This window comes from Salvia splendens, chromosome 19, assembly GCF_004379255.2.
Source record: "Salvia splendens isolate huo1 chromosome 19, SspV2, whole genome shotgun sequence".
In the NCBI taxonomy this organism is placed as follows: Eukaryota; Viridiplantae; Streptophyta; class Magnoliopsida; order Lamiales; family Lamiaceae; genus Salvia; species Salvia splendens.
In genome coordinates this window covers 19,111,169-19,183,257 of record NC_056050.1, presented here as the reverse complement: position 1 = coordinate 19,183,257, position 72,089 = coordinate 19,111,169, and the positions used below count along the sequence as shown (strand labels likewise).

Genomic DNA, 72,089 nt, shown 5'->3' with positions numbered 1-72,089 from the left:
GTTAAAACGTGCGTTAGACCCAGCAATTTCATGAAATAAACCCCTAGACCTATGCATGAAATTAGCCTTATCAATTACTATTGATTCTTTTCAATTTTTTGTACTTTTTTCTGTAAAAATTATAAATGTACGTGTATACTACTACCCATTAGATACAGTTGAGACTTGAGAGTATATAAGGAATGTTCTAAATTTTTTGGAGAATTTTCCATAATTTAAAGTTATAATTAAATTTAGATATACATTTATTAGTTTTCATGTGTGGTCATGCATAGGTGGAATATGATTTTTATAGATTTTCATTTGTCAAATAATTATTTGTTTGACATACTAATTGGTTATGTCATTTGGTATGTCTAGACTAGAAAATCTTTCCTCGTGCTAATAAACCTTGAATGTTATGATGAAGTAAATTCAATGTTAACGTATTTGTATTAACATATTTCTTTTCCTAATGAAAATAGTGTGGTTCACGCAATTCAAAGCCATGATCTCATTCCAAATAAATCACACATCATTAGAAATAATTTGGACCTTAATCTTATGTTCAACCAGTTTTTAGGTCTATATATAACACCCAAAAATTATTCAATTCCCATAAGATCGTCATTGTATTATTATTATTTTTGGTGCAACAATAAATAGTAGATATGTAGCATGTACACCATTGTGCAGTCGAAGGTGGAAAAGAGCCAGCCCACCCCACACTGCGACCAACACGAGGAGCGCTCATGCGTACTGCTTGAGAGCCCCCGGCCAGACGCTCGCCTTTAGGAGAGTTGTAGGTTCCCTTCAAGGTTGCGCCACCAACCGCCCCCATCCCAAATGCCCCACCTACGTCATCCAGGATACGATCCGGGAAAGGCTCTCTAGATGTCTCCCGGCGTGCCCATGGATCAAACCTCGTGAGCCAAAGGTACACACAAATAAATTATTCCTGGTGAATCAAATGAACTTGATCACATCCCCTATAATTGACAACACAAATTAACAACTCTCAAGAATAATGCACATATGCTTGATTCAATAATTGAAAATATCAATTCTACACAACAAACATCCAGCTACTATTCCATTAAAATTCATTGATTACCATTCACCTCACACACACACACACAAAGTATGGTCATAAATTACTTCACTTCCAGTTCAATTGGTGATGGATTGAGTGAATCCTCAAACCAAATATAATACATATCCAATTCGGTAAAATCATGGCATTCAAAGTAGTATCTATTTCTTTCGAAATATTTCAGCAATATTAAAAACATACCGAGCTGAAAAGGCAACTACATAAGCAAAATCTAAACACTAATATTGTGGAGTGAAGAAATCCAACGTATTTGATAGTATCACAGAGAAATTCCAGTCTGCCGATTTATTCGCCGAGAAGTTATTGTAAAAAAACAGATTGCACTCTTAGATTACGCACCGGTTAATTCAAGAGTATTAGAAATGGGTCACTCACCCCTTAAAATGTCTTATAAGAGGGAGGGTTATCCATACTTGTTATAGAGGAGCTAGGATCATCACCAAGTTGATGTGGGACAAGATTTAAGAGTTTTAACACGCCCCCTCACGTGTGGGCCGGAATGACTCTTCGGACTTCAATCACATGGGTAGGCAAGAGAAAAATAAAGAGATAAAATCCATCATCGACTTGAGCCCGCTCTGATACCATGTAAAGAACAACACAAAGGCATACTAATGAAAGTAGAATCAAACATAACCGGAAATATATTGAGAGAAATCAAAGCTACTGTTTCATTCATCAGTTTCATGGAGATTACAAAGCAGCATTTATACATGCGTATGGAACAGTCTAGATTCCATATTCTGTTATGATTAACACACTAAACAACAAACAAGAACACTAATCCTAACTAAGTGCAGTGTGCTTTAGTCCTCTAATCAAAACGTCCTTGAGTGTACAAGTGTGGTCCCTTGATTCATTGGCTACAGCTGGCAGTGGCATTGATCCAGTGTTCTCATGTTGAAGGCCCTCTCGTGCACTCTCATTTCCAGCTATGCATGAATCCATGTCAGCATTATCATCAGCATGCTCTTCATGCATTTCTTCAATCTTAACTCTTCCAACATCCCCCCTCAACCTGAGTGAGGCTTGGGAAACTACACCAAGTATGTTTCTCAGCTTCATGAAAGGTTGCTGCCGGAGAGGCTTTGTGAAGATATCAGCCACTTGATCTTGAGTAGGAACATGCCGTAGCTCTTGGTCTCAGCTTAGAACCTTATCTCTGACAAAATGGATATCAAGCTCAATATGCTTGGTTCTAGCATGTAAAACTGGATTGGAAGCAAGTGCAATGTGATACGAGAATATCTCTACGAATATCCCCATATCTCTATTATTTAGTTTAGTATTGATTTAACATATATTTCTCATATATTATTAGGATCTTTATCTTGAATTTTATGACAATTTTTTTTTTTTTTTGACATATCTTATAATGACTACCAATCGAACCTAACAATATCGAGTGATGTAGATTCACATAGATGGGAATGAATGTGACTAAAGAGAAACAATATCGCTTTTGATATGGACTTGTGGTTTCCTTGAATCATGATTTAAAATAAGATAATTGTATTTCTTCAATGATTGAAAATAATACTATAAGACTAGCCCTAACTTACTGAACAAGAAAATAAAAATCCTAATAATATATGGGAGATATATGTTAAATCAATACTAAACTAAATAATAGAGATATAGGGACATTCGTAGAGATATTCTCGTATCAACTCCCTCTCTGTTAAAATTCATCTTGTCCTCAAGGTGGGCATAGAAATCAAAACAACATCTACGCATCGAATTTCCTCCAAGCGTTTTCAATTCTTCCGTGAGATTATTGTCCGCTGCTATAGCTGTACTTTTATGACTCTCAATCTGCCCCATTAGTACTATAGCTCCCTTTAACAGAAAATCTTCTTGAATGTCGCCCACTCCTGTATTTTTCATGACAAGTCCTAAAAGTGCACTTCTTGCAGAACTCTAAATCTATGTGCTCACGGTGGTAGAAAGCATAAAAGTTCGTGTGTAGTCAGCCATATGAACATACTTTACATAATCATCTTTCAATTCCGCCTATCCTTGCCATGTAAACCCTGTTGGGGTTTGGAGCCCCTTGCACAGCGGAAGTTATGCATTCACAAATAAATCATATATACAAATCTATTTGACCGATTATGGGATTAATTAACTACATATTAAACAATAAAAAATGCATGCTAGAACACACATAAATCATGTAAAATGAATTAAAACCTAAAATATGAATTTCCTACGGATTAGAATTACCGATCTGATTCTCCAAAGAATCGTCGATTGCTTGCGGCTTCTCCACGTAATGTTCTTCGTACTCAACCATGAACCTTCTAATCTGTATCCGGAACTCACAATCCGACCTTTGGAGTGGGCAAAGCTTGTCAGAATCGAAAAGGGCTTGATTAGAAATGAGACAGAACTCTAGTTCTGTGAAGAACTGATTTTTCCATCCACTCCCAGAAGGGAGCACGAAATTATGAGTCAAAATTCCCCTTAATCTTCTTTCTAATCTTCTTTTATATAGAGTTATTATGGGCCAGAATAGAGATCCATGGAGGTTGGACTTAGGCCAAACCTGTTGGACTTTTACTAATTAAATTGAGCCACAATTTAAAACAAATCCAACGGAATATTATTATCAGCCACTATAGTAAAATATATTGACTGCCCGTCCAATCCCAAATGACGAGTAATCCGGACTTTACCTCTTTAATTTATTATTTCTCGTGTTTAAGATATAAATATCCATTAATTAATTTAAGCCTGCTATGTGACTTTAATTAATTAATATATTTTTCCAAGAGTTGTCTAGTTCAAAATCTTTATTTATTATTCTGGAATAAATTCCAACTGGCCGGGTTTCTGAATAAGAAAACCTTTTTCGAATACCTCTTGAGGATATTATCAAACTGGACTCAACCAGCACACGATTCATAGCAATAACAATACTAGCACCTCTAGACATTAATCACCACTACCCAAGATATCAGGATTCTTGGATTGCGAAAAATCCGCACCATTTGATAAATCAAAGTAGTGCATAATCAATATCGTATTCTCAATGTTATATCAACAATGATTAAGAAATAACAATCACTGAGACCTCGTCTTTCAGTAAATAGCAAGAAAGACTTATCTCAACTGTTAGATCCTTCAGTGCTATACCACACCAGTGTCGTTTATTTCCTAAGGTAAGGAAACATGCGGACTGACACTGCAACCTTTCACGATATGTAGCCAAAGTCTATCTAGGTTGTGAAATTCTATTTCTCTTCTAAAAAGGACCGACTGCATCACCTTCTGTGAACGTCGTTCACGACCAGTCTACTATGTAGAAGAATTAGACTTATTTGTTTCTTATACATTTACATGTTTGAGAAACATCTTAAAAATTCATAAGCAAACACCAATGCGATAAAATTAATTCTTCTCGCCTTGGGTTAAAAGTGGATTGTAGAGTTTATTATATACAAGCAATTCTATCCGTGCAACATGCTCGAAATATTCTTTTCAGTATACCAATCCTAACAAACACCCATGTTTGAAAATCTTGAGGTGAAATTAGTAATCCTGAGACCCATGGTTTCTCTTCTTTTTACAATTACCCTTTGCACCACTAGAATGCCAAGAACTAGAAAGAATTTCGTAAGAGAAACATAACCTCCTAGATCAAATGTGCAAGATCGTCCTTGTGCACCAAACAGAAGAGTTGAACGTCTCCTTTCACCATCTTGAGAAAAGCTCACCAGTGAAGAAGGGTAATACCCCAAAAAATTACGATTATATAAAATTGATTTATAGCTTGAGATCGTTACCTTCATGACGTCCCCCGCCAAAATATGTATGTAACGTAGTGAATGCAACAGTACATGGCCCTTCTTGTTACCCTTGCCACTCAAAATAGTCGTCGACAACAGAAGCTTTGACAAAGAAAACAACTTTACAAGGTATCCCCCTAGATCGAATGCAAAATGTCTTTATTTTGTACTAACAAATGAAGCACCATTGGAAACCCCAAGTACTCCATTGGAATCATTCATACTCCATATTTTGTGAAGACACGTTCTCTCTCTAGTAGGATCAGAAAACAAGCAGATTCTTGTCGGTCCACACGGAAGGGCTAGGTAAGCGGAGCCATCGTAGTTATTAGTGCTGCCTCGCACGGCATGAAAAGAGCCAAGGTATTCGGCCATAGGATGCAGAGCCGTTCGTTTCTCCTCCAGAATCTTCTTACATTGGTCTAGTGTCATTTCCTTACCCTCGCATTCCTTCTCTTCAACTTGGTTTCGGGAAGCAATCTTTTCTTCATCAGCTACAACAGGAGCATCCTCACTAACATCAGCAACTTTCACACCTTCAGTAACAACACCCTCTGTGTATCTGATGGAATCCTGCACCGAGAGAAGCTCACGGTAGTCCAGATTATCTTCCTTCGAAAATCCCCCCAGATTGTGGCAATGTACTGCTAAAGCATTGATAACATCCACGTCCACTTCTTGAACTCCTGAAATCCCAAGTTGTCTCCTGTGGACAGCAAATTGCAATTGCTTTGACAGCATCGTCGCTGATCTGCTGACACAAATCCAGCCCAATTTGAATGCACTCTAAAGCTTCATGTCGAAACAGTGGGGGAAAGTGATGAAGCTTTTAGAAATACATCATCATGTCCATATTCTAACAATGCATCTCCCTCTCCAATTTGCTCTTTGGGGATGCAAGACAGAGATACCGAGGCTTGTGGAGGCGGGATAGCGGCGTGAGGCAGGGCAGCCGCAGTATGGACCGTCGCTGTTTCTGTGCGGCGGAATGGGTAGTCAATTTCATAAGCCATATCCCAAGTCTCTTCACCAAAAGGATGTTTCATATAGCCAACATCATCCACTGTTGTTAGGAGTTCGCGCCTCGGTGGACACCAGTAGGAGGGCGAGCACGGCGGTGCCATCGCCTGCCAGTTGGGAGGGGGTGACTGATCATATGTCGGGTATCCTTGTGATGCGTGATCTCCCGATGGGTCCCAGCAGGTAGGCAATCGTGGTGGCGGTGGATAGTAACTGGAATTCATGCGCGAATGCAGAAGCAGCGGCTTTGCTGGAACCTGCCATGTCGTGTGCGCCGGGGGATGATATGGCTGCGCTGTTGGGTAACAATGTAGGTAGCCGAATTGATGATTCGTGCCGTAAAGCAGTGTAGCATCGCGCGGCCGGAGGTGCTGCCAATCCAGGGAATGATCAGCGCGGTTGGCGTATGCCAGAGGGGCATAAGGCGGTTCTGGATCAGGTCGGAGAGGGTACCTGTCCGACTGGTAGAAGGAAGCATGGTCCTACTACCACGAGTGATCAACGACGTGTTGATTTTGGGTGGGTAGCTGCCACTCCATGTAAGTCTTGACGATCGACCGCATCCAACTTCTTGTTTAATCTGTTGCAGAAAGTCGTTATCCGGTCACATAGAGAAGACATAATGATTTCCTCGTTGGTCTAACGAGCCATGAGTACGAATATGAAAGCAGCAATTGTTAAGGGATAATTTCCCTTAACAAGATTCCGGCATCGCGATTGCGATCGTCGGAGGGATAAAAGGTAGTCGCCGGAGGGATAAAAGGTAGTCGCGGGAGATTTGCACGTCGATCAAACCAAGAACAGTACAGAATTGAAATAAAGCGTGAAAATAAAATAAGATAATTGTATTTCTTCAATGATTGAGAATAATAAAATGACTCCTATTTATAAGACTAGCCTTAACTTACTGGAGAAGAAAATAAAGATTTTAATAATATATGAGAAATATATGTTAAATCAATACTAAATTAAATAATATAATATGTTAAATCAATACTAAATTAAATTATATATGGTAAATATATGTTAATTAAATCAATATATGTGTTAGAGGAATGTCCACATCTAATCTTTTGCTTTTTCAATAGATGTAAGCAAATTAGGAAATTTGTTTGTTGGTGGTGTAACTTCCCATGCGATACCTAGTAATCATCTACTTCAAATTCGAAATTATTCAATTTTAAAGCAACGATTTCCACATGATATTAATTATTTTAATCGTGAACTTAGTGGGACATACCGATCAAAACCCCAGGCATATACTAGAGGTCACACGTTTTTTCTTGGTAATAGTATTGCAATATTGTATACGTCTGTCATAAAATGATTGTAGTACTATTTTTTTAATTGCTCGACTTTATAAATGCACATTATAATATGCATGTGGATTTCTAGTAAACAATTTAATAAAAATTGGAAATATATTCATTTATAATTTACAATGTACTACATATACTCACTCGTTCACAACTAATAGTTTTTTTTTCAATTTCGTTCTCGTCCACAAAAATTTGTTTCTTTTCATTTTTGACAACACGTCTACCAGGTTTACCTTTTCACTTTTCTATTTGCCCGACAATAACCAATAATACTCCAATCAAATTTTTAATAATAATTTATAGTATTTAAATTTAATTTATTCTCAGTAAAAACTATTAATAATGGACAGGGAGAGTATTAAATTATTTACAACTATTGCCCTAGCAAATGAGAATTTGGAGGTCGATGTTATTCTATTTCCTTCCAAGTAATTCATTTGGTTCGGTATTTGTGAGAGTGAATACTCTCTCCGTTTTACAGTAGTGGAGTCATTTTGCCATTTCGGTACGTTTCATAATAGTTGAGTCATTTTCTTTTTTTTAGTAAAAGTCAACATTTCTTCTCACTTACTTTATTCTCTCTTAATTTCTCTATCTTTTTCATTCTCTATTTTATTCTTCTTTACTTAAGTCATTTAACACAAATTTTCTTAAATCATGTGACGAAAAGAAACGCCTCAAATACTATGGAACGGATGGAATACTAAATAATCAATTACAAGAGCTAACTTCACCCACCACATCATGCTGTATGTATCCTATATAAGAGACCCACCACATCATGCTCTATGTATCCTCGAATTCACCTTAATTTGCTTAATCAAACTAATCAATTTGTATAATGTTACAAAGGGACATGATCATGGAAGGAACTGGAACTATAATTACATTAACAATAATTAATATATGACCAAGGGTTTTATAAGTAAGTAGACTAGTAGTCTTTTCATATCTGGCTTTTCCATAGCATATTGGATTTGAAATCAAGTCTTGTTCACGAATACACTAATTATTAATTAAATCACCAGCTAATATTAGCTTAAATAATTACTATAGGGATAATGATCAATAGAGGGCAGCCACTGAGCCCCATATTAAAATATAAAACAGTTAGCGGCACTATTTCTAAATAGAGAAATGGTATACATGTGATTTAAGGAGTGCAATTTAGGTAACGATATTAGCAGAGACAATAGTGAGAAAAGTGGGTCATTATGGGTTTTGACCAATCTACTCGGGTAATCGGGCTATTCGGATTATGAATTTTTTAGGTTATAAATTTTCAACTATAATACTAATTCACCAGATTTCAGGCTAACACATCGGATTTTCGGGCCAAAAAGTTTCAAACTTAAACTCTCATAAATAAAATTTCCTCTATAAAATTATTCTAAATTTTAGATATTTTTCGTTTCTTAATTTTAGAATCATATAATATCTTAAATGATAAATAAAAATATATTAGAATGATTTTTTATCAACTAATTAAATCTTGTATTTGTTTTGTTATTTTGATATTGTTCATAATAAATTATTTGTGAAAATTATAAATTAAGGGTAGCAAAATATTTAAAATTCGCATCTTTAACTAAATTGATATCAAATTTCATTCTGATTATTTAGATTTTTGGTTTGGGTCAAATCGGACTTTTTAAAAGTTTTAGATCGGGTATTCTAGAATCATGAGTAATCCAAAATTCTATACGCTATTCGTCCTATATATAGAAATAGTCTAATTAATGACAACACAAGTTTTGATACATAGTTACTAAAATAATAGAAAATGAGAATAAGTAGTTAATATAATATAGTGGATAGTGGAATCAATAATAATAAAGTAAAGAAGAAGGACAAAATATTTTTTAAAATAAATATGAAATATATATGTGAGAAGCATGAAAAATAAAATTTAACCTTCTATTGAAAGGACAGAGTACTATATAATATAAATAAATATAAAGCCTTTTGTGTTTAAAATTTTCGTAGGTATTTCATATTAAGTTTTCAAATTTTGGTATTGGATTTCGAATTTTCATATTTTTTGGTTTTTAATTTTTAAACTTTTACACTCCTCGTCCCATAATAAGAGTTCACTTTTGTTATTTTGGTCTATCCCACAATAAAAATCTACTTTCAGTTTTTACTATAAATGGAAGTATGTTTCATATTCCACTAACTCATTCCACTCGCACAAATTTTGAATTGCTTGTACCCAATAAACTCTACAATCCACCTTTAACCCCAAGTGAAATGAAGTACTAGTATTTTTATTACATTGTGTTTGTTTATACATTTATAAGATATTTTTCGAACATTTAAATGCATAAGAAGCAACACAAGTCCAATTCTTCTGCTTAGTAGACTGGTTGTGCGTGTCGTTCACATTTGGTAACAAGGAGGGTTCTAAACAATGCTTTGCAGAAGAGAAATAGAATTTCACAACCTAGATAGGCTTCGACTCCCTATTGCGAAAGGCTATTGTGTCAGTCCGTATTTTTCCTTTGCCTTTAGAAAATAAATGACACTACTGTGGCATAGTACCGAACGGATCTAACAGTGAGATACTTTCTTGGCTATATGCTGAAAGACGAGGCTCGGTATTGTTTATTTGTTAATCGTTGCTAACATAACATTGAGCATACGATATTGATTATGAACTACATTGATTTATCAAGAAGTGCGGGTTTTCGTAATCCAAGAATTCTGATATCTTGAGTGGTGGTGATTTATGTTTAGAAGTGGTAGAATTGTTATTGCAATGAATCGTGCGCTGGGAGAGTCCAGTATGATAATATCCTCAAGAAGTGTTTGAAATAAAGATTTACTCCCTTTGTCCCTCTGTAGTAGAGCCGTTTTATTTTAAGCACTCGTTGTGGAAAAATGATAATAAATAATTAAGTATTTTACTCTATCTTCTGAATAAGAGAGAGATTAATATAGATGATAGTCTTCCGTATATTATTCTCTCTTGTACTTTACTTTGTCTCCACTTTAACTATTTATTATTATTTTTCCGAAACACGTGCTCAAAATGAAACGCATCTACTTAAGAGGGAGTACTATTATTTAAGAAACTCGGTCGGTTGGAATGTGTTCCACGAATAATAAATGGAGCATATTTTTTGAACTAAACTACTCTTGGAAAAAGATTTTATTTAATAGATATTATTATCTTAAGAGTGGGAAATTTTATACACCCTCCGTCGTATAAAAATATGAACACTTTTCATTTTTGTTCGTTCCACAAAAATATGAGCATTTCCATTTAGGAAAAGTTATTTCAATTTATTACCCATATATATCAAGTTATTTGCAACTTGTTTCACCATTAAAATATTAATACTAATCTGGATCTCACTTTCCACTAACACTACTTTAACTATCATTCTCTTCTCCTCTCTTACTTTACTAATTTTGTCTTAATTCTCGTGTCATATCGTATACTTATTTATGTGACAGAGGAAGTGTTAAAGAGAAAAACCCGGCACTACTCGTAATTTGAGATTGGACTAGCAGTTAATATTATTTTATTACAGTGGCCGATGATAATATTCTATTTGAGTTTGAATAAAATTAGGGCTCAGTTTAATTAAATAAAAGCATATAAGTATGGCCCAATTCCAACCTCCATAGATTCTGACCCTACATAACTTTATAAATAGGTGAATAGATGAGAAAAAGATAAATATAATTCTATATGATTTTTGTACGCTACACTCTCTCTCTGAGTTGGGCGAGTTTATCTCCTCTTTTTGTCAATATATGAGGATATTTTCACAGCACAATACCATGCCATCAGTGGTGATCGCATACAAGAAGGAATAGTAATGTTGGGCATGGCCAAGACCCAACTAGAAGAGCAACAACGTAAAAAGGAAAATAATCATATATTTGATTTTAAATAATTTCCATGGTATTAATATGCACTTTTAGCTAGCCTAGCCTAGCCCAGAAATGATGAGGTCGCGTTGGACATTTTTAAATTTTGGAGCCCAAACTCATTTGAAAAGTTGGTAGGCATAGCCTAGCATAACTATATTTTTTTTCCTAAGACCATCCACAACGCGTCTCGCGCCGGGCTCGCGTCTCGTCTCGGAGAGACGAGACCCCCGCGAGACGCATTGCAGCGGCCATCTCGTCTCCAGCTCGCGACCGGCTCGTCGCGTAGCTCGTCTCGGAGAGACACGAGACGAGCTGTCTCGCCACGCGCCCGAGACACTTGGCACGTCCCCATGCGTGCGTGACGCCCACTCGCTGGCCCGCGAGTGGGCGTCGTCACTGATGACGCAATAATTCATTTTTTTTTAAAAAAAATCGATTTTTAATAAAATTTTTTTTTTTTTTTTTTCAAACGGTAATATTACCGTTAAATATTTATTTTCATTTTTTAAATTTTTAATTTTTTTACTCTATAAATAATTCTATTCCATACTCATTTCAAACACAAACACACATCTATTCCTCTCAAATCCTCTCTATCACTCCAATTTCCATCTTCAATCAACTCAAACAAATGGATCCTTTTGAGCAAATGCGTCAATTAATGGAACAATCACTCGAAGAAGATCGACGACGAGAGGCGGAGGAAGCCGCACCACCCCCACGACGCTCCCGGAAGTACATCAATCGGAACCGGGAGGAAGCCGCCGCACGGTTAGTACGCGACTACTTCTGCGATAACCCGATTTGGGGAGATACCTATTTCCGTCGCCGTTTCCGCATGCGGAAACCGCTATTTCTCCACATAGCGAATACTTTGGCGGCCAGGGAGGAGTTCTTCCGAGAAGGGTTCGACGCGGTCGGTCGTCCCAGCCACACGACGCTGCAGAAATGTACTGCAGCCATCCGGCAGCTTGCGACTGGACAAACGGCCGACATATTCGACGAATACCTGCACATCGGAGACAGTACTGGGCGCTTGTGCTTGCTCAACTTCTGCAGAGGCGTCCGGGCAGCCTTCAGTGACGAATTTCTCCGGAGGCCAACCACGGAGGATTGTCAGTTCCTCCTCAACCTGCACGAACAAGTGCACGGATTCCCCGGGATGCTTGGCAGTGTCGATTGCATGCACTGGCAATGGAAGAATTGCCCGGTGGCTTGGAGGGGTTCCTACACGAGCGGCCACAAAGGCACCCACCCAACCGTTGTACTCGAGGCCGTTGCCGACTACCGACTTTGGATCTGGCACGCGTACTTCGGGGTCCCTGGCTCGAACAACGACGTAAACGTGCTCCAACAGTCCGACCTCTTTACCGAAGTTTTGGATGGTAAAGCGCCGGCCATCAACTTCGTCGCCAACAACCGACGGTATAAAATGGGGTACTATCTCGCCGACGGCATCTACCCGAAGTGGCCGACCTTCGTGAAGACGTGCGGCAGGCCAGCGAACCCAAAGCAGGCTCTTTTTGCGCAGAAGCAGGAGGCTGCGCGCAAGGATGTGGAGAGGGCGTTCGGGGTTCTCCAAGCGCGCTTCAACATCATCAAAGCCCCGGCTCGTTCGTGGTTCATGGAGAGCATGGTCGACATCATGTATACGTGCATAATCTTGCACAACATGATTGTCCGAGACGAAGGACCCGATGCCGGAAATTGGTTCGACCCCGAATCCCCCGGAAGCTCAACTGCAAGTAGTCCGCCGCGAAGTGGAGCGCATCCATCTATACAAGAACGGTTGGCTATTCGGGCAAGGACACGCGACTCTAGCGCCCACACCCAACTCCAAGAGGATCTAATTGAGCACATTTGGGAAAACTTTGGCGGAGAATATTAAATTATGTCATTTTTATTTTTTTAGAATTTTAATTATGTCTTCGCTTTTTTAATGTTAAGTTGTAATATTGTTTTAATTTTAATAAAGTGTGTTTGTTTAAATTGAATTGGGTTTTAAAAAAAATTATAAATTAAATTGAATGAATAGTAATTAAGAGACGGTATAGAGACGGTTAAGAGACGGAGCGTTGCAGCCTCCGTCTCTTAGTTAAGAGATGGAGGAAAAAAGGACAGTGGGGCCCTCAAATAGTGCTCAAATAGTAGTTAAGAGACGGTTTAAGAGACGGTATAGAGACAGCGTTGTGGATGGCCTAAACACTTTTCATGTATTTTAAATTTTTTATTTAATATTATATGTTACAACTGAACTAGTGACAAATGGAGGGTTTCAAGTATTTCTAAGATATTCTCTTTTTCAAATATAATTCATACGTATAATCGTTGGAAGATTTTAAATGTACATTATAAGACACAATATTGACTTTATAAAATAAATATACATGTTCAATTTTAGCTCAGGCGAATTAATATTGAGTAAATTAAATAGGAACTATAGGTAATGTGTGAATAAAATAAATGGATAAAAATGATCAGTGTGAAATGATTAAATTTAGGGTATAAATATATAAATTAAATACTCTATTTTTGTCCTTTAATTTTAACACATCTTGATCCGGCACGAATTTTAAGAAATGTAATACTAAAAAGTAGATTGAAAATGTTAGTGGAATGTAAGTTATACTTTTAAATAATTTATAATAAAATGTGAGTGAAATGAGTTAGTAGAATGTAGGGTACCCTACCAAAAATGATAAAAAGTTAAACGTGACAAATTTTGTGGGACGGACGGAAATAAATGTGCGTGTGCCAATGATGGTCATTATTAGGAAACGGTACAATTAGAGCTCAATGAACTCAATCCCGTCATATCATAGGACTCCCATCGAATCATCCAGAGTTTGTTTTGTTGTATTGTTTGTTTGTAGAACATTTTTGGTCACCAATCTATTCACTCGAGCTTTTTTAGGTTTATGAATTTTTTTTATAAATTGGAGACTATACATAAAATCTTTGGGCAAGGGAATCCACATAAGTTTATCAGACTGCAAATATTTGCTCAATACATCAATTTACCACCTTTCATTGTCAGGCTGTTTGAGGATGATACGCAAAAATGTGCTTAGGCCATCCATAACGCTGTTCCTATACCGTTCCTTAAACCACTATTTGAGGGCCCCACTGTACTTTTTTACTCCATTCCTTAACTAAGGAACGGAACCTGCAACCCTTCGTTCCTTAACCGTTCCTTAAATTACTATTCATTCAATTTCATTTTTTTTATTTCCAACCCAATTCAATTTAAATAAACACACTTTATTAAAAAACAAACACACTTTATTAAAAAACACACAACATTAAAAAAAATTACAACTTAAACTTAAAAAAATAAAAAGCACACAATTAAAATCCTAACAAAATAAAAGTACACAATTTTAATAATTTCATCCGCCAAAATTTGCCCAAATGTGCTCAATTAGATCCTGTTGGAGTTGGGTGTAGGCACTAGAGTCGCGTGTCCTTGCACGAATAGATAACCGTTCTTGTATAGACGGATGCGCTCCACTTCGAGGCGGACTACTTGCGGTTGAGCTTCCGGGGGATTCGTCGTCGAACCAATTTCCCGCCTCGGGTCCTTTGTTTTGGACAATCATGTTGTGCAAGATTATGCACGTATACATGATGTCGACCATGTTTTCCATGAACCACGTACGAGCCGGGGCTTTGATGATGTTAAAGCGCGCTTGGAGAACCCCGAACGCCCTCTCCACATCCTTGCGAGCAGCCTCCTGCTTCTGCGCAAAAAGAGCCTGCTTTGGGTTCGCAGACCCACTGCACGTCTTCACGAAGGTAGGCCACTTCGGGTAGATGCCATCGGCGAGATAGTACCCCATTTTATAAAGCCGGTTGTTGGCGACGAAGTTGATGGCCGGCGCTTTACCATCCAAAACTTCGGTCAAGAGGTCGGACTGGTGGAGCACGTTTACGTCGTTGTTCGACCCGGGGACCCCGAAGTACGCGTGCCAGATCCAAAGGCGGTAGTCGGCAACGGCCTCAAGTATAACGGTTGGGTGGGTGCCTTTGTGGCCGCTCGTGTAGGACCCCTTCCACGCCACCGGGCAATTCTTCCATTGCCAGTGCATGCAATCGACGCTACCGAGCATCCCGGGGAATCCGTGCACTGTTTCGTGAAGGTCGAGCAGGAACTGACAATCGGTCGTGCTTGGCCTCCGGAGAAATTCGTCGGTGAAGGCTGCCCGGACGCCTTTGCAGAATTTGAGCAAGCACATTCACCCAGTGCTGTCTCCGATGTGGAGGTATTCGTCGAACATGTCGGCCGTTTGTCCAGTGGCAAGCTGGCGGATTGCTGCAGTACATTTCTGCAGCGTCGTGTGGCTGGGACGGCCGACCGCGTCGTACCCTTCCTGGAAGAACTCTTCCCGGGCTGCCAAAGTATTCGCGATGTGGAGAAATAAAGGTTTCCCCATGCGGAAACGGCGACGGAAGTACGTATCTCCCCAAACCGGGTTATCGCAGAAGTAGTCGCGTACTAACCTTGCAGCGGCTTCCTCCCGGTTACGATGGATGTACGTACGGGAGCGTCGTTGGGGCGGCGCGGCTTCTTCGGCCTCCCGTCGTCGATCTTCTTCAAGTGATTGTTGCAATATTTGACGCATTTGTTCAAAAGGATCCATTAGTTTGATTAAATTTGGGAGAAGGAAACGAGAGTTGATTTGAGATGAAAATTGGGGTGGAAATAGAGAGGAATAGATGTGTGTTTGTGATTGAAATAAGTATGAAATAGGAGTATTTATAGAGTAAATAAATAAATAAAAATAAAAAAAAATATAAAACGGATATAAAAAAACGGTCACATTACCGTTGCAAAATTTTTTTTTTATTAAATTCGTATTTTTTTAAAAAAAATTGAATTATTGCGTCACCGGGACGAAGCCCACTCGCGGGGCAGCGAGTGGGCTTCACGCGACGAATGGGAGGCCGCCACGTCGTCTAGGCGCGTGGCGGAACGTTTCGTTCCGCGTTCCTCCGGAACGGAACGCGACACGGCATAGGAACGGGGGCGGCACGGAATGGTGACGGAACGTAGGCTGCAACGCGTGCCGCCGCAGAACCGTTCCCCCGGAACGGCATAGGAACCGCAACGGCACAGCGTTGCGGGTGCCCTTAGAAGACTAGCCACTTAACATGTCAATTCACCCCAAAACTTAGTAAGAAAAATGTGATCATGATTCGAAATTATTGTGCATGGAAAATCATGTAGTTTGACTACCTCATTGAATAATAACTTAACAACATTTGTAGCTAATCATCAGGCCGCCCAACACAAAATAACTAACAACCCCAACTCTAGTCTAGGATTTTTTTTTTTTTTTGCATGTGATCGTGTTTGGTCTATAACTGAATAATTAAATCCAACAAATATTAATTATTAAGTATTCTTTACCAGGATAGTATTAAATTAGTCTGAAAAAATATGAAAGTGAATCAATAATGATTTTTTCATTTTCTCATCATGTTACTTAACCTTCCAATTTAGGCAAAATGAAATACAATGTAAGTCAACTAATTAAGGAAACAATATAAATATTATAAAAAAATATGATTTCTAAACTAGTACGGCGACCAAGAAAGTAGAATATCATGACTATATATGTTCATGATTTATGGGAAACGGATAAGTATGACTTCCCATGGTGTTTTGAAAACCGTTCCTTGTATTGCAAGTATTGTGGTTGGACAAGTTGCTAATGTTATAACCAGTGGATGCCATAATTTTTTTTTAAAAGGAACAATTTTATGTCCCTATCTCAGTAAAATAAGTCTCATTTTCACATTGTGAACGAGCATCTGCAGTAGCGCGGAGCTCCCGACAGAATTCTCCGTCGAATTTCTAAAAACACTTCATGCCACGTCATACGGACTTCTCACTGGCGGAATTCCCCGCAGAATTCCCGACGGGCTTCCCACAATAAATTTTTTTTACAAATTCACAAATTAAACAATTTCCGGAATTAAACAATTAACAGAATTAAATTTTCGACGCGAATACGGAGAAAATGGCACCACTTTATTTTAAAAAAAATCATACTTCATTAAAAAAAATACATAATTACTAAAAAAAATACATTATTATAAAAATAAAAATCGGCTTCTCACTCCCTGAGAAACTTGTTAATACAAGTGGTGCAAATGAAATGAAGTTTAACGGGATGTATATATAGGAACCGAAAAAAAAACATTTAATGGCGGAATTCCGCGGGCGTCAACGCAATGGCGGATGTCCGCACGGAATTCCCAGCGGAATTCCGCGGAACTCCGCGGAACTGCGAATTCCTTCGCGGAATTCCGTATCCGTGCCTGGGATACGCAATGGCGGACGTCCGCCACAGAATTCCCGCACGCCGGTGGGAATTCCGCGTGGACGTCCGCCATTGGCACATTGCTATGCTCAATGGGGGACTCTTTCTTAATTGGAAGAACTGTAGATAAAAGTCAAGTGACTAGAATGGAAGAATAACATTTATACGTAGTACTGATTTAACTGAACCTACTTAACAATCGGCCATCATTCATCAATGCAGAAGAAGAAATAATTAAAAATAATACCCCTTGGGATTACTTAATGAGGGAGGTAATCTAATACAAAAGCTAACAAATAGTCTACAAAAAATAATTACTATATTTTTCTGGCTCTATTAAATTAAATTCTATTTTCCATTACCAACATTTCAATTTTTTCCCTCTATATACATCTTTTACTTTATTAATTTTGCACTAAATTTTTGTCGTCATAATTAAGACTATTTTTTTGGATTAGTAGTATGAATTTTTATGTCTCTGTATGTCAATTTGTCTAGGTTTGTTACTCTTATATCCCAATTTTAAAGTTTGATTCTTAAACTGCAACAAACTTAATTTATAAGGACATAAAATTATTAGAGACACAATTACTTAAGGTGATTTTTTTTTAAAAATGGCCAAAATTGAGGGTGTAATGAAAAATGCATTAAGTTAAGGACACAACTGTTCGCTACACTTTAATCTTTTGTTCTATTGGGACGCTTTCATTTGCATCACTTTATTCAGGTGAACACAAATATTAAAGACATTTTTTTAACTCTAGGACTCTAGATGATATAGTTAGAAATACAAATTAGAGTCTTTAATTAACTAAAAAATTCTTAGACAATTCTTTTAGTATTATAAAAAAAGGAAAAAAACAATCATTATGTGTGACTTATATCCTACTTGTGAGTGACACTATCTATAATCGTCTTTTGTTGAGACAAAACATAAAAGCTAGTACTAACTATTGGCCAATCTACATTAAAACAAGGAGGTGTACAAGCTAATAAGTGATGTTTTGGCTGAGAGGTAGAATGCTCACTTTTCTTGTTCAAAACACGGGTTTGATTTTCCTAAAAAACATTAATTCAACTATTTTATACTCCTACAATTTACTGTTTCTAATGCAATTAAAATATATAATGTCTATAATTTTTCTCGTAATACTTTTTTTCATATTTGACTATATTAATTTTCTTATAAAAATTCTCTTATAAAGTATAATTATTTTAATATATTTCATTGTTTATATTTTCTATTTCTATTAAGTTTAAAAGTATTTTCGTTGGTCATATGTGCATTTACGACTGCCATGTAGGCAGAACGATCGTAAGGGTATGAATATAAGTTCATATAAAACGTTAAGAATTGATTTATTTTTATTTGACCATTGGTGTACAGAAGACTAATCCTATTTGACCGGTTTACAGATTATGGCCGAAATTCTCCCAATGGGTGGCGGGGGTTTGAACCCGTGGCCTCACGGTCATCACACCTCCGTGCTGTCAACTGCGCATATATACATAATGATAGACTGAACATAAAAATACGCTTAGTTTGAATAATATTATTATTCCCCATGTTCCTTGTTAATTGACGGTGAATAAAATAAAAGACAGAGTTACTTTTTCCAAAAATAAAAATAACTTAATTATTTTAGAACTTTCCAAAATAGAAAAATGACTCAATTAACATAAAATAGAAGGGGTATCATTTATCCTTGTTAAAATAGTTCTTTGTCTCGAAAAAGTATTTACCGAATGATTTATTAAAGGCTTGTAAATTGTAACTTAACAGAGTGCCTGATCGACGTGCTCGAGATCCGACAGCATAAAATACGCTATAGAAATCCCATAAAATTCAGCTATAATTTGATGATAAGATTTTATGCCGAATATGAAATTATGCGAAATGAAATTTCATCACCAGCGTACTTAAACTTTATCTTTTTCATCCTTTAATTTATTTACTATAAATGCATAAATTTTCAAAAATCGCGTTATAATGAACTCAAATTCGGCATTTTTAATTGTACTGGTGTTAGCCCACGCGCTATGCGCGACACATAATATTTTTGTTCTATTAGCGTATCCAATCTCAGTAGTATTCCATTGTTAAATCATAGTGTTTAAAAAGATAAAAAGTTAAAAACCTATCGTATTAAAGAATTTGACCAAAGAGGAATTACCCGTAAATTTTGGAGAACTTTTTCATACACTAAAGTCTTCTTTACTTTCTTTCGTCATTTCGTTACTTTAGGTGTTTTCTTTGCATGAAAACTATGGAGTGATGAAGTTGGTGACAAATGTGTAATGTTGTAGCTTCAAAATATTATTGATAGCCAAAAGCTTATGTATTTCTATATTTGTAAAAAAAGAAGTATTATAGCTTGGACGGAAAAATTAAAACAAAACTAATAAAAATAAAACAAACTAAAATTAAGAAAAAACTTAAATATGAACTAACATCATTGAAACAAATTAATCTCATATAAATGTACTACTATAGGTTAAGAGTAATAACCATACCGAGAAATATTCTTCTTTTTGCAAAGAATCCCTGATGCAATGGGACAAGACAATAAAGAATGAATTAAGCTAGGAAATGATACATATTTATAGACAAAAAGTTGAAAGTATTTTGTAAATTCCTTGGAACCGTGCCTTGAATCCTTGTTCCTGCATGGAAAAATAAACAATGAATGGTTTTAGTTTTAGATAAATAACTAAAAAATAGTAATAAGCTAAGCATCGACATGCATACCAATCATTCGTGGAACACACATTCTAAGAAGATTACATTGGTTTGTCCACGTTTAATGAACATAAACATGCATTCACCGCACTCGAATCATTGTCGAAGTATTGTTAGGCTGTAGATCGTTAAGGAATGTGAATTCCATAATGTGAACAAATTTTTACTTTTGCCAAAAATTTGAGATGGAGTGAGGAGAGACATTGAAGAAGTGCAGTAGAATCTTGCAAATGATACATATTTATAGATATAAGGTATTGAAAAGGAATTATTAATGTGGCGATTACAAAATAATAAGGAAGAATTATATTTTTTCCAATCACTAATTTGAAGATTGTGAGTCAACAAAGTAGTAACTCCTAAAATTGAGTGAGACTAATAATTTGTCAAAGTAATTGCCAAAGTAAATATGCATAAATATAATATGGTGATAAATGTATGCCTTTTATAAATATTCCAAAATAAGGACAAAACTTATAAATATATTTAAAAAGGTCAAAACTCGTCTTTTATATATGTATAAATAGATAATTAGACATTAATCACATTACCATTAAACCAATTAAACCAATACACACCAATTATTTTTTTCATATCCTTTAACTTGTCTGCAAGTGGACTGGCCATTGACTTAAATTTCAATAGTACAAATGAACTTTATCTCATTTATTATATGACATGTTCGATATTGTTCTTTCAAACAAAATTTATTCGAGAATAGATGATATTTATGACCGACCCACAAAATGTCTGTATTTTCCTGCCTTATGAACCAAGATTTATGAAAGTTTTTTGGTGAGGTTTAATAAAGATATAGACCTCTAACCAACATCAAATGCAAACAAACTTTGTATTTTTTTTCTTTATTGATTGTTCAATACTTATCACTTTCAATATAGTATATCGGTTTCGCGTTTCCCTGATTGATGATTCCATTTCTAATTTAAGAAAGTCAGAAAACATAATCCCAAATCCAGTTAATCGAAAAATTTAAGATGCCAATTACTTCAAACTATTAATTTTAATTCTTTAAGGCACTAGCAATTTAGCAAAAACCACTCGTGCAAAAAGTGCGGATATAAAACCGATGTTATGTTCATTTTAATATGTGTCATTCTACTATTGATTTAGCATCGTGACATAGTATTCAATTGCTTATGCCTTTCCGTCTTAATCCGCAAACCCGATCGAGCAGGATTAGTCTGATTCCGCCAAAAGTAAGTTCGGTACGTGTATGTTCAAACCAAGAAAAAAAATTGTACTAATATACATAATATCTATATTTATTTTAAAGAATGAAACAGACTTAACTGTAAATACACTTGGTTCATTTTGTATTATGTTATACTGAGTAAATAAATGTAAAGAAATACAATGATGAATCCAAGAATTGAAATAAATAAATGAATTTTAGATTTTTTATTTATTTTTCTCTTAAATTAGAAATCAAAACACATGTGGCTGATTAAAACTTCATCTTAATTTTATTAGTAAAAAAAATTTAAAAATTAAAATCTACATCAGTCTTCAACCTCGCCTATCTATCTCCCTTCAGTGTTCTCCCCAAACACACCTGTAATTCATTTATATCAATTACAAAATGACTATTGTATAAAAGTTTTGTACGGAGTAATATTTTTTCCAATTAACATACAGTATAAAATTACAGCATCTATTACAATTTGTATTTTATCAATTACTCCCTCAGTCCCCAATTAAGAGTCACTCTTTTCTATTTCGGTCCGTCCCCGATTAAGAGTCATTCTTCCTACTTACTATATTTGAACATAAAAAATACCCTAAAAGTCAAAGAGGTCCCACATCCCACTACCCAACTTCATTTATTATACCGCACATTCAAACACTTTCTTAAAACCCGTGTCCGGTCAAAGAGTGACTCCTAATTGAGGACGGAGGGAGTATTAGCGTGCTTTGCACCACAAGGAATTCTAGTTTCAAATTACTCGAAAAGTAGAAGTTGCGGTCAACACTCTTTGTTGCAATAGTAAATTTTTGTGTTTAACTATTAAAAAAATTATTCAATACAACCACTACTACATATTTTATGAGTTTGAACTTTTTGCAGTCCATTCCAAAGGAGATGTCTGTTGTAAAAAAAGGATAATATGTGTAGGGTAAAGAACAAAAGTCGATTGAAACGTCACCGTTTAGAGACTGTTGAATTCCCATGTAAAACAGCCAAAACATAGAGCGTTTGCGAGGAGGAATTGGAAGGACCACCGCTTCTCTTCTTCTTCCATTGGCAGACAAAATTTAAAGTTGTATGGATTCAACTTAAAAGGTCCCTTCACGTGGTTTGCGCGTGCTCCCATCATCACCTTTCTTCCTATATTGGCCCATCTACTTGGTGTCCAAACTATCTCACATATATGTCCATAGAAACATTTTTTAATACTAATATAAACATAATTTAATAAATACAAAATATTCAATCTCTTTAAAATATCTCGCAACTTTAAGATTTTCATAACTTTCTTTGATTTAAAAGTAATTTATATTCTAACAAAATACTTCCTCCGTCCGCGAATAGGAGTCTCATTTTTCCATTTTAGTCCGTCCGCGAATAGGAGTCCAGTTCACTCTGCCATAAATGGTAATAGAGACCCACATTCCACTAACTTATACAAGTGAGACCAATATTTCACTAAATTCTTTCCACTCACTTTTCTTAACATTTCTTAAAATCCGTGCCGCCTAGGAATGAGACAATGATCGGCTGTTGAAATTTTATATTTTTTATTTCATTTTCGTATATATTTAAACAGATTTTATATCAATAATTCCATAAAAAATTTCAATATGATGCATATACAATATCAATAAAACTGTGTTGATATTTTCGGGTACTTGTGTTAAAATTATCATGTCTTTGTGTTGATATTTTAATACACTATTTTGATGTAAAAAAAACCATGAAAATTATTACTTATATTATAACAGATTGATTATCTTACCATTTTGTTGATATTTTGTCTGGAATTATCATGTTATTATGTTGGTATTTGAATACACTACGTTGATATAAAAAAAACCATGAAAATTATTACTTATATTATACTCCCTCCGTCCCAAATAAGCGAGTCATATTCCTTTTGGGATGTCTCACTATAAATGAGTCATTGCCCTTTTTTGGCAAAAAATCTTCTTTCTTACTTTATTCTCTCTTTACTCAATTACTTTTCTCCCTCTCTCTCATACTTTAATCTCTCCACTCTAACTATTTAAATACCAATTCATTAAATCTCGTGCCCAAAAGAAGCGCTTTGCTTATCTTGGGACGGATGGAGTAACAGATTGACTATCTTACTCTTTTATTGATATTTTGTCTACTATTTGAAATCCATGAACTTTAATCTCATTCACTCATTTTAAGATCTAATGGTGTAGGATTGATCGTAGTTGTGGATTGAAGTACTACATAATATTTTAACATGACCTATATCAATATGACAATATATCACGCACAATATTCAATTCAACATATTTATCATACTATATTAATATAATACATGTACAAATATATAACACAAACATATGGATACACAAAAAGTATATAAGTTAACATAAAATAATGTTATCCAAAAAAAGTATTCTCATAAACCAATGTTTTTAAGATTAAAGGGAGTAGCTTGAAGAACTTCCTCTTTATGAGTTAGTAACGATGGTTTAAGATTCTAGAGACTTTGCTTAGAGTTGAATCAATGTATTGGGATGACTAGCTGTTAAGGAATTAATTCGATTACAATTTTTGTTCTAAAGTATTACTCACGAGTGAATGTAGAGTTGATTTGGATTCCTAATTATTCATGTGGGTTTGGTTTGGCGTGATTTGAGATGGTAAAGTATCTGATATCCTAGTTCAGTATTAGCACATAATCTGACAGCTCTTTAACTTGGATTTAGAAGTAGAGCGTCGATTGAAAAGTCTAAGAACTAGAAGCATGTGAGGTGATAGTTTTAATTAGATCGATGAACTACTTGTATGCATATTGTGCTTCCTAAAGAGGGTAATAGATTAGTGAATAGTGTTTATGAGACATGATGGACATATCCTAGTTATGCCATTCCTTTACAAGTGATTGAAAACAATGTGGGATCCCTAGAACATAGAAACTCGTTCAATAAATAGGAAACATGATAATTGCAACCCCAAATAAATTAGGAGCATTTCTTCCCTTGCCTTGTTAATCTCAAGTTATCTTAAATTTTTTTCCATCACTTTTAGTCAAAACTTCTTCAAACAAACAATTTTATTGCTTTTTTTAGTTTTTATAACTTTGACATTATTTTTGTACAATTATACAAATTTTAGGATTTTTACCCCCTAAAATTTCACAACAATTATTTTTTTTGTCACCTATATTAAATTTCATTGTGGAATTCCCTTATTAAAGATGTCTAAAAATATTTTTTAAAATATATTGTAAGATAACAAATCATCACTAACGGTGAATAAATGAAAAAAAGAGAGATATTGTATGGAGTAGTTTAATTTGATATTATATGTTTAGTTCTCAAAGAACAATATTATTAATAGCATCTATGATGGTATCACGATTGTTTTTCCGATGTTACCGGCTCTGTCAATGTTTTTCGGACATTTTCGACTCTTCCTATCGTCCAGATTGGGCACAACGTCGAAATCTTGGCTCCGTCACCGCGTATATATTGAGCTTGTTTACTTGGAAATATGCACATGTTTAGCTGTGAAGATATCGATATTAATATTAATGTAGTATACAAAACATATATATTAGAAGAGCAAAATTATGATAGTTTCCTCCATTAATAAATTAAAGATTAACTATAGCTTATAACTTGACTGTAAATATTACAAAAATAGTTTGACCTAGTTGCAAATATGGCTCTAAGGCTTTTATTGCAGGAAGAAAATTTCGACGCGAAAGGGTCGAATTCAACATACATATATATCAATTTATTTTGTAAATTATGTGGAAATATGTTCCCACTTGACATCAAAATAATATCCTTCAGTTTGGATGCCGGAAAATATATTACACGTCCTTTTCAGTGTAATAAATTAATTAAAGTAGTCCATTAATTGAGTGTGAAATAAAAGAAATGATTGACAATGTTCTACTAATAACTCTCAAACTTACCACACACATTCGTTAGATTAAATGAAGTCCAAATGTAAACGAAATGCTAGACGATTTCATGGGCTAGCTGCTGCTGCTGCTGACAAAATTCTACTACCAACATGTGAACTTCTTTAGAGGTATCGACACATTTGGGAAAAGATTTTTATGGAAAAAGAGAAAAGGTGGTTGTCCCATTAAAATGAGATGTGGGGAAAAAAATAAAAAAGAAGAAAAGATTGGTGGAGGGCTTTAATAGGGTGGTTTCAATTAGAATTAGTTGGAAAATATGGACCACCTCATCTCATCACCTCCACAGGGCCTAATCTAAGGAACATTTTCCACAACACTGAATTGGCATCTAATTCCCATAAATGATAAATCCCCCTTTCACTCACTGCCCCACCATAAGAAGCCTCTGAAAAAGCCTGCTCAAACTCCAGTTTTGGGGATTCACTTCTTTCATTTTGAACTGAGTGAATCTAATATTTGTTCTCTTCTTATGTGATTAGTGGTGAGAGCCTTGTTTTGTTGTTAACATCTACAAATCTTTCATGTCTCACTACTAGGAAAGATTCAAGAAACACCATCATCTTGTTTCTCACCATATAGTATTAATTGGGATTAGTATTAGTACTACTATTTGAGAGTAATGATTCAGCCATTATTATTGATTTAATAATGGTTAGAGGATTAAAGAAATGTGAAATTCCTTGGATGGTTCTAATTAGTATTGTAATTGGTGGGATTGTGAAATAATTGAGGGGGTTGGGGGGCCATGGGGTGGGATATCTAGGAAACCTATTTTGTATGCATGTGGTGTATTATATACCAACACTTTGCATTGACCCACTTCTTCTTTTGGAGAGAGAGAGAGAGAAGAGAGTGGAAATCATCAGATGTTGTGGGTTGTAGGTTAAGGTTATGATCAAAATCCTATCTGATGATTTCTCATTTTTTACTTTAAAACTTTTTTGTATTATATCCTTTGGCATACACTATCTTCCTTCTAGGTTTGGTTTCATAGGTTGCAGTTTATTGTTGGGTTGTTAAAAGAACAATTCTGAGAAACTAGAGTTAAACTTGCTTCCACTCTCTCTCTCTATTTCTCTACACCAAATATCTATCCCTCTTTTTACAACAGCCCCAACCTACTCTCTCTCTCTCTCTCTCTCTCTCTCTCTGAGGAAAGACAGATGCACGTAATAAGCAATAAAGATTCAAACTTTTGAGGTTAGAAGGTCACGCACACACAAAAAAGGGCCACCCTTTGTTGTTTGGTTAATTTAATAATTGTTATATCTTCTACCATCTCTTGATTTCTTTGTTTATTGATGACTTGATTTTTCACTTTTATCAGTCCAAGAACCATGATCATCATTGAAGAAGAAAGATAGCAATCACAACAAGATGGCCAGCACAAGTGAGGAGGGGAAACCAAGAGACATGACATATTGCTTCCCCTCCGCCGGAAACCACCTACTCACCCATCTCCAACCCTTTCAGCCGACGCCGGAGATCTACAACCTAGCCTCCGGCGTCGACATGATAGGGTTTCCACCCAAGAATTTGCACAACCACTCCACCGCCGGCTTCGGCCTCGCAGCGATTTCCGGTGCATCAAACGAGGCCTTGATGGCCTCATCCTATCAACACTACAGATCACTGATCGTCGACGGCGACGATCCATCTCTGAGATGTGTCTTCTCCTGCGAAGGAAACGAAAGGCCGAGCCAAGGCCTCTCTCTCTCCCTCACCTCCTCTGACCCTTCCACCATCGCGCTGCAGCCGTTCGAGCTCCGCCACCACGACGATCTGAGATTCGGGCCGTCGAGCTCGAGATCGGTGAATTTCGAGCATCCGCTGCCGCCGGGATACTCCTACGTCAAGAACTCCAAGTATCTAGGCCCCGCGCAGGAGCTTCTCTCTGAATTTTGCAATCTTGGAATCAATCAGCTCAAGATGAAGCAATCACAGAAAAAAAGCAGCGAACCCACCGCCGACGAAGAAAAGCAGCCGCCGCCAATCTTCTCCCTCAACCTCCTGGAGCTGCAGAGAAGGAAAACCAAACTCCTCCAAATGTTGGACGAGGTAACCAATCATAAATTTTTCAATTTTATTTTTACAGTTTTACTCATTTTAGAAATTTATCTGTAGGTGGACAGGAGGTACAAGCACTACTGCGATCAAATGAAGTGCGTGACGTCATCGTTCGAGGCGGTGGCCGGAGGCGGATCCGCGGCGGCGTACTCGGCTCTCGCGGTGAAGGCGACGTCGCGGCATTTCCGGAGCCTGAGAGACAGCATCGTGAACGAGATAAAGGCCACAAAGAGAGGCATGGGAGAGAAGGACGCGGCCACCGCGGGACTCGGGGAGACGCCGCGGCTGCGCCTTCTCGACCAGACGCTGAGGCAGCAGAAGGCGCGGCAGCAGATGAACACGATGGAGAACCACCCGTGGCGGCCCCAGCGCGGCCTCCCCGAGAGATCCGTGTCCGTGCTCCGTGCCTGGCTCTTCGAACACTTCCTCCACCCGTAAATTTTCATCTCCACACTCTTCAAATTTTTTTGTTTAGTACTATCAACCAGTCTTTCTTCCACTAGGCCAATTCAATGTTTGTTGGGTTTCATCGAAGTTGTGTCTTATTTTTATCATATCATTTTTATCTTGTCATATTTTGTGTGGATTTGATTCTCTTGCAACGGACCCCATGTATGATCGGTCGATGGAATATTAATATATATGCAGGTATCCGAGTGATGTAGATAAGCACATTCTAGCCCGCCAAACTGGCCTCTCAAGAAGCCAGGCGAGTAGCTTTCCATTAGTCTTAATCAAGATTGCGTGTTTAATTTATACAATCAAGGTTGGATAGAGTAATTTATTTCATTAATAATTTGTCATTATCGATCAATAGGTCTCAAACTGGTTCATCAACGCGAGAGTGAGGCTATGGAAACCCATGGTGGAGGAGATGTACTTAGAAGAGCTGAAAGAGAAGTCCACCGCCGATATCGACGAACATAACCAGACACCGGATACAAAGCCAAGCCACGAGCAGCTGGTGCGAAGAGATTCCGAGTGCCTCTCTTCCATCATCAACAACGATACGAAAAAGGGAAAAACCCTCCAAAACGAGCAGCGCCATTTCAGCAGTTCCTACGGTGCGATGGAGCTCGATTTCTCGTCCTATTCCACCAGCAGCGTGTCGCTGACGCTGGGGCTGCACCAGCGCTGCGAAGGCGAAGGCGAAGGCGGAGGGGTCAGCCTAGCGTTCGCGGCGCCAGCGCAGAGCTCGCTCTTTTACTCTAGGGATCAAAATCAAATGGAGGAGTGCCAAACGGCGCCGTTTTCGCTATTGGATAGTGAGAATCAGAGCTTGCAGTACCGGAATTTGATGGGAGCGCAGCTGCTTCATGACTTAGCTGGATGAGTTCATCAGAATATATAATGGATTTTTACATTGTCGGTGAAGTTAAAAGAGAATTTGGTGGGTGATGGTGATGGAGAAACCTATAAATTGTGACATGTTGTATACATAAAATACTGGGATAGGAAACATTTATCTGCAATTTGGAGTTAGGTACACATTTGAGATATTTGCGCATATATATAGGATTGTATTATATACCAAACTAGTTTTAAATACTAAACGCCAAACACATCATTATAGAATAATACGGAGTTCATTACAACTTTATTTGTAGTTCATTATAGGGAACTATGGGATTTAAAAACAATGACATCATCATGCATAATTTAAAAATCTGAAGTTCATTATATGTTTGTTATTAGTTCATTATAATGAACTTCATGTTATCATATAATGATGTTGTTCGGCGTTTAAGGTTTAAGAGTGGTTCGATATTGATCACAATCATATATATATATATATATATATATATATATATATATATATATATATATATATATATATATAGGTTTCTGATCAAAACAAGTATTGCCTTAAATCAAGAAATACAGACGGTTTTTTGCCATAGGATTAGCCAATCTCATCTTAAGATTAGATTATCTAACGGCTAGATTAATTTGTTAGATATTATTAATTTATTCACTAATATTCATAAAAGGTTAATTATGTCAATTACATAATGTCGTTGGTTATAGAAGTTCCTATAATTTTGCTCCTTCATCTCTCCACAAACTAATCATCAGCGTAAGTTATGTATGTTATCAATCCATGGGATTTCATCTCCTTCATATCTTCCATGAAAATTCTTACGATATTCCATACATTTTCCCTTCTACTAAGTTTTCACATTTAAAGGTTTGGTAAAAGCCTTTATCGATTAGTTGGGGCGGTATAGTATTATTCCCAGCCAACCTTTGAGTTTGCATTCCACAATCTTGAAACTACCTATTTCAGTTTAACATTCCGTCCTGCATCATTTTTTGATTTTGTGTTTCTTGTTTCTCGATCCAATATATACTGTAAGTTAATACAATATACTTCAGTTATTCATCTCATTTTTCTTGTCAGCGGACATTTTTTATTTAGACATATGAATTTAAGTATCTGAACTTTCATTGATAGTGTTTAATGTTTTGATATCATGATTTGTTGGTTTATGTTATGATATAGATTTCCAGAAATGGATTCTGAAACGCCATCTACTTCGCATGTAGATAATCAATCATCCTTCGATGACATTGTTGAGAATACAAGTTATGATTTAAATCATCCTTTGATGACATATCTTTATAATCAATTATTTTTATTCTTGATTCTGTATCAATATTAGTAATGATGTAAGTTTGACTTAGTTGTGGTGTTGCTATGACATATTATTGTACGACCGTTTATATGCACTAAGTATGAACGTTTTTTCCGCTATGCTTCTATTTGTGTATAGTATGACCCATTTTCGTATAGGATAGTTGTATGAGTTGTATGACGCTATTGCATCCTATTATGACCTATTATCATTCTAATTCCAGTAGATGGAATCTTGTATTTAATTAATAGTTATTTTTTTGGTGTTTTCTGATTTTGAATTATTACAGATTTAAATACACCAGAATGCCCTATAAAACTTAAATCATTCGTTGGTCGTAGCTTCCCCACATTGGACAACGCAATTGAATTTTACGAGAACTATGGGCGACGTGTTGTTTTTGATACAAGGAAGAACGGTTCAAAGAAGGTTGATGATATCACCATATGGTTTTACATGGTGTGTAACAGAGAAGGTGAACAGAAATTTAGCGATCAACAACCCAAACGACGGCGTAAATCGAAAAAATGTGGATATAATGCTGGTGTTGCATTCAAATTTGATTCTGATCGTGGTTACGTCATTCAACATTTGAACGAAGAACACAACCACCCCATGGTTGAGATACAACACCAGAAGTTCATGAGATTTAATCGTAAACTTGAACATGTTCATCAAAAATTTATTTCGGATTGTGTTGGTACTAATATTGGTCCATCTCTCACTTTTAAGTTGTTGACTGAATTGATGGGCGGATATGAGTCTGTTGGGTGTACTGTGTTGGACATCCGTAACTACACACGGGACATCAGAAGATACGCTGAAGGATATGAAGCCCAAATGATAATAGACGAGATGAAGAAGAAGAAAGAAAATTGTGACGCCTTAACGTACGAGTATGAAGTTGATTCTTGTAGTCGACTGATGCATTTATTCTGGTGTGATCCTATTGCTAAGATGAATTTCATGCAATTTGGTGACATTGTCTCGTTTGACACTACGTATTCAACTAATAGGTAAATGTTGTCCACTTAAAATTGATGCATTTTTCTTTTATGCTATCATTTGTGTTTATTATGACCTATTAGTTTATATATAAATATGCATTTGTAATTGTTGTAAACATTTTGTATGTTTCTTTGAAGGTACTCAATGATTTTCGCTCCGTTCACTGGGAAGGACAACCATGGGCGCGCAGTGTCATTTGGAGCTGGTTTGCTTTGTAGTGAGAGCGCAGACTCTTTCTCGTGGTTGTTCAAACAGTTTGTCAAGTGCATGGCATAGCTCCCAAGTTGATAATTACTGATCAAGACTTGGGCATGAAAGTTGCTGTTAAAAAGGTTCTTGTGAATACACGTCACAGATGGTGTATGTGGCACATCATGGCAAAAGTAGTTGAAAAGGTGTCGAAGTCACTTCTCGGTAATCCTGATTTTAAAAGGATTTGAATTCATGCATTTGGTCTGAGTTGATTGAACCCACATAGTTTGAAGAGAAGTGGAAGACTGTGATGAAGACATATGAACTTGAAGGCGTTGATTGGTTCATTTCTATGTTCGAATCAAGAAGGTTTTGGGTTCCTGCATACTTTAGGGACTTCCCTAACAGTTCATTGATAAAGACGACTTCTGTTTCAGAATCTCATAATAGTTTTTTCAAGAGGTATACTTAGTCCAGGGCTAACCTTGTTGTGTTTTTAATGAATTTCAACAATGCTGTTGATGCCCAACGAAACTACTCTGCAAATCTGGATTATTTGGATTATAATACTACCGCAAAGATGAAAACAGAGTGGTCTCTTGAGAAACATGCATCTACAATATTCACAAATGGTGCATTCAAGGAAATTCAAGAACAGATACTGGAGGCTTATAACCATTGCAGCCTTATATCAATATCAAATGATTCAAGTCCAGAGGTTTACAAGGTTTTAGATCATTTTTCAAACACATGGTCTGTCTCATTCTCTGTGGAGGATTCTGTGTGTCAATGTGGTTGTAAGATGTTTTCTAGGACTGGTGCCACATCTTTCTTGTGTTGAAGAACAAAAAGATGCGCTTGATTCCTGAGAATCTGATTGGAGGTCGATGGTTGAAATCTCCTCTGCTTAAGGTTGTTCATGCCATCCAATGCCAAGATGTAGCAACACATGTTTATGTTGATGAGAAGAAGAAGGCACAAGCAATTTTGTTGGGAGAGATGTTGGGTCTATACCAGGGTGTTTCTGTCGATATTGATCAAGTTCATGAGCTAACATCTATAGTTCGTGAAGCAAGACAACAGATTTTTGCCGATGGCGTAGTAACGTCTACAGCCCAGAAGAAGAAACTAATGGAGGAATTTTATGGTGCTGAGGCACCCCAGGAAGTAGAAGTACAACCTCCTGAAGTCGTCAGCACGAAGGGAGGTGGTAGTAGACTACCTTCAAGAGTGGAGAAGGCTTTGAAGCTTAAGAGCAAGCCTTTGCATCAATGTAAGAAATGTCAGGAGTGGGGTCACCACGATTCAAGGAATTGCAACAAATTCAAAGAGAAAGAAAAGATGCGGTCTAGAAGAAATTCTGATGTTTGATACAATGTATTCCGTTTTTTAAATTGTCAGTTTAAGTTTTTTTGGAGACCAATTTGTTTACAATGTTACGTGTTACTGAGTTAATTCGTAATTGTAGTTTACATTCTGTTTGTCAATAGTTTTTGTCATGTCTTCAAATTAGGATAATTATGACCCAATTTACCATTAGCGTTGCATGACCCTTATATTCATCTACTATGACCCAAGATAGTAGATTACGTTTTTTGTGTATAAAACACTTATTTCATATGATCACTCTAATGTTGCCTTAATAGGCCCCAATATACTCATATTCTGATATGACATATATAATTGTTTAGTATGACCCAAAAGCATATCTATTTTTTTAATAATTGATTTTGCATGATTCAATCGTACTAGCTTTATTAATATGTTAAAAACTTGAGTATAATCGTGTTTTTGCAATCTGGTATGTAGTAGTTTTAAGCCATGCCTCTTCTTTTCGTCTATGATGACACAGATCTACCTAACAATTCTATGACACACATGTGTTTAATATATATTACAATGAACAATAGGAAATCATCTAATGGTCATTTTAATGGAAATTTTTCTCTGCTTAGAGATGAAACAATACGTAGTACCAATGACATCCCGCCACTGAATAAAACATGATTCAAAAACAAGAGAAATTCTATCTTGAAAGAAATGAACAATTTGATCCACAAATTTAAGTTACGACATAACCATTTGGCGAGATCCATAGTTTGCTATCATGTTTTCTACGTTGATATTTTTTTCTCGTTCTCCTTTGCATAATGTTTAGATGCAACATCTTTATTCAGTAACACGCTGTGATTATTTCCTGCCAACATCAACACACAGTTGTATTTTGCTCGTAAATATGGTCGAGAAGAAATTCTGATGTTTGATACAATGTATTCCGTTTTTTTAATTAACGTCAGTTTAAGTTTTTTTTGGAGACCAATTTGTTTACAATGTTACGTTGTTAGAAATTACGGAGTTCATTCGTAATTGTATTTTACATTCTGTTTGTCAATAGTTTTTTGTCATGTCTTGAAATTAGGATAATTATTACCCAATTTACCATTAGCGTTGCATGACCCTTATATTCATCTACTATAACCCAAGATAGTAGATTATGTTTTTTGTATATAAAACACTTGCTTTATATAATGACTCTAATGTTGCCTTAATAGGACCCAATATACTCATATTCTGATATGACATATATAATTGTTTAGTATGACCCAAAAGCATATCTATTTTATTAATAATTGATTTTGCATGATTCAATCGTACTAGCTTTATTAATATGTTAAAAACTTGAGTATAATCGTGTTTTTGCAATCTGGTATGTAGTAGTTTTATGCCATGCCTCTTCTGTTTGTCTATGATGACACAGATCTACCTAACAATTCTATGACACACATGTGTTTAATATATATTACAATGAACAATAGAAAATCATCTAATGGTCATTTTAATGGAAAATTTTCTTTGCTTAGAGATGAAACAATATGTAGTACCAATGACATCTAGCCGCTGAATAAAACATGATTCAAAACAAGAGAAATTCTATCTTGAAAGAAATGAACAATTTATCCACTAATTTAAGTTACGACATAACCATTTGGCGAGATCCATAGTTTGCTATCATGTTTTCTACGTTGATCTTTTTTTTCTTGTTCACCTTTGCATAATGTTTAAATGTCGGCTCTTTATTCAGTAACGCGTTGTGATTATTTCCTGCCAACATCAACACACGGTTGTATTTTGCTCGTAAATACTGAAGCACACCTTTGTTTTTAGTCGATAGTCCACAATTCCATTGACCCTCTCTTTCACCCATGTAGACTTCAAGGTGTCTAAGCAAATAAACCCCGTTGTCATCAACATTGTTTGTCGTTCTCCAACTCATCTTCAATCTCTGAATAGGTACGTTAATCACTGATTTGCATTGATTGTGACAACCAATCATTGCTAAATACTTACAAAAGAACGTTCTCTGTGTCATCCATACCAATGCCTCTGGAATGCAGCCGTAGGTGAATCGCAAATCTTGGTCTTCTCCATCTTTACAAGCATCTATAATCACCACTGCTTTTCGTTGGAAACAGAAGCACATAGTGTAGTACCTTTTTGAAACAGAGAATGCAAAGGAAACCTATATTTTTCATAGTATGGATGATAGTGTTGAAAATATTAGTGGAGGTTTTTCTCAAATTAAATTACAGTTGTATCATGGATGCAACAGCAACATACCATATCTATGTCCCCCCATTTGAAGTGTGGTATTTCGCTGACTTCTTTGTCAATGTTTGAGGCAAATTCATCTAGTTTGTCCTCATCATTAACTTTTCCATTAGTCTCCACAACAGTGTAAAGCTACACATGTTAACATCACAAGAGTTAGTTCATAAATTCATCTTACAAAATCATGGTTTAGGTTAACTCACTGTAGGGTAGGTTGTGAAAAATAGCATTTTTGGAGAAGGGACCGATTTCAAAGCTTCCATATGGTTAAGTACAGAGCAGAAGGCGCTAATTATTCCACTAGAAACCTCATGATGCGGCAGTAACGAACAGAATTCCAAAAGCATGACTTCAACAAATCGGTCATTGTATATAATATGTTCTCTGGCATTCAAACAAATATTGACAAATATTAATTTGTTATTAGGTCAAAGATACAACCTGTTCGTATATATCATAACACTTACTCATTTCCGTGGTAAGTGGTCATCAACCAGTAATACATAACTCGTTCATCTGGAGTAAGCTTGCATGACACTTTTATTGCTCTCTCAAGAAATGGTGAACGCAATGCATTAGAACATCTCAGGTCTGCCTTAGGGCGAACGTTCATCATCAATTTTTTATGGTTGTCATGTAGCTACAAGTAGACGGTATATGTCAGTTGTATATGATGTATAAATATACTTTATGTTCAGTGTAGGCAGTACACGCTCTACTACGTACAACTAAATAGATAATTACAACAAATCTTACTTGTTCGTTTGTATAGACGACCAATTCTTTGCCCAGTTTTGGTTCTGACTTATTAGCGAAAGGTGTGACAAAATCCTTGTCAACCTCATCACACTCCATGTACGCTTCCACTGCAGACTGTACAATGGCTTGCACATCGAGTTTCTTATCCTACATATTAATTTTACCAGAAATGTATATAAGACGTCATACAAAACTGTAGTATTTCTTTGATAATGTAAGTAAGGATAGACACATACATTAGTTTCATCCTTGCTTATTAGCTTATTATCCAAACTAGTTATTGATTTCGTTCAGCATCATCTCCACCGCCTTCCATGTAGTCAGCAACGGTTGATTTTACAATCTCTTCCACATTGATAGATCCTTCCTATTTATGGGGTGGCAACATTTAATCATTGTTATAATCTATGGCTGACGTCGTTCTCCTTGACATTTGGATCATAATGTATGCATACAAGAATATATTTCAACGATGTATGTACCTTTTCTAAACACGTATGATGCGATGCACCGCTACCGCTGTTAAATGATGTACCAATTATTGGGTTGTTGACCTGGTACTCACTCTGGATGAGATCATATATGTTAAGTGTTATATATCACCTCAACAAATATTGCAGTACATATAGCTTTCGAACGACATGTTAGCATTAACATTTACCTTTGATGCACACAAACGTGGTGCTCCAGAACCAACACTTATAATAGTTTTTTCAGTGTCCGAGCTTTGAATTCTTCCTATATCTGTGAAGCTACTAATCTCCGAAACAGACTAAAATAAATGGTCAAATTAATTAATGTTTACATATGTCATAGATCACCATAAATAATTGCTACGTATCGATTGATAATATCATTATAGAGCCCTATTTATATCGGTCTATATACATAAAAGTCAGAAATTAGTATACAAGAATTACCTTGTTTACTCCAGCTTGTGGTGTAATATCACAATTTTGTAATTCATTTTTGTTACTTCTTTTTCCTTGTTTCACACCGATTCTTCTTGCGAGATCACCCTGCAATTCAATGTGTTTGTAGAACCAAATACATTGGATAATGGTATAAAATATCAAACTAAAAGAGCATTTATATGATATATATTAGAATAGCTGGTCATGGATTTCAAATATTAGTAAGATCTGAGAATACACTATCAATTACAACAATTATAAAATATGTGTTTTCGGTCATAATAATCGAAACCTAGGGTTAAATTGGGTCATAACAAGATGGTTCTGGGTCATATGACCAACGCATACACTGACAATGACCAGAAAAATCAATAACGAGTTTTGGGTCATACTAAACGAATTAAAGAGTACTAATACATACAATTAATTTGGGTTATAATAAGCTGCGCCTAGGTCATACGAATGTGGGACATTATAATATTAATTAAAAACCATCAGATATGTGTTTGGGTCATATTAAACTAATATTCGTGTCATAGAAATAAAAGGTTAAACACTATGCCAAATAACATGGCCCTAGGTTCCACATTGTCACCGCATCATTACAGATTACATAAGTACTGTACACAACATTGTTCAAATATTTAGTACATGCCAGAATATGTTCACCATCAAAAATTACATTGGTTTGGAGTTAGTCTTCAACTTACATTCTTTGGTACAAACGAAGGATGGATGTCAAACGGTGGCCCTTCCGCAGCAAGCTTTGTAAGATGTGCCGTAACTTTGAGCATGCTCTGCACAGCGTCTACAAGCTCTGGTGTATTGAACTTGTCCTTCGCCAGAGCTGTCTTCAGTGATGCCACCGTGTCCTCCTCATCCACCTCCACCTCTGAAATTACCCCCATCATATTGCAGGCAGTTGATCCAGCAATCTTCATTGCTTCAAAGTTCTTAATTACATTTTTGAAATCAGTTATACTTAGCAACAAATTATGTAGCCCCCTCACAGCATCTTCACTTGGTGATACAAATCCGTCGATTGCAATTTCTCACTGATCCTTTTCCTCCGTTTCTTCCTCTTCAAAAACAAGTATGCCAGATGGACGTGGCAGCTTGTCAGGGTCACCTCTGTCTACTAAACTTCCCCTCCCGATTGTATCAGTAGATTCAAGCTCCATTTTCTCTCTTTGCCTTAGTTTTTCGCTTGTCCAGCCAAAAACTGTGGGAAAAACGCGTGACACCAGAAGTTTTTTATGGAAAACCCGATCCACATAAAAAGCCTAAAATTGAAGTTTAAGTTGTAAGTAGTTATAAGCCATGCTTCATGATTTGAACTTTCATACATACTGTAGATTTTTAAAAGGGAATATTCAAATAAAACTGTATCTAAACAAAGTGTAGTAGAGATCATACCACCAAGAATGCAATAGGTCCTGTGAATGGTGTATTCTTTGTAGACCTCAAGTTTTTAACTGCAACAGACAGTGTTTCGAGAACATATGCACACCAATTGTACTCTTTCACAACCAATATGTCTCTAAACACATAGTCTATATGCGTCCGACACTTCCCATCCCCACAAGGATTAATCAGTAACGTATCTACTATCAGAATGAACACCTAGCGAAACCATTCACCGCCCGACTTATACTTTAAGATCTCTTTAATTAGGTCCTCTGGAAGAATACGGTTGACATTTTTTCCAATTCTTCGAGCAACCTCATCAAAGAATGGCTTTTGTTTTTTGCCTATGGACGCGGTTGATCAATGTCCTCCCGGGAAAATTGCAAGCCGTTCCTTTTCCAGCTGAATAGTGCAGTCTACTTCCCCGAAACTTTTGACCAGGTCATAGGCCATTTTACCCGGGACCTCAGCAATTCCAAAATGCCTCAACTCTCCAAATCCCATGTCTACCACTTCACTCATTTGTTTTTCGTTTAGAGCTTGTATCAACTCGATTATTTTCCAAGGACTGGCCTTCAGCTTCAAGGTTTCGTGCCTTATTTTCTCCTCATCTATATCTCATTTTCCAACTCCCTCCTCTACCTTCTGTTTCCATTTATTCACCTTCTTTGTCACAGGTGCCTTTTTCGGTATTCCTTCTGTTTGTACTTTGTCATTCTTGTCTACTGCTTGGTCGTTTGTATTCATCACAGATTCTTTCCTGCGCTTTGAACCTGTAACCATAAAATCAAATCAAATAATATTCTTTATTGTTAATAGCCTTAGTTGTCATACAATAGAGGAATACCTTTGGACATATCAGGCGAATCGATAACATTAACAGTCTCTTGGACATGGGACGTATCAGCCTTTTCACTTCCTGATGTTTCCAAGTTTGCATTTTTTAGGCTGTCCTTAGCCCTGGCTCTTTTTCTGATAAGGATTTCATTTGCCTTGTTTAAGGACAGACCATTCCTACCTAAACACACACAGTTATTGGAAAAATAAAATAGTATTTCAGTGTCATAATACTTGCACATTGTATTCATTATGAATGTCTCTTAGGTCATGAAGACATTAAACTCAAAAACATATTAAACCACACAGAGATAGGTCATAATATGTGCAATGGTCATTATATCCACAAATCAGTGGTTTTCTTTAAAAGTAATGCTTATTACAGAACATTTGGAAAACTAGGAATTAAACATTTCAAGTGTAACATCACTGGTTGAGTCATATTTGGATGTAATTACATAATGTGCAATGTGCAATGTAACCATAAGAAAGAGGTCAATATTGCGACATAAGTGACATAATAAATTTGAAAGCATATTGCAGATACGTGATACTTTTAAAGAAACATATTATAAACATTAAACAAAAATGACATTTATATACACTCATAAATGCCACCAAAGATCACATTTTGTTTTCCACAAACATTGGGTAGTACCTAAACAGCAGAGATAGAATATAAGACATGTTCCAAATTAATCCCAAGTTCATAACAAAACAAAATTGAATTAGAGATATCATCACAATCATATCAAGTAAGTACTAGTTGGGATCAGCACGCACCTTTTCCAGAAATTAGTAAATCGCCTGCAGACTTTTTGTGATTTTCAATTTGTGGAATGTTTTTGCTATGTGGTTCCATAACTGAAACATTTGAGGGTAAATCACATTACAACAAACAAAGCATATAAATATTCATTTCTTCCATAACTCTTTTCACATATATGGCATACTTATTTATCAGTTACTCCCTCCGTCCCTCAAAATTCGTCACCATTTGACACGGCACGGGTTTTAAGAAATATAATAGAAAGTGGGTTGAAAAAGTTAGTGGCATGTGTGTCCTATTTTTATATATTAGTTTTATAATAAAATGTGAGGGTGAATGAGTTAGTGGAATGTAGGGTCCACTACCAAAAATGGTAAAAGTGAAAGGTGACAAATTTTTAGGGACGGACGAAAAAGAAAATAGATGACAAATTTTCAGGGACGGAGGGAGTATTAAAGAGCAGAGATTCAATATGGTAAAAAATATATAACTTTAACCTAGATTTATGTCATGGATATCAGGAGTGGCTTCATCTGATGCTTCTGTTGAATTTTGGACTTTTGCTTATTAAACAAAAAACCACAATTAAATACCAAATTCCAAAATAGAATCAAAACTACATGCATCAAAATTCCAGAATTTGGTATCGTATTACCTCTCGGAGCCTTTGGGATCTTTTGTAGCTTTGTCTTCGCGGATGTTCTCTCATACACTACGTGAACAACAGATTTAAATTACAAATCAGCCTGATTTTGTCAACTTTAAGTCATGGGTTACAACATCGTACTAACCTTTTCCGTCATGAGGTGCGGATCCAGAAGCTCTTGTGTTTACCATGGTTGTAGTAGTTTTTTTGTTATCCTTCTTCGTCGAGTTTTGAATTCTGCCAAGGTTTTGTGGTAGAGGAATAGGTTTTTATGGAAAACTCGATTTTTGGTGCAGATGAGGTTGAAATAGTGGGGGAGACGACTAATGTTTACAGATTTGTATGGTTTGGGCGATTGGGTAGAGATTTTGGTGATGGGGTTGAGATTTGGGTGTTTTGTCGTTTAGATTCTAGGATTTGTGGGGATGGGGTTGAGATTTTGGTGAGAGATGCATTGAATTGCGCGGGAACCGAAGAATCAACTTAGAAAACGTGTGGAGTAATGATCCCAATTAATCCGGTCTTAATTAACGGAAGGGCGGTTGTTTATATTTTCTATACCTAAATTACCCTTTCATGACATAGATCAATCCTATTATGACCCACAGAAATTGTTGACAAATCCAGATCGTGGCCATTCATTTCCAGATCTTACGGTCCATAATTGGTTTATATATATATATATATATATATATATATATATATAGGGGAGCGTTATTCTCCTTTTCACATCTTAGATCCTTTTTCCTTCTTAATATTACGCATTAGATCTAAGGCATCAACGGATCAGATTGATTCTATAAAACTGGTTCCGTGTTGCATTATAGAAGGTGGTTGTATGCATTACAGGGTTATTATTGACATTTAACGGAAAAGTAACTGCCACATTTTGGTATCTGCGAATAATGCACCACATGGTCACGAGTAATGCATATAATTGACTATATAATGCACAATATGTGAACTGCAATGCATATGAATAAGATGTACCATGTTATGATGTTTGGACACACGTTTCTTGTTTCCCCTAAGGGTTTAATAAGCTTAGGGGCTAGGGTATAGTACGTAGACACGTATGTAATCTTCACATGGTAACGAGTAATGGATATAATTGACTATATAATGCACAATTTGTGAACTGCAATGCATACGAACAAGATGTGTTGTGTTATGATGTTTGACACACGTTACTTGTTTCCCCTAAGGGTTTAATAAGCTTAGGGGCTAGGGTATAGTACGTACGCATTAATAACAAATTATAAAACGATACGAATAATTCACCAAATTGTCACGAGTAATGGATGTTATTAACTATATAATGCACAATATGTGAACTGCAATGCATACGAATAAGATGTACCATGTTATGATGTTTGACACACGTTTCTTGTTTCCCCTAAGGGTTTAATAAGCTTAGGGGCTAGGGTATAGTACGTAGACATTACTAACAAATTGTTGTTATTGGAATATACGTATGTGCATTATTTGGTTTAGGTAGTGCATTATGTAGCTGTTAATTGTCATTATCTCAGTATATTATGCATTATTAGAGGTATTGTGTATATGTTAATCAACGGATTGAAGATTACATACGTGCATTTAGTAATGTCTACGTACTATACCCTAGCCTCTAAGCTTATTAAACCCTTAGGGGAAACAAGAAACGTGTGTCAAACATCATAACATGGTACATCTTATTCGTATGCATTGCAGTTCACATATTGTGCATTATATAGTTAATAACATCCATTACTCGTGACAATTTGGTGAATTATTCGTATCGTTTTATAATTTGTTATTAATGCGTACGTACTATACCCTAGCCCCTAAGCTTATTAAACCCTTAGGGGAAACAAGAAACGTGTGTCAAACATCATAACACAGCACATCTTGTTCGTATGCATTGCAGTTCACAAATTGTGCATTATATAGTCAAATATATCCATTACTCGTTACCATGTGAAGATTACATACATGTCTACGTACTATACCCTAGCCCCTAAGCTTATTAAACCCTTAGGGGAAACAAGAAACGTGTGTCAAACATCATAACACAACACATCTTGTTCGTATGCATTGCAGTTCACATATTGTGCATTATATAGGCAATTATATGCATTACTCGTGACCATGTGGTGCATTATTCGTAGCGGTTTCCAGCCATTATTAAATTACTATTGTACCCTCATAATGCACAAAATAGGACAAATAATGCAACACGGGATTAATTACCCAATGTTGATCTTGACCGTCCATTTCTCTAATCTAATGGCTGATATTAAGAAGGAAAAAGGAGGAAATATAGGAAAAGGAAATGAATACATCCCTATATATATATATATATATATATTGCTACCTAACTGATTAAGGTAGTGTGTTTTGCACTTCATCTCATCGCCGCAACTACAATAATTTATTCCTTTGCCATCGAGTTAATTTTATTTCCATTTTATTGGAGTGTGTAAATATTTAGTGCTTGCAATCGATTGAGCATACTATACATGAAGAGTTGTTTGGAGATTCGACAGTGAGATTTAAATCTATGTCATTTTTGTTCCAATTTTGACTCTTCTAAACTAGCAATGAGGGAGCGCAATGGAAGCCAAACAACCTTGTCCATCAGCATATAGAGGGAAATATGTCAGTAGTTGTGGCACCCATTAGATCATCATTCAAGGAGTCGTTTTTGCATGCTTTCTTTGGTGTTGTCAGGTCAAACAATGACATAAACGTCTTGAATCATTTCAACGTCTTCAACAACATGTTTTAAGGTAGAGCGTCCAATGTAGGCTTCGTGACCAATGGACGTTGGTACAAATGGGGTACTACCTCGCGGACAGAATCCATCCCAGATGGCTTACTTTCATGAGGACTTATTTGTATCGAACAGACATAAAAAGAGATTGTTTTGTACACAAGAGAAGTAGGTCAGAAAATACGTGGAACGTGCTTTTGGAGTGTTCCAATCATGGCTCACAATCGTTAAAGGTCTGGGGCGTATGTGGTTGATGGATGTGCTAACCATTAATATATATGTATACATCATAATGCATGGGCTAGTTATCGGGGACGAAAAGCCACCACCCTTAATTCTATAAGATACACATATCCTTGTTAAATCATCGAAGAAAATAATAAAGTACGAATGACCCCCATTTGTTGGAGTTGGAAACGATCTGCACACATATGTGTGGATCAACTTAAGCACATCCTTAGCATGCACCCATTTCCCAGAGGATTACTCATCATATTTCCTTTGAGACAGAATTCGCATGAATTATATGATTCAAAATAAAATGAATTGAGATATTCTAACTTTCTCTATCATGCTATTCTTTTCTTATTGATATAACCAAGTATGGAATGCCAAATATAATACTTCCTTTCTCCCATAAAAATAGAGGCTCTTTCTCTTTTGGTCCTTCCCATGAAAATAGTCCACTTCTATATCTATCATACTTTATCAATTATGCATTAAAACATGTGTCATCCCTAATGTCTCTAGTTTTATGGGAATGTGGAGAGAGTAGCATTATCAGTATTACATAAGCTAAAGTCTTTTATTTTGTGTATTGAGAATATTTCGTTTGCATTTAAGCATATATAATCCTTATCTAGGAAGACATTTTCATAAAACAATCTGTAAAGAGAAAACGAGCCTCTGGTATTTGCAAATGGAAGGAAAAAACTTTCGATGTCTAACACTAGGATAGAAATAATATTTTTTTAAATAACATAAACGAATAACAATTGAGTAAATCTAGTCTATATCTTGAGGAAATATCTAATCTATAATTTCTTACGCGTTCGGCAACAATTCTTGCTCCGTTTCCAACAGTTCTTATTAATCTAATTAATAAATTAATTAATGTAATTGGGATGTCTATGATTAATTCTAAATTAGTTATGGCAACTTGTATATGAAATAAATCAGAGAAACCAAGTCCCTAACTGACCGCCCAATGGAGTAATTATGTGGCCCAAGACAATTGACGTTGAGCTGCAGAAGCTCATGACTGTGACTTCCTTCGGTTTGTTTGCACGCAGCAAGGGAAGTTTTAGTCCCCTCCGATTCTCTTCCGCGTCCAGCCACCAACTACCAACGACTTTCTCTGAGACGATGTTGGTGGTATAAAGACGCGGCTCGGTGGAGATATTCATATTTTCGAGATGAAAACAAATCTCATAAACTTGTTTTTCCGAAAATTTGTCTTTGGATCTTTTCTATTCTTCTACAAAAAAATTTATCCCTTTTAAAAATTTGCACAAATTTGCAATTTCTAAAATGATTCCACAATTAATCTAACACAATTAAATATGAATCGAACTTGGAACTCTGATACCGTTGCTAAAAATTCATATCAACATCCATCGTATGCTTAGTGGGAAGGTAGGCATGAATATTGATCAAGAATTATAATCAAATATGCATATTGAGCAATCGACGACCACAATTAATAAAATCCTTTAATTGTTGTGTTAATTTGTTTTCTACGATTGTCAAGTGCATGTTGCAGTTGAATTAACTAGTCCACACGTACTATGATCCTACAGAACAATTTCAGTACAAATGTATTACACAAGAAAGCTATGAAATCTTTCTACAAAACTTTACCTATTGTTTGATGTAGATTTTGTGGCCCACATTCTCCACAATGGCCCTATAGACCAATGGGCTCATTACCTATTGCATGAATTAATTAAATAGATCATATTCCAACTATAATTCATTAATTCCACTATTTTAGTAGTTAAATGTGTCAATTCTCGTTAGGTCTCCACAAGTTAGGGGACTTAACCCAACAATGTTTTACCCCATTTGCTTTTCATAAGTCAATAGTAGTATGATGATATGGATGTGACAAAAAAAAACCTAATCTATTCTAGGTGAAGAAGGAAATGAAGTCAAAAAATATTGCATGTGTTCTACCTTAATAATCCTCCAGTTAGCTGTTTGATTTTTTCGTACTCCATTGTACATTGATTAATGCTACTATTTACTTAAAGCATGACCTATCATATGTATCAATTATGTTGACTATTCAGACAACATAAATAAAATGGAATCTTGAACCCTTCATTTTTTGTTCGCCTTGTAAATTGTCCAAGATGACTAAGAAAACCACCTTACTAGGTCCTGATTTGATAATGATAATTTTATTGGAGCTGCCTTTGTTAATCATGCAAAAGAAAATACTATTTGGACCAAGGTTGCATCCACTTATATAATTTTCCTAGGAACTCTTTCCTAGTAGCTCATTAGATGCTTATTTTTGTGTGTGTTGGGCAAGAGTAGAGCAAGGTACAAAAGCTCAGTGCAAGACTGCAAGGCTAACAGAGTTGGGCGAGGATGTCGTTAATTTGCTAGATGGAGTCGGACACGATATGGGACCATGGGCGGACCCAAGTGTATTGGGGGAGGGGCTTAAGCCCACAATGATTTTTTTTTTACTTATTTCTATTCATTGTTTTTAAAATTTATTCAAATTTAGTGTAAGTTATACTGTAAAAGCCTCTACAAATTATCTAAATTACTCAAATATATACTTTAAAATAAAATTTAGAAATCCCAGCTTCTATCGATAAATATTTCTGCGTCCGCCACTATATGGGACTTCAGGAAGATGATGATGACGACAATGACGAACAAGAGTAAGGATTGCTCCTTCATTTGTATGACAATTCTAATTATTTCGATTCACACACCTGTTGTTGAACCTTTTGGATTTTTAGTAGTTGCCATGATTGTACATTGCTTAGAAATTAAATGTGCATTATTGTCGTTATTTATCTCCATAATTGTCTACTAACTCTCATGGCTCCGATGATTGGATTGTGGATAAAATGGTGCCTTAAGCAAACCATTATTTGCTTTCTATTTGTTGTTATCACTTTTGTTTGTGCTACTTAAAGAAACGACAACCCCCTTTTGGCAGAGACGTCGTTTAGTTTCATGCATGATTCCATTTTTTTGACACTTGAAGTTTGATGGATTTGCTATTCCATTCTAGAATTTGTACCCACAAATTTTATTACTATATTATATCCTTTTTGTTATTACCGCTCATCAATTTATTTACTTTTATACGTTCTTCGTTGCTCTGTTTTGCTTTACGAATTTTTGAAAGCATTAATTATTATTATTATTATTACTACTGTTATTACTACTATTTTTATAAGAAAATTGCATAATTATAGTTTATAGCTCAGCTTTGATGTATTTTCCGTAAAGCCTAATTTTTGAAATATTGTTTAAACCTGAAACAATACCAAACATCATGAAACTAAGTCTAATTTATTGTAGGCTAAAGGAGAGGAAAATTTATGTGTTAAGTGATAAACATGGGTTTTGCATATTTGAAGATTTATATTTGAGTCGTTTTAAATGTTAATCATACAAATTAAGTTCTTAAATTGTACTCCATCCGTTCCGCGGTAGTTGAGTCATTTCATTTTTTGCACTCGTTTTGGAAAAAATGATAATAAATAGTTAAAATAAAGAGAAAATAAAGTGAGTGACAAAATAAGGTAAATAAGAGTGTTATCTACATTATTCTCTCTCTTACTTTATCTTTTATTCACTTTAACTATTTATTATCATTTTTCTAAAACAAGTGCAGAAAACGAAATGACTCAACTACCGCGGAACGGATGGTATTTTATATATTTTGGTAATTTGACGTGTTTGTTGATAAATGATAATAGAAAAAAAATAGAAAAATGTGCAAAAAGGCCAAGGTGCCGCAACGCAGTTCAAGCCAATTTTTCCGACAATCTTGAAGTTCAATCAGTTCTTAATGCATATCATTCTCTTCGTCTTTGATAGAGCTTCACATGGGTATCTTGCAAGTTCTCAATCGGAGTTCTGTAGAGAAAGTTATGACTATTCTACGAACATTACGCAAATAAGTCAAAAGCTTATGGAAATTAGGCGGAAATTCAAGGAAGGAAAGAAATTGTTGCCCTTTGAAGTCAAATCTCTCCTATTACTTGGAGGACTCGAAAGTACCATCTTTTTTATGACTTGGAGGACACTTTTTTAGCATGTTTAAACCTTTTTCAAACCTACATATATATACCTCATAACCTAATTCATAATAATAATCTCAAAACCTCCAATCCTTCTCCATCTCTAAACATAAATTCTTTCATTCCATATTTCGCACACAATTCTCCATTTTCTATAGGAGCGGAGCTGTATAGATCCAGGCAAGAAAAAACTGAAGACTGCAGGCAAGAAAAGATTGAAGACTGCATAATTCTACTTTGGGTTTTGTTTTGTTTACTTCATGTCTAGTCCTTTGATTGTTATTTTTTCGCTTGTCTATGAGTAGTAAACATGGAATTTTTGGTAATTATACTATGACTTTGAGTTGTTTATCCAATTGATTTTCTTTGTTATTGCTTGTAGTTATTTCAATTTCTATTGTGCTTATACGCTTGTTTGATTGACCATTTTATGAAAGCATGTGGATTTTACTACAATAATCGAGGGATGAGTAGTTTAATTTAAAAGAGGAAAAATTGACATCTTAACCAAAAAGTTCATCAGATAAATTACTTTCATTCAAAAGTTCAAGTCTCACGACTATTATTGGTTAAGATGTCAATTTTCACCTCTTTCAAATTAAACTACTCATTTCTCAATTATTGTAGTAAAATCCGCATGCATTCATAAGATGATCAATCTAATAAATGTACAAGCACAAGAGAAATTGAAATAAATACAACAACGAAAAAGAAAAATCAATTGAATAAATAACTCAAAGTCATAGTATAATTACCAAAAATTCCACAAAATGGGTAGACACATAGTAAAAACAACAATTAAAGTACTAGACATGTAGTAAAACAAAACAAAACCCAGTGTTTAACTTTGCAGTCTTCAGTCTCGCTACTATGGAAGATGGATGAATTATGTATGGAATATGGAATGGAAGAATTTATGTTTAAAGATGGAGAATGATTGGAGGTTCTGATATGAATATTATGAATTAGGTTATGGGGTTTTATCTGGCTATGTGACGAAAGCCCTAACTATCAACACTAGCAATTACATGCCAGGACAATTGGAGTCGCATAGAATTGTGCCTCAAGGAAAATATACGATTTTAGTTATGTAATTTTAGGATTTTTTGTATTTTTGATTAAGTAATTTATAGTAGTTAATTATGTCTTTAAAATGAAATATTTTTTTAGTAATTGTATTTTTAACTTAAAGAAATAAAATATTTTAATTCATAAATGGTTATGTGAAAGAATGATAGATTATGTGTATTGTGTTTTCAATAAAAAATAATGTAAAAAGTTGTGTGAAGTCCATAAATAATAGGGATGTCAATCGGGCCAACCCGTTCGGGTTCGGGCCAACCCATTCGGGTTGACGGGCCATTTGGGTACGGGCTATTCGGGTTATGATTTTTTCGGGTTATAAAAGTTCGACCCTAACCCTAACCCTTCGGGTTTCGGGACAACCCACCGGGTTATTCGGGCCAATGTGTATTTTTAATTCTTTTAATATTTTCAAAAAAATAATACGTATTTTAAATTTTCTTTAATTATATACATATTTTTTATTAATCATTCAACAATGAAATACGTATTTTTAATTATTTAAATACATATTTTAAGATTTTTAAAAAAGATTAAGTTATTTAAATTAAAATAACTTATTCATTACGTAATTATTTACAAAATATCTATCAATAGTATGTTTATGTTTATGTTTATGTATTTAAAACATAAATCAACACTTTGTTTCAAAATTCAAACATAAATCAATTCGTAGAAAATTAAATAAATTTTTCATAATGTTAGAGGTGCATCGTAGATGTAACAAAAATATTTTGAATTGTTATAGAGTGAATTATCAAGATGCTAGCTAATTAGAGTAATTCTAAGTTTTCTTGAATTATGATTGGTCAAATTTAATTTATTCCAGCTGTAAATAAGTCAAATAATAATTTATCTTTGTTTGAAGAATCATCAAAGTACGCATAATTCAATGACGAAGCGGCGTCAAAACACTTTGCACTATTATATTGTAAATATACTAAAAGAAAGCTTTTATATACGGGTATTTATGAATCCATGAACCACATAGTGATTTTTTTCGTGATCTTATATAGTCGTTTGACGTATTTGGATTTTGCATGGTTTTAGATGGTTGTCTTGGATGATTTTGATTATATTTCAATATTTTGGTATGTTTACATCTTTGTTGAGAAATGATAGAAAATGGATTAGAAAATGTACGCAAAATATGTGGATGTGCAGCAGCCTTGTTTGAGTCAATGTTTCTCGCGATTTTGAAGTCTGATAAACCTCTAATACATATCATTCTCTTCGTCTTCGAAAGAGCTTTGCGTCGATATATTGCACGCCTCAATCGGAGCTTTGTAGAGAAAGTTATGACCGTTACAAAAACTGCTCGCTGTGCAGAAGCCTTCAACCCGACGGGCCGACCCGTAACCCGAACGGGTCAGCCCGCCTAACCCGACAACCCGAACGGGTCAGCCCGAATGGCCCGATTTTAAATTCGGGCTGCGGAATTACAACCCTAACCCTGTATTTTTATCGGGTTATTCGGGCCGGCCCACGGGTTCGGGTTACATTGACATCCCTAATAAATAATATAGTGAATAAATTGCTATGGAGTTTTGATGCTCTAATTAGCTCACTTGATCTATGGGGAAATAGCCGAGTGTAGTTGATCATAAGGTTGGGGAAAATACCGAAATAGCGCTTTTATTGTATCGAAAAAATATCAAATTTTCGGTATACCGTGATTTTCGGTAAGGTAATAGAATGAATTTTCATATACTGCGGTATATCGCGGCATACCGAAATTCAGTATATACCGTAAATTAAGGTATATACCGTGAAATATAAATATCATTATATATAAAATATATTTTATATTTTTAAATTATAAAATCTATGGTGAAATATAAATATAATTATGAATAAAATATATTTAATATATTTTTAAAATTATAAAATATAAATAATATAATAAAAAATCAAACATTCTATTTTTATTGATGTTGAAAGTTAGATATATCTCAAAAGTATGGTATACCGAATTTCGGTAAGATAAATGTATATTTTTTGTCGCATACCGAATTTACGGTAAGATATACGGTATGATAGTTTTGGTAAGGTATACCGTACCTACCCACCCTCAGACGACCATTTTTAACAAAAACAAAATTATGCTAGTACTTTGAGGATATCACATTCATTAAGAAACTAAAACAAGTATTCCTGCATCATATCTTATTCAACTTTTCTTTTTAGTTTGTTCGGCTCAAGATATTCATTTTATATATTTAGACATAAATTTTTCTCTCATCCTTCTTATTAAATATTTAACTATATTTTTTTCTCTGCTTACTCTAACTAATAATTCCTTCTAAAATTTTATGCCAATAAAGAATATGAATATTTTTGAGTGGGACAGGAAGGAAGGGTAATAGGGAGCATAGATATATTTCTAATCCAATTATTGATTTCCACTTGGCAAAATAGGTGAAATTGGGTTGGGCATCCAACAAATTAATGTCGTTTAACAACTTTTAAGTTTTCAGGGATAATTAACTAACCCTCGTACGTTTGACTAGTTTACAATACAGGAGAAAAATTAATTAGAAATATTAGAGGGGTAGCTAACCTACTATAAAATTGAAAGTCGGTTCTTTTTCCTAACCTCGTGGCTCATGTATAATTGTAGTTGTATATTAATTTATTCGAAAAAAATATTTAACGTTCTTCCGTTAACTTTTTCTCAAAATAACTTGCTGACATTTTTTATTGATACACTTCCATGAAAAATAATCTCCTTTTTTTTATTTTCATTCATACTCCATTAAAAATAAAAAAATTATTCTAATTTATTATTTATTTTTTTATTTTTCTTTTCTATTTTATCCACATTTCTCCTTCTCTCTTACTTACTTTATTTATTTATTTCTTATATTTTATTAATTTTATATTAAAATTCATATTATTCAATTATTTTTAGTGGAAAAATAGTAACTAAAATTTCTCCAAACATAAATTTCAAATGCAAAAAATCAATTATATGGTGGGGGAGGAGGTAGGGGTGGCAAAACGGGTTACCCGCGGGTATCCGCACCCGACAAGTCGGGTACCCGTAACCGATTTTAGCCAAATTTGTTGTCCCAATATCCGCCCTGCGACATACCGGGATTACTCGATACTCGTGTCGGGTATCCCGTACCAGACATTGCGGGTACCCGTACCCGACCCGAAATCCTAATAAAAAATCTGAAAACCATAATAGTCCAATGTTCCCTAATTTACTTTATTAATATCGTTGGTAAGCTTTGAATAGATTTGGAATAAAAGTGAGGGGACACTCTATAGCCAGTTTCAGTGAGTTTTCAATTGTATGTTCGTTGGAATATAAAAATATTTCAAAAAAACTCTTAGATTATAGTATAAAGTACTCTCAGTGTTCCGCCTTAATAGAGACGTTTCATTTTAAATTTTTTCCACTCATTTTGAAAAAATAATAATATAAATACTATTCTCTACATTATTATCTCTCTTACTTTACTTTTTCTCCATTATAACTATTTATTTTTTATTTTTCAAAATGAGTGTGTATATGGCAATTATTATTTAACTACTTACTTTTTTTCTCCACTTTAACTATTTGAAACGTCTCAATTAATATGGAATAGATGGAGTATTAAAAGATGGTATATTGCTAATACTAATAATAACGGGTGTTATCGGGATTAACGGGTATACCCGCTACCCGCAAAACTCTAAAACGCACTACCCGATCCCGCTCCGTTTCCCATTATCATCGGGTAGCGAGTACCCGATACCCAGTGAATAATGGGTCGAAATGAGAATTATCCATTACCCGCTACCATTTTGCCCCTCAAGGAGTAGGTACGCATTTCATTTCCCTTCCCTAAATGTGTCGGTTCAAAAAAATGAATAAACTAATACCAACAGTAATATAAAGCCATCTTTATTTCTGAATCTGAGATTACCATTAACATTTCACACTATTAAAGCTTTGTACCAGTTGGTTATTTCTCATTTTAAAACGCACTAGGACTTATTAGGTCATGACTATTTATTAGATTTAAAGAAAAGGTAATTACTATACAATTAATTTATTTTATCATATCACTGTAATTATTAAAAAATATTTAAAAGAAAGAATACGCCAGATGTCTGAATTCCCAATAGAGGTCCCCCAATTCAACCCCACCCACCACCTATTCACTCATTATAAAGTTTTCACCAAATGAATCGACAAGCCTAAAATAAATGGGGCCAAAAATAGGTAAATCATTAACTAGAATTACAGCCCCAATCATTGAAACGTTGGACAAATATTTATGATTTATTTATAATCACGACCCTCCTAATTCAATAATTTCATTAATCCATATTGACTCACAAACAAACACAACCTTCACTTGCTTAAAACTCAAGTTCAAGAGCCCTTGTGTTGTGTCCAATAAAAATGGTCCGCCGCAATTTACAAAACACAACGATTTTTTTTATTAATAATTAAAGAGATCAAAAATTAGGGCTGATATTTACTCAACTAGTTCAGTACAGCCTCACTAAAACATATACTTTGACAACACTAGGAAGTGCTACTACATCAATCTTTTTTTACCTTTTCTTTTCTTCTCTTCTTCCCTAAATCCAAGAAATTGAAGGCTGAATCGAATAAATCAAGAAATTTTGAGAGCAAATGTTAAGATACATGACGATGATACCTAGCCATCCATTGTTATACTTCACTAACTTCTCCTTCCTCGCAGACGCCCACGTCGATCACCAACCTCTTCTCCTTCGAGCTCAGCACCCTGCAACAGTTTCTTCTCGGAGACTGTCGTGGAAAAACACAACTCAACAATCAACAAACAAATACATGAAGAAATATAGACATATTAGTTCATCTCTTGACAGTGAGATTTAGATTTAGTATTGAGTGGTCAGCTTTCACTTATAGTTTGTCTTCGTATTAGGTACATTAGTACCAACTTGCACATGCTGAGTTTTTTCGATATTTAAAGCATGAGACGACGCAGCAACAGCAAGCAAGAATTGGAGAAACATCTAATCTAACATATGTGGGAGTGTTTAACAGCAATGTAGAATGATTGAGATGGAGATATTCACTTACCCTGTTCCACAAATGTGGATCGGGTTTCTTGTAAACTTCAACAGTCTCAACTTCGCCCGGGCTGGTCATCTTCCATCTGCATTGCGGGTGAGGAACATGGTGCCGTGTGTACTGGGTCAGTGTTTGGTTAGTGCTTGACTCTGTTCTAGCCTTCGAGAAATAGAACACAAATGGCTTCTGACACGGGTTCCTCATAACCGGGCGAGTGTTGAATGCATAGGCCGTGTAATCAGCTCGTCTGTACCAATTCAAGAAAGTCCTAGACGGCATCTCTATTTCTCTAGGCGACAGCACCCCACGGAACACCTGAATGGCAAAGCCCCAAGACACAGATACAGTCCAGCCCTTCTTCTTCTCGTAGCAAATGGATTGCTGCATTAGGCCAGCTGAGTCGAGCTGCATTGGGATTTTCAGCCGCTTTAAAGCTTCCAACCGAGTGGCATTTGGGAATATCGGTTCCACGACGTCTAGGTGGTGCAAAGACACCAACGGCGTCACCGGGTGCGCAGAAAGAAGCCCAAACAGATTGCCATAAACATCGTACTGCATTAACACCCCACCAAATTAGACTCACTCTATTAGAGTTTAGACCATACCAACAACAATCCACTAACAACTCTCACGCACAAACAAGACACTTGTCAAATACAGTAGAAAACATAATTCAACTAAGGAGTGGGTTGGGGAAGAAAATGATGCAAATTTTGACCCCACGAATCAACAACATGATTAAATGAGTGGGACCATCATCATCACACCCCATTTTCACCTCATTGGATTCCGGTTTTCCCCCAATTTACAACTCCAATGCGATAAAACCCGTGAGCTACAAGCCTACAATGCTCTGTTATCAATATTCATCTACATCCCCTAAAACAAAATCAAAGAGACTTGAAAATGTAGAGACAAAACTCGTTCTTGTTTGACAGTATACACAGAGCAGAGGCAAGAAAAGTCATTGAAGAGGCATGGTACAATGTAGAATAAAAAATCAATCTTTACACAGAATAGAAAGAATCAGGTCTGATTTCAAGCTGTATACAAGAAATGCATGCTCCCCCAAAATACGCAACATTGAAACAGACCACATGATAAGTTCTAAAAATAACGAGAATCAAAATTAACAAAACCAGAAAAAAGGGGAAGAAAAAAACAAACGAACCAACTCACCTGGTGAAAACCGAGTTCCTTGGTGAGTGGCACTCCGAGTTCAGCCATACACGCCTGCATTCTGTCATCGGAGCCGTACAATCCGGGGTAGCGCTGAATGCAACGATCCTGCATCTTCTCGAGGGCAACTGCCAAGGGGTAGCTAATCGCGAATCCGCCGCCGCCGTAGGCCATGCCGTAGGAGAAGTAAATGTTCTGCAAATGGCTCTCGCTCAAGCTCCCGATGTAGTAGTACTGATTGTGGTCGTACTTGTTCAGGATCCTCACCAGATTGTCCCTCACGAAAACGGTGTCGTCGTCGCCCATCACGAACCACCGCACATTCTCCGCCACTCCCAGCCTCACCGTCTCCGATACGATCCTCGAAATCCGGATTGCGGATCGGTGCCCCTGCTTGTTCTTGTACGCGAATCGCGATGTGTCGCCGGAGATTTTCAGCTCCGGCAGCCGCCCGCTCTCGTTGCGGTGCGTCTTCACCGGGCTGTCCAGCCACACGATCCCCCGCATTCCCATCTCCGGCCGCCACCACAGCTTGATATACTCCTTCCGCTGCTCCCATAGCTTCGCCGACGCCGCAATGCCGAACACGATGTGCTCCAGCCCCGTTTTCGGCGGAGGAATCGAGGCATTATTCGCGGTGGAGAGATGGAGGGTTTTGTGGAAGATATCGGCGTCGTCGGCGCAGGAGAGGGCGGCGCCTCCGGCGCCGTGGGAGGAGGAAACGAGCTTCAATGTGTAGACGACGTAGGTGGCGGAGACGAAGAGAATCAGCCACACCATCATTTTAGGCAGGATTTTGGGCTGCGACGCGGCGCCTCCGGTGAAAACCCTCATCGGCTCCCAGACGAATTTCTCAGGGCTATTGTGAGCCGCTTTCATTCTTATTTTTCTTCAATTTTCCCTCCAATTTTACCAAAAACCACCCCCCAAATCCGATTTAATTAGCTCCAATGCGGATGAGAAATAAGAGATGAATTGAATGAATCTGGCTGTGTAAGACGACAAGAAGAGGAGGGGAATCGAACAACGCAGATCTAGAGAGAGTAAATGCAGATAAAGAAGGGGGGAAAGATGGAGCATGCACAGGTGGCAGGGGCAGGCTGCTGCACACACACACACACACACCTCTTCTCTGTTGCAGAGACACCCTTTCACTACCTACTTATATATATGTATCTATATATTGGCACCGTATACGATGCCATTGCTCTCGCTTTTTCAATTATTTTAGTTGCTCTAATATTTTTAATATATATATCCTCATACCTTTTATAAATAAAAATGAATTAATTTTAGTTAAGTTACCAAAATACAGAGTAACAAATGTGAATATTTGTAAAAAAGAATTAGTTGTAATTAACGAAGAGATTAGATAGATACAAAATGGAGTGTATGTAGGAGGAAGAGATCGAGTAAATATTGAAGAAAGCGCGTGAGGCAGAGTAGTAGATTTGAGGCGAAGTAATTTCACAATTTAGGCTGAATATGAATTTAAATGAAACGCAAACTACATTTATTAAGATTAATTTGATGTATCTTAATATAATCTCAGTCCACTGCATTCAACTCAAGGATCTCCGATTTATATTCTTACTATTATAGGAACGAAATACAATGTTTATTGAAATAGTCTAAGTTTTACCATCAAAATTAAATTAAATTAAATAGGAGTAGTAACAAAGATTAATTAATACTCTCTCCATTCCTCATTTATTATCAACTTTTACCATTTTTATTTATCTCATATTTATTGTCTATTTTCAATTTTTACATACTAACTGATAATTACGCCCTACTTCCACTAATTTATTTCACTAATATTTTATACTTTTTATATCTCATAAAAATACGAAAATTTTCTATTTATAAAAAGTTTTCACCAATTCATTACGCATATACATCAATTTATATATATCAATTGGGCACCCATTATTAAATACTAATAATAATGTAAATCTCATTATCAAACGACATTACTTTAAATACATTTTTTTTCATCTCTCTTAATTTATCAGTTGTATTTTAATTTTTGTGCATTTCAAATGTTACATATTTTTATAATTGAAACTCATATTATATTAAAAAATTTAATGCATTTTTTTACATTTTAAAAAATGTGGGTCGGAAAGAAAGTCAACAATAAATGGGGGTGAAAAATTTAATTAACAAAGCATTAAGTAAAAATATAGAAACATGGAGGTAACAAAAGGCACAAACTTTATTATTGTTCGGTCAAATACTGGAACGTTTATAACGGCAATTGCAAATTGCAATGTTATGTAATTTGATAGTATTTGTTTTTATTTTCATGATTTATTAATAAAATTTAACATGAAAATTCACTATTAAATAATTAGGGTAAATTATCTAGATGAAATCAAAAAAGCCAAAAAAAAGAAAAGAAAATCTAATCTTGTAAAGAAAAAAACATTTCTTTTACTAACATTTATTTTTTGTAAAGTGGTAATAGTAAGATATTAGGGACCAGTCATTGTTGCTAAAGTTATTTTAAGTTGAATTAAAATATTAGTATTTGATTAGAAATGGACAGATCTAAGTGTGGCTCTTATCAAAATCTAACTATTTATGGTGGTAGTTAAATACTCCTTAGAGCATCCACAATCGTGCTCTGGCCAGCGGCACGGTTGTGGGCCCGAGCGGTACTATTCATGCCTACTCTCTGGCAAGAGCACAACACCCACAACTGTGCTCTTCCGCAAGGACGAGCACAATTAATTTAATATTCAATTAAACATAAACATTTCCATAATACTAAAATTCATTAAAAAAACATAAATAATATTACAAATGACAAATAAAATAAAAAACGACATAATTAAAATCCTAAAAATTAAAAATTACATAATTAAAATACTAAAAATTAAAAAAAACCACTACTCGTTGCCGAATTTCGCTCACATGTGTTTGATTAGGTCTTCTTGTAGCTGAATGTGGGTTCGGGTATCGCGCATTGTGTGCCTTGTCTCGATCCTCTGGCCAACCGTCGTATGCTCACCTCGGCGTGGGGGAGAACTCGCTGTTGAGCTTCCGACTTCATCCTCGTCGTAGAAGCTAGCCGCCCTTGGCCCTTCGTCGGCTATAATCATGTTGTGTAAGATAATACACGTGAACATGATGGCGGCGATATTATTAACGTACCACAGCCGAGCCGGGGCCTTCACAATGTTAAATCGGGCTTGAAGGACCCCGAAGACTCTTTCAACGTCTTTCCGCGCGGACTCTTAACGCTGCGCAAAAAGAACCCGCCTCGGGTCGTGCGGGTTGTGGAGCGTCTTCACGAACGTCGACCACCTTGGGTAGATACCATCGGCGAGATAGTAACCCATGTGGTATGTATTTCCGTTGATGGTGAAGTCGATCGTCGGTGCTACACCATTCATCACATCATTGAAGAGTGGTGAAGAATAGAGCACGTTCAAGTCGTTGTTGGCTCCGGCAACGCCGAAATATGCATGCCAAATCCATAGGCGGTAGTCGGCGACCGCCTCAAGGATAAGTGTTGGGCCGCCGCCTTTGTGACCGCTTAAGTGTTGCCCCCTCCAAGCATTCGGGCAATTCTTCCACCTCCAATGCATGCAGTCAATGCTGCCAAGCATTCCGGGGAAGCCATGGACTGATTCGTGAAGACGCAGCAACTGTTGGCAATCATCGGTGCTGGGTGCCCGAAGGAATTCATCCCCGAAAGCTGAACGAACGCCCTCGCAAAAATTCTTTAGACAAAGGATTCCAGTGGACTCACCGATATGCAAATACTCGTCGAAGATGTCGGCCGTTTGCCCAGTAGCGAGTTGTCGGATGGCACACGTACACTTCTGCAACGGCGTGATACTTTGCCGGCCGGCTGCATTTTGACCTGTTTGGAAGAATTCAACACGTGCGGACAATGTGTTGACAATTCGCATGAACAAGCGCTTTGACATGCGAAAACGGCGCCTGAAGTAATCTGCCGGAAACCGCGGCTGGTCGGCAAAGTAGTCGGCAACGAGCCTTTCGTGGGCTCCCTCCCGGTCACGATGGATGTAGCGCCGATTTGATCTGGTTCGTTGAGGAGGAGGAGCGGGGGTATTCGCCGCGACATATGCTTCGTAAGCGGCACGATGTTGTTCGTAGTATTCTTGTTCTTCGCGTTCGGCTTCCGCCATAATATGGGTGAAATCCATTTGAGGTTTTGAATGAGGGATGGATGTGTTGATAGTTTGTATGAGAATTTTAAGAATGAGAGATGAATGGGAGATGAATTGATGTGATAAATGGATGATGAATGTGTGTATTTATAGATGATTTTGGGGAAAAAAATAAAAAAAAAAAAACTCAAAAAAAATCAGAAAAAACGGGAAAAAAAACGGCCATATTTTTGGGATTTGGAAATTTTTTTTTAAATCATTTTATATAATTTAAAATGATTTTTAAAATAAAAATAATAATAATTCAAAGGCAACGACTATGCCGTTGCCCAATCATAAGCCGCCACGTCGCCTGCTCGCTGGCACATCGAGCAGCGCCGTGCCAGCGGCGGTCCTCGTCCTCGCCGCTGGCACGGACGGCGGCCTTCACTCCCATCACCGTTGTGGATGCTCTTAAAAGAATAAAAAAAAACTTGGGTTTGGATTTGATCATTTCAATTAATAACCGATTAAACATGATTCATAGTCACAAAATCATGAGATTAGTTGAACAGTTGGACTTGGTCATATTATCTCCGGTTATAGTAGTATAGTGGGTAGAAATTGAAGGGAAAAAATTAATAAAATATAGTAGTATTAGATTTTAATGAATGATATATAGTCACATGGATACACATATCGATGAAATTGTTAGATTTGGCTCGTTATTATATTTGAACTCAGCTTATAGTATTTGGCTCGTTAGCACGCGAACAAGTTTATAAAGTTATTTATCTTTAAAATATAAAACTATTAAGTGGATGCAATTATATTTCCTTGTATTACAATGATTTTATTAAATATTTATCTACTATTATCGTAAATAACAAATGGTTGTACAATAAGAGTCACATTTTGTCATTTTGGTTCGTCCTACAATAAAAATTACATTTCACTTTTACAATAAATGGTAAATAGACTCATATTCCACCAATTTATTCCATTTATATAATATTATAAAACTAAATATATATACAAGTGAGACACATAATTCCAATGTTTTAAAAACCGGACCGGCAAGCGAACCGGCGTCATTACTGGTTCACTGGTTCAACCGGTTCACTGGTCGAACCATTGGTTGAACCGGAATACTATATATATATATCAAAATACACCCTTAAGTCCAAAAATACAGACTAAATCTGGAGCGTTGGATCTGCCTATGGGCGGCCACGATTTAGGCTTGACAATCATAAATTTATGTCATAATAAGGTTTAGTAGAGTCATAAAAGGGTAAAAATGGAAACAAAAAAATATGCCCAGACGTTCGGTTTTTCTTCGCGGAAATCATGGAATCATCACTCCACACGCCATTAACCTGATTGTTCGGTTCCAACCTATTCACTTCGTCTCTCCCCCCCCACAATATATCTAACGCCACCCAAAAAACACTAATCACCAAAATCAAACATTACTTCTGTAATTTCTGAAGCGGCACAACATTTACGAGCTCCAACCACTCTTTGTTCAGTCGAAGAGGCGTCTGATAGTTCACCTACATCAGCCATCCACAATACGCGCTCCAGCCCAGACAATCTTTCCCGATCCACCAAGCACCGAACCGGAAAATCAAACAATCGATCACGGCAATGGTGAATACTCGAGCTTCTGGATCTACAACGACCGACAGAAAAGGTTAGATGTTTGTAGTATCCCATAGCCTATACCGCTTTCAAATACATCAAAACTAAAAGGGTTTTTTTTGTTCAACTAGTGTATGAAAGGAGGAACACTAAAAACAAGCCACCACGGATCCCCAAAGCTCAAACCGGTAAATTGTTTTCCCCTTCTAGTTTATTTAATGAGTTAATACCGTATCAATATTGGAAGCAGCGTATGTAATTGTGATATTTTTCATAAACAAAAGCCCATTCTGCAACAAAACCAACAACAGAGTCATGCGAGTGTATGCATGACATAAATCCATATTATTATGCTTAAATTGTTTTATTCTTGTGACGCTTCACTCTTAAAAAGTCAAAATAAAGAGATACAGAACAGAAAAATAATTGCTTGGCTACCAGGCTTTTTTAATGTGAATTTTTAAATGTAATGTTCAAAGCTATTGTGATTATGTTTCAGGGGTTGTATAAGTATTACAAAACAAAACAACACCTCACTCCACCAAAGGGCAAGAGGCTGATGCAAAAACAACAAATCCTAGTAACTGTCTCTGATCCTCCAAACTGGAACTTAGTTGTAATGTTTGAGATGATATATGTAATTACATCCCATGTCCCAGACAATGATGCAGTTAAGAATACGCCTGATAGTTTCATGCTTATTATGACCTAACATGTTTATATGTTATTATGACATATATTAGCACATATTTTGACATGAAAGTGTTCATTTTAATAATAATATTATTATTTAATCATATGACATATTAAAAGCGTACCATGACCAAGATTGACACCATTTTATTATGACTTCGTTTGTCGCATAACATGACACAACACTGATTATTTAACTATTTACAGTATACGCGTAAGACGAATAATTTTCATATTACGTAGTCAATGACCTACATAGTCAATTAATATGACCTACATAGTAAATTAATATGACCCACATAGTCAATTAATATGACCCAAACCAGCTAAAATACATGCATGTAATTGTAAGAGAAATCTTCAACCGTGCTAATACTTGCAGCCATGAGCATGATTGAATATAACTGTAAAACAATTTTCATATTACGTAGCTGGTTTTTTCAATTATATAAAGAATACGATTCGACAACCATAATGAATTGCAGGGTGAAATCGCAAGAAGACGCGGTGTGAAACAATTTGAAACGAAAAAAAATATGGTATGTTGCTGCATAGTCATAATCATTCTACTACGTACTATGAAAAAAAATATCACTCAGTCTACCCTTAAGGACTAACTCATTACACAAAATAGATATTCTTTGCATTCTGCGTTTCAAAAAGGTATTACACTGTGTGCTTTTGTTTCAAACGAAAATCAGTGGTGATTATAGATGCTTTTAAAGATGGAGAAGACAATGACTTGCGATTCACCTACGGGAGTATTCCAGAGGCATTGGTATGAATTCAACATTACAACTCACAGTACTACAAAATAATTACTGAAACTAACACTTTGCATGCATTACAGAGGACATTCTTTTGTAAGTATTTATCAAGAATTGGATGTCACAATCAATGCAAATCGATTATAAACATTCCTATTCAGAGGATGAAGATGAGTTGGAGAACAACAGACAATGCAGAAGACAGTGGCGTTTATTTACTTAGACACCTTGAAGTCTACATGGGTGAAAGGGATGGACAATGGAATTGTGGACTAACGACAAAGAACAAAGGTGTGATACAGTTTTTAAGAGCTAAATACAACCGTGTGTTGATGTTGGCAGGAATTAATCACAACGCATTACTGAATAAAGATGCGGCATATAAACATTATGCGAAGGAAAACAAGAAAACCAAGATCAACGTAGAACACATGATAGCAAACTACGGATCGGTGCAAATGTATATTGCGTAGGTTAAATAAGTTTTTCATTTTGTTCGTTTCTTTGTTGACACTGTTACCCTTGTTTTGGAATTGCGTTTTACACAGCTCACGGATATCAAACACAACGTTAGTCTGTTTCTCCTATAAGTTATGAATTTTTTTAGAGTAATTCCATCTTACTGTTTTCTTATTAAAAGTGTTTTTCTAAATGTGGTGCTGTAAACAGTAAACCGTATATTGAGGCATAATAGAGTGCATAAGTAGGTCATAACATTTTTAGTATACAATGTGTCATAATAAGAATAACACCATAAATCATTACCTAACACTATTGGGACCCAAACGAAGTACCTAAACAACAGTACGATCGAAAAAAAAATAATTAGGTGTGTAACAAATGCAGTACAACAACCATGCATTTTTTTTAAGTGGAATAGATTTCAAGCAATCCACAAAAATTATGTAGAATAATAGACAACCATTTGGGTCATACTAATTAATGTTATATGTCAAAACAACAATATGTTAAAATAGGGTGAAACTATAACTACATTCAAGTCATAACACAGGGATTGTATTTTATAACTCAAAAGATGAATGTATTCTAATATGTCATAACAAACAAAAAATAGGTCATGGTCATATAAATGTAACATTAAGCAAAAATGATATGCAAATTCGACGGAGTATTGAAGAAGAATAAATTATGGGCTAATAAACTCAACTAGAGAGCAGTTAGAGGAGAGAATACGATGCACGATTATAGGAATTAGTATAACTAACTATATAAAGTAATTTACTTAATTATCCTTTGTCGATTAGAAATAATTAAAATAGTAATATCTCAAAATTAAATCTGGCCGTTATTTAATCTAATCTTAAGATTAGATTGTCTAATCCAATGGACATAATTTGGTCTGCAATTCTTGGTTTAAGGCCATTTTTGTTTTGATCAAATACCTATATATATATATATATATATATACTTAGTAGTAAATAATAAAATTTAATTAAATATTTTATCAATAAATATTATAGTATTATACATTTAATAGTATTATTATAGAAAACAAGTCTTGTACTAGTATATTAGAATATTTAATGACGTTAAGTTTAAATAAAATAATAAATTATAATACACAATATTAAAAACTAGTATTAAACTCTATGTTTAATTATAAACTCCTATATTATAAAACATTAGTGATTGTAAAAGTATAATTAAAATATAAGAAATATATTATAATTAACGATTTCTTAAAAGAATATATAAAATTAAAATGAATTATCTTAAAAGAATATAAAATTAAAAAGAATATATTTTTAGTGAATGATAGAATTTTATTAATTTTTTATCAACAAGTATAATTAAATATATAAATTATATAAAAAATTTAATATTTATGTATAAAAATAAATAAGTTCATAGTATTATTTTCAAAAGTAATGCGGCAAAATAATATTATACACAAAGATATATGAATAAACATAAATTAAAATATATATTTAGTAAATAATCCTAGTATATAATCAAATAGTAGTAAACTTTTAATATAATTAATCACATATTCTTAATATACATATATACGTATTAAACATGAATTATTAGTTTATATAGATAAAATATTTCGTGTTTAACATATGAAAATAACTTATGTTCATATTACTACCAAGAAGTTCTTGTGATGTAGTGGTAGAATTGTTGGTAAATTCATCGGGAGGTCTTGAGTTCGACCCCTATCAAGGCCAAAATTTTAGAATAAAATTTTGAAAAGTATTTGAACCGGTTTCCGGTTCCCGGCCAGACTGGTCCGGCCGGCCGGTTTCGGCGGTACTGGCGGTTGAACATGTCGCTGGTTTTATAGTGCTAACCGGACCGGACCACTTACCGGTTTGCGGTTGAACCGGTCGAACCGGCCGGTCCGTTCCGGTTTTTAAAACATTGCATAATTCACTAGTTTATTCAACCTACTTTCTTTACCTTTCTTAAAACTTGTACTCAGTGGCGGAAGCAGTTTAGAACAAGGGGGTACGACTGTACCCCAAATTTTTTTCTAAACCATCCGCCATAGCCATTAAATCCATGTTCAGCTGTTTGAATTTGAAGAAAATAAGTATTGCAGACTGTTTTTTTTTAGTTTCATTTCACTGAAAGGAGGAGGGATTATAGATACGGGGAAAGTGGAAGAGAGAGAATGGACGCGCCATTGCATATGAGGTGGGGGGCCACTCCTAATTTGCCAGTTGGTTTTTATTTGTGCAAATGTGTGGAAATTTTCTCTAATTAACTATGTGTGGAAATAATAATTTCTTATTTTAATTTTTATATTTTTTTGAATTTGAAAATATAAGGGAATATTAGATTTTAAAATATAAATTATAAATAGTATATATAATTGAATTTAAGAATGATTTCATACTTTATTTTAGCGTTATTGGGTATACATAAAATTGACTAGCAAAATATGAATTTTACTATAATAATCTATATTATATTAATTTTTTATGTGTTTCTATACACCAAAATCAATATTATAAACAAAAAATAAATATTACTTAAATATATTTATGTCAAATTTAAAATCTAACAGTAGTACTATATTAAAAAAATTCGATCATCTAAGTCAATTGCTTTTTAACGAGCATTAATATCATGCACCGAAGATGACTTGAACTGCTCTAAAATTTTGCTAATGGTTACTCGTACTTCGAGGTGTAATATTTATCGTACCCCCAAACCTAAAATCTTAGATCCGCCACTGCTCGTACTCACACCAAATGTGACTCCTATTATAGGACGGATGTAGTATATTATTTTAGATAAAATCATTTTCAAAAAGTTGTTTAGGCTTGAGACATGTCTCGATACCAAACATGCCAAACTTGAGAACAACGGTAAACCACTCGACGATTTTGCTCCTAACTTGAGGCTGCAACAAAAAATTGTGAAAGTTCTTATTATTAATTATAATTAGTTTTTTATGTGGTGATGTGGAAAATAAACAATATCATTTTTGAGATAGAAAATAAAAAAATAATAATAGTATAGTATTTTACTTAGATGGGTAGATAGGTGAGAGTTAAAAGATTTCTCAAATTCATGATATACGAAAACTTAATTGAAAAACTGAAAATTCAAACTACATAATTAATTGTAGTATTTAGTTGTGAACTTCCACGACCTCATCGTAAACTAATGTTTTCGTGAGTTAAAATTTGAGGGATGTTAGTTTTGCATTAAAAAAGGTATAAGTATTGAGTACTTTTGACATACGTTACATTTTAACGTAAAGAAGTGTATGTAATTTCAGGTACCTTTGAAAATATGATCTCAACAGTCAACTGAATTAGTAATAGTAATAGGTGGGAGATAATCTTGATCATTTATATATATATATATATAGAGTAGATAATCTTGATCATTTATATATATATAGAGTAGTGATCTATGGAAAATACCCCTTAACCAAATAACTAGAGAACAAATCATAGCCACAAGATCAAAAAAATCAAGGGCTAGTATTAATTTTCGAATTTAAGGAGAAATTAGTTCCCTCCATCACAAATTTACTTCATAATAACAACGCGGGGGTATTATGGTCATTGCATAGCCAAAATCAAGTTTGAGAAGAGTGGTGACGAGCTTGCCGGCGGGGGATGCAGCAGCAGATGTAGGCATGGCGATAGGAGCGGGGACGGATATTGCAATAGAGGCAGCAGATTACGTGCTGATGAGAAGCAGCTTGGAAGACGTGTTCACGACTATGGATCTGTCGAGGAAGACGCTGCAACGGATTCGTGTGAATTACGTGTTTGCAATGGAGTACAACGTAGTTGCGATCCCAGTAGCAGCCCGGCTTCTGTTTCCCTCTCTGAAAATCAGGCTGCCGCCGTGGGTCGCCAGCGCTTGCATGGCACTGTCATCTGTGAGTGTTGTGTGTTCATCTCTGTTGCTCAGGAGATACAGAAAACCAAGGCTTACAACTTTATTGGAGATCACTATAGAGGACTAATAATAGTCAAATAGTGAGAGAAGCAGAGTTGCCAGTTTTATTGGGATTGTATTCTTGTCTTTTAGAATATAAATGAGATAGATGTATTCATCCGAAAATTATAAAATTTTCTCATGTCATTATATGTGTCAAACTATATGTCAAACTAACCACATTGACACTATCTTTTGTAAACAAGAGTGAAGTAAAACCATAATAAGAGTGATGTGTTTTGTGAACAAAAGTGAAGTAAAATCATAATAAGAGTGATGTGTTTTGTGAACAAGAGTGAAGTAAAATCATAATAAGAGTGATGTGTTTTGTGAATAAGAGTGAAGTAAAATAATAATAAGAGTGATGCGTTTTGTGAACAAGAGTGAAATAAATTCATAATAAGAGTGATGCGTTTTGTGAACAAGAGTGAAGTAAAATCACAATAAGAGTGATGCGTTTTGTGAACAAAAGTGAAGTAAAATCACAATAAGAGTGATGCGTTTTGTGAACAAGAGTGAAGTAAAATCATAATAAAGTGAAGTAAAATCATAATAAGAGTGATGTGTTTTGTGAACAAGAGTGAAGTAAAATCATAATAAGAGTGATGTGTTTTATAAACAAGAGTGAAGTAAAATCATGCTAAGAGTGATGTGTTTTGTAAACAAGAGTGAAGTAAGATCATGATAAGAGTGATGTGTTCAACAATATACAATTTGATTCAATTGTTCAACAATAAATTTCCAAACTCATTATCAAATATTCAACAACTATCATTTTTACATACGAAATCACTCGGCCATTCAATTTATCACCCTCCATTGCATCTCCATATCTTTAGCGAGCTGCAAGGGTTGGAGCTTGTTCACCACCGCCGTCATCGCCGCGAACAGCCCGGCGGAGGACGTCTTTAGGGGAAGAAACACATTCAAACTGCATCAATCAAAACACATAATTTTCCTTCATGAAATCAATCAAATTCATGAATTACCAAAACAAAGAAGCCAAATTTCCCCCTTTTTGGTCCAACATCAACGCCATAGCCAATCAAAGCGACGATGATCAAGCCAAGAAATAAACAAAAATAAAATAACTAAACAAAGATGGATATCCCCACCTGGAAAAGACAGAGATCTGAATTGGTGGTGGGTCCGTAGAGCATTCGAATGTTGAAAATCCGAGGAATATGAAATTGGAGGCAGAGAGAGAGATTAATAATGTGGAATTGACGGCGGAGGACGCCGTCATCGCCGGAGAACAGCCCTCCTCCCTACTTATCAATTGCCGCTTAATTCTGGAATTTTCCATAATGTAATTTCCAAAAATACCCTTGGACTATTTTGTATTCTTAAAATAAATAATATTTGTTCCATTAAGATGTGGCTGAGATTTGTTCTCTAGTTATACACTTAACATTAGTTATATCTTGATCACTAACCTATATATATATATATATATAGATGTATTTATTTCCTTTTTGTATCTTTTGTTCTTTATTTTTTTTAATCTTAGCCCCACGATTTTGTCATCCGACGGTTAGATTGGTGCCACGTGTCATTTAATAATGCAGATTTTCAGTTGAATAATACACACTGACTAATAATGCACCATTATAGTGTAATAATGCAGATCATCTGGACCGTTGATGAATGAGATCTAACGGCCCATATTAAGAAGAATAAAGGATCTAAGGGATGAATATGATAATAACGCTCATATATATATATATATATATATATATATATATATTAGTTTTTTATGATTAAATGAACAAAAATTTAAATGCCGTGCCATGAAAGATTGAAACCCGAGACCTTTGGTCTCATACATTTATCTATTCTGTATAGTATAAATGTGGAGTAATAAATTAGTAATGTGAAGATTGAACTACGTATAGCACGTCGATGAAGGAAGGAACAGCCCAATTAAAGATAATTAATGCAACTGAGTAATAACTATGTAATCAAGTTACGAATTTACTACGTAAAGAAAAGGTTTGATCACATTTCTTGATACTCTAGTATATCACACGTAACGCATAGGCAAAATGTCGTCCTTAATTATTTTGGTCGAATTTGAATGAAGATAATTTTACATTGATTTATTTTCGTTTTGGATTGTCAATTAAAATTAGTAGCATTTTTTTCAATAAGGTGTTTCTCATTTTCCATTAAAAATACTTTATCCACTTTTTCTCTTTTCCTCTCTTTTATTTTACCAGTCTTATAAAACTCGCGCCGACCACTAAAGTCATTTCCAACTATTTACATCAAAGTCAAATACAAAGGTATATGTCATATTAAAAAGTAAATTTACTCCACTCATTTAAACCAAACTCAAATTTTACACTGTTTTTTATTATGTCTCATAAATTTCTAGAGTAGTTACAGTACACACTAATATCTAGTGTTCTTTGTTATGTAGAAAAGTGAAAATTAGTTTGAATTTGCAATATAATTTGAAAAGTTCTTATACAAAAAAATGAGATTTGGTGTCTAATTAAGACTATTTTGGTAGGCGATGGTGGTAATTTGTGGAGTCGTTCGCTTGCCATAACTCATTATATTATCATATAACTATCCATCCAGAATTAAATTGTGGGTTATTTTAATTAAAAAGAGAGACTATAACTTATTATTATGTAATTATTTATTTAAGATTAAGTTGTACATGAGATTCAATACTATGCACCCAACATAATATGTATTCAATCATAAAATACAACAATTCAAACTAAACATGCCAATAAAAATATACTGTATGAACTTAAAAAAGAATTCTTTTGTTTTTGAAGTACTAGTAGAATTTCGTCAATTCAAAGACTATTTTGGTAGGCGAAGGTAGTAATTTACAATATGAACTTAAAAATGTGATTCTTTTATATTGAAGTAATAGTATTTCGTTAATTCAAATTGTCAGGGACGGATGAAACAATGTCAAGAAAAATCTACTACTATGTTTTAAACCAAATTTTCTCAATTTCTTTATCTACGATAAGTGAACAGACTAAGCTAAACACATGTTTAAAAGATAATGATTCTAATATCAATAATAATATAATATTACTTCAAATGTGAATGAATATTAATTTAAACTTATTTCTCTAGAATGTGAAAAAATAAATTTATAAATTATTTCAAAAGGGGACATCTTTTTTGGTCCACGAACTTTACCAAAGTATCATTTTAAGTCCGTGAACTTTGAAAATATCATTTAAGGTCCACCAACTATGAGTTAATATCATTTGAAGTACTTTTTACTATTTCTAAGTTTTTTTGGACGAAAATACCCTCAATACCTTAAAGGGTGTATATTTTTAATAAATTTATCATATACTCATATTTTTTTATAAATATCTTTACAATATATTTTTGACAAATTTTCTAAATATAATTTGACCTTCAATATTATCATTTAATTTTGTGACATGCAAGAAAAGATCTTTATTCAATTTTTTATTATTAAAGAAAAGTTCTTTATTCAATTTTAAAAAAAATTAATATAAAAAATTGAAGAAGCAATTTTACTTGCATGTCACAAAATTAAGTGATAATATTTAAGGTCAAATTATATTTAGAAAATTTGTCAAAAATATATTGTAAAGATATTTATAAAAAAATATGAGTATATAATAAATTTATTAAAAATATATACACTTTAAGGTATTGAGGGTATTTTCATCCAAAAAAACTTGGAAATAGTAAAAAGTACTTCAAATGATATTAATCTATAGTTGGTGGACCTCAAATGATATTTTCAAAGTTCACGGACCTAAAATGATACTTTGGCAAAGTTCGTGGACGAAAAAAGATGTTCCCTCTTATTTCAAATATTATCGAAAAATTCTTTAAATACATGCTTTTTGATCTTGCATTCAACTGTCCTTGTCTTAGATGGTTAGAGCATCCGCAGCGGTGGCGAAAGACGCCACCGCCGTCCGCGCCGTTGGCAAGGCGCAGGACCGCCGCCGCTGCAGCCGCGCCGCTGGCACGGCGCTGCTCGATGTATCGAGCACGTCCGTGCCAGCGGACGCACACGTGGCGCGCTCCCATTCGTCAACGGCATAGCCGTTGTGTTTAAACTTTTTTTTATTTTTATTTTTTAAAAATCGGTATTTAATTATAAATAATGCTAAAAAATAAAAAAAAAATATTTTCCAAATCCCAAAAATATGGCCGTTTTTTTCCCGTTTTTTCTGAATTTTTTTGATTTTTTTTTATTTTTTTTCCCCCAAAATCATCTATAAATACACACATTCATCATCCATTTATCACATCAAATCATCTCTCATTCATCTCTCACGTTTAAAGAATTTTTGCGAGGGCGTTCGTTCTGCTTTTGGGGATGAATTCCTTCGAGCACCCACCACTGATGATTGCCAACGGTTGCTTCGTCTTCATGAATCAGTCCATGGCTTTCCCGGAATGCTTGGCAGCATTGACTGCATGCATTGGAGGTGGAAGAATTGTCCGACTGCTTGGAGGGGGCAACACTTGAGCGGTCACAAAGGCGGCGGCCCAACGCTTATCCTTGAGGCGGTCGCCGACTACCACCTATGGATTTGGCATGCATATTTCGGAGTTGCTGGATCCAACAACGACTTGAATGTGCTATATTCGTCACCACTCTTCAATGATGTGATGAATGGTGTAGCACCGGCGATCGACTTCACCATCAACGGAAATATATACCGCATGGGTTACTATCTCGCCGATGGTATCTACCCAAGGTGGTCGACGTTCGTGAAGACGCTCCACAACCCGCACGACCCGAGACGGGTTCTTTTTGCGCAGCGTCAAGAGTCAGCGCGGAAAGATGTCGAAAGAGCCTTCGGGGTCCTTCAAGCTCGATTCAACATTGTGAAGGCCCCGGCTCGGCTGTGGTACATGAATAATATCGCCGACATCATGTTCACGTGTATTATATTACACAACATGATTATAGCCGACGAAGGGCCGAGGGCGGCTAGCTTCTACGACGAGGACGAAGCCGGAAGCTCAACAGCGAGGTCTCCCCTACGCCGAGGCGAGCATACGACGGTTGGCCAGAGGATCGAGACAAGACACACAATGCGCGATACTCGAATCCACAATCAACTACGTTTAATTTTTAGGATTTTAATTATGCAATGTTTAATTTTATTGGTCATTTGTAATATTTATTGTGGGTTTTAAATGAATTTTAATATTATGGAAATGTTTTTGTGTAATTGAATTTTATATTAATTGTGCTCGTCCTTGCGGAAGAGCACAGTTGTGGGTGTTGTGCTCTTGCCAGAGAGCAGGCATGAATAGTACCGCCCGGGCCCACAACCGTGCCGCTGGCAAGAGCACGGTTGTGGATGCTCTTAGATTGAACTTTTGTGTCCACTTTTGTCAGTGACTTGAGATTGCATTGTCACAGGATGCTCCACTTTTATATTCTAAAAATAGAAACTCTTTCTTTTTATGCTCTGTTCTCTAAAATTAAAAACTTTTTTTTTAATGAAATTTCTTTATCTCTTATGTAGGACTCATTTTCCAATAACACACTTTTCTTTCTATCTCTATCTTATTTTACCAATTTTATATTAAAACTCGTATTGTTTTAAAAATTTCTATTTTTAAGGGACATAGGGAGTATAATTAGTTATATGATTGAACATATGTTTATAGTAACAGATCAACAAAATAAAACTTGAGGGCCGGTTGGACATTATTAAAAATTAACAATAAAAAATTTGAATAATTATTTAAATGAAATATATTGCAATTTAAGTAGCATTTGGAATGTTAGTCATCATGTCAAGAAGGTATTTGTGTACATGAATACAATACTCTTGTTAGAAAATTGTAAAGAATGATAAGGCTAGAGGTGTGATAATTCTTAATTTGTTGTACATCTAAGATAGGTATCATTGATTTTCCAACAAAAA

General features: G+C 35.4%; 3 protein-coding genes across 6 annotated transcripts; 2 read left to right on the top strand and 1 right to left on the bottom strand.

Annotated features, from left to right (window-relative positions):
* The first annotated feature begins 25,783 nt into the window (after positions 1-25,783).
* Positions 25,784-28,969, top strand: LOC121778175 (homeobox protein BEL1 homolog). Of its 4 annotated transcripts, none has more exons than XM_042175477.1 (5): positions 25,784-25,805; positions 26,652-27,382; positions 27,449-27,825; positions 28,040-28,100; positions 28,209-28,969. In XM_042175477.1, the coding sequence occupies exons 2-5, from the start codon at positions 26,702-26,704 to the stop codon at positions 28,722-28,724; spliced, it is 1,635 nt and encodes a 544-aa protein (XP_042031411.1). In that variant the 5' UTR covers positions 25,784-25,805; positions 26,652-26,701; the 3' UTR covers positions 28,725-28,969. The 4 variants fall into 4 exon arrangements, with proteins under 4 accessions (XP_042031411.1, XP_042031410.1, XP_042031412.1 ...); XM_042175476.1 differs by lacking the exon at positions 25,784-25,805 and adding an exon at positions 26,148-26,212; XM_042175478.1 differs by lacking the exon at positions 25,784-25,805 and adding an exon at positions 26,219-26,524.
* A 935-nt stretch (positions 28,970-29,904) lies between these two features.
* Positions 29,905-32,598, top strand: LOC121779128 (protein FAR1-RELATED SEQUENCE 5-like). The gene is made up of 7 exons (XM_042176464.1): positions 29,905-29,977; positions 30,317-31,043; positions 31,173-31,240; positions 31,291-31,367; positions 31,514-31,596; positions 31,705-31,954; positions 32,041-32,598. Exons 1-7 carry the CDS (start codon positions 29,905-29,907, stop codon positions 32,596-32,598), a joined length of 1,836 nt encoding a protein of 611 aa, XP_042032398.1.
* Positions 32,599-52,672: 20,074 nt separating this feature from the next.
* Positions 52,673-55,704, bottom strand: LOC121780003. The gene is made up of 3 exons (XM_042177516.1): positions 54,522-55,704; positions 53,352-53,894; positions 52,673-53,054 (listed from the first exon to the last, which is right to left on the bottom strand). Exons 1-3 carry the CDS (start codon positions 55,398-55,400, stop codon positions 52,956-52,958), a joined length of 1,521 nt encoding a protein of 506 aa, XP_042033450.1. The 5' UTR covers positions 55,401-55,704; the 3' UTR covers positions 52,673-52,955.
* Between the last annotated feature and the right edge of the window lie 16,385 nt (positions 55,705-72,089).

What these genes read in the sequence shown, in the direction of transcription:
- LOC121778175 (XM_042175477.1), top strand. Translation starts at nt 26,702, where the DNA reads ATGGCCAGCACAAGTGAGGAGGGGAAACCAAGAGACATGACATATTGC. An exon ending in TCCTCCAAATGTTGGACGAG is followed by an intron (nt 27,383 to 27,448) that starts GTAACCAATCAT and finishes ATTTATCTGTAG; the next exon opens with GTGGACAGGAGGTACAAGCA. An exon ending in TTCGAACACTTCCTCCACCC is followed by an intron (nt 27,826 to 28,039) that starts GTAAATTTTCAT and finishes ATATATATGCAG; the next exon opens with GTATCCGAGTGATGTAGATA.
- LOC121779128 (XM_042176464.1), top strand. Translation starts at nt 29,905, where the DNA reads ATGGATTCTGAAACGCCATCTACTTCGCATGTAGATAATCAATCATCC. An exon ending in ACTACGTATTCAACTAATAG is followed by an intron (nt 31,044 to 31,172) that starts GTAAATGTTGTC and finishes GTTTCTTTGAAG; the next exon opens with GTACTCAATGATTTTCGCTC. An exon ending in TGAAAGTTGCTGTTAAAAAG is followed by an intron (nt 31,368 to 31,513) that starts GTTCTTGTGAAT and finishes GAACCCACATAG; the next exon opens with TTTGAAGAGAAGTGGAAGAC.
- LOC121780003 (XM_042177516.1), bottom strand. Translation starts at nt 55,400, where the DNA reads ATGAAAGCGGCTCACAATAGCCCTGAGAAATTCGTCTGGGAGCCGATG. An exon ending in AGGAACTCGGTTTTCACCAG is followed by an intron (nt 53,895 to 54,521) that starts GTGAGTTGGTTC and finishes GTGTTAATGCAG; the next exon opens with TACGATGTTTATGGCAATCT. An exon ending in ATCCACATTTGTGGAACAGG is followed by an intron (nt 53,055 to 53,351) that starts GTAAGTGAATAT and finishes TTTCCACGACAG; the next exon opens with TCTCCGAGAAGAAACTGTTG.